This window comes from Pseudophryne corroboree, chromosome 3, assembly GCF_028390025.1.
Source record: "Pseudophryne corroboree isolate aPseCor3 chromosome 3, aPseCor3.hap2, whole genome shotgun sequence".
In the NCBI taxonomy this organism is placed as follows: domain Eukaryota; kingdom Metazoa; phylum Chordata; class Amphibia; order Anura; family Myobatrachidae; genus Pseudophryne; species Pseudophryne corroboree.
The window spans coordinates 195,486,510-195,558,598 of record NC_086446.1 but is presented as its reverse complement, the minus strand read 5'-3'; the positions used below and the strand labels follow the sequence as shown (position 1 = coordinate 195,558,598).

General features: G+C 44.0%; 1 protein-coding gene across 5 annotated transcripts; it reads right to left on the bottom strand.

Moving 5' to 3' along the window:
• Nucleotides 1–15,285: 15,285 nt before the first annotated feature.
• On the bottom strand, nucleotides 15,286–71,719 carry LOC135055104 (pulmonary surfactant-associated protein D-like). Of its 5 annotated transcripts, none has more exons than XR_010243649.1 (8): nucleotides 70,464–70,550; nucleotides 68,905–68,958; nucleotides 56,857–57,034; nucleotides 56,170–56,689; nucleotides 55,587–56,093; nucleotides 55,367–55,495; nucleotides 54,232–55,291; nucleotides 31,355–31,595 (listed from the first exon to the last, which is right to left on the bottom strand). XR_010243649.1 is itself a non-coding variant. In XM_063958758.1 (7 exons), the coding sequence occupies exons 2-7, from the start codon at nucleotides 71,549–71,551 to the stop codon at nucleotides 15,330–15,332; spliced, it is 804 nt and encodes a 267-aa protein (XP_063814828.1). In that variant the 5' UTR covers nucleotides 71,552–71,558; nucleotides 71,636–71,719; the 3' UTR covers nucleotides 15,286–15,329. The 5 variants fall into 5 exon arrangements, 2 of the variants coding, with proteins under 2 accessions (XP_063814828.1, XP_063814829.1); XR_010243648.1 differs by lacking the exon at nucleotides 31,355–31,595 and adding an exon at nucleotides 53,577–53,698 and having other exon boundaries at nucleotides 54,220–55,291; XR_010243650.1 differs by lacking the exon at nucleotides 31,355–31,595 and adding an exon at nucleotides 53,577–53,698 and having other exon boundaries at nucleotides 54,220–55,291; nucleotides 70,478–70,514.
• Nucleotides 71,720–72,089: the final 370 nt, after the last annotated feature.

The following is a 72,089-nucleotide window of genomic DNA, read 5'->3' as shown; positions in this document are numbered from 1 at the left end:
CGGGGTAATGTGACTAACGGGTGCTACTGTGTGGGGTATTGTGACTAACGGACGGTACTGTGCAGGGTAATGTGACTAACGGACACTACTGTGCGGGGTAATGTGACTAACGGACGTTATTGTGCGGGGTAATGTGACTAACGGATGCTACTGTGCAGTGTAATGTGACTAACGAACACTACTGTGCAGGGTAATGTTACTAATAGACACTATTGTGTGGGGTAATGTGACTAAAGGATGCCACTGTGCGGGGTAATGTGACTAATGGACGCTACTGTGTGGGGTAATGTGACTAACGGACGCTACTGTGCGGGGTAATGTGACTAACGGGTGCTACTGTGTGGGGTATTGTGACTAACGGATGCTACTGTGCAGGGTAATGTGACTAACGGACGCTACTGTGCAGTGTAATGTGACTAACGGATGCTACTTTGCAGTTTAATATGACTAACGAACACTACTGTGCAGGGTAATGTGACTAAGGGACGCTACTGTGCAGGGTAATGTGACTAACGGACACTACTGTGCGGTGTAATGTGACTAGCGGACGCTACTGTGCGGGGTAATGTGACTAATGGACGCTACTGTGCGGGGTAATGTGACTAGAGGACACTACTGTGCAGTGTAATGTGACTAACGAACACTATTGTGCGGGGTAATGTGACTAACGGACGCTACTGTGTGGGGTAATGTGACTAATGGACGCTACTGTGCGGGGTAATGTGACTAGAGGACACTACTGTGCAGTGTAATGTGACTAACGAACACTATTGTGCGGGGTAATGTGACTAACGGACGCTACTGTGTGGGGTAATGTGACTAATGGACGCTACTGTGCGGGGTAATGTGACTAGAGGACACTATATGAAACCACGCCCTTCTATTTTTAATGCATGCTGTAAGTGCACAAGCCTTAAGTGCACGCACTTCAGCTCACTACTCAGGAGGTGGCTAGCTGAAATACATGAAAAGTGACCCGTTTGGGCGCGCAAACGGCACTTTTTGTGATCGCGCCCAGCACTGTTGTTGGGTTTAGCTGCTTCACCAGCTAAACCCAACCTCTATGGTCGCGATCAACACAAAAACCATAAATAATTGAATTTCGCCCCTGTGATCTACCGTCACTTTAGACGGGAAATCAGGAGCGATAATCAATTGAATATCACCCATAGTGTTATGGATTGTTTGAGGAAGGGGGGCCCTGAATCGGTGTCTTGCTTAGGGCCCCATGAGGTCTAAATCCTCCTATGAGTATGGAAGGTTTCATGTGAGGCCCTTCCAGCTAGATCTGATGGACAAATGGTCCGGATCGCATCTTCACATGCACCAGAGGATCCGTCTGTCACCAAAAGCCAGGATCTCCTTCCTGTGGTGGCTACAGACTTCTCACCTAGTCGAGGGACAGAGGTTCAGGATTCAGAATTGGATTTTGCTAACCACAGATGCAAGCCTCAGAGGTTGGGGCGCAGTCACCCAGAGGGTACAGTTTCAGGGAAGATGGTCAAGTCAGAAAGTCGTCCTTCCAATAAACATCTTGGAACTCAGGGCTATATATAATGCCCTTCTGCAGGCCTCATCTCTTATCAGAATCAGGTCATTCAGATCCAGTCGGACAATGTGACAGCAGTGAGGTATATAAAATGTCAGGGCGCAACGAAAAGCAGAGCCGCAATGTCAGAGGTGTCAAGAACTCTCCTCTGGGCGGAAAAACACACCATGGTGCTGTTGGCAGCCTTCATTCCGGGAGAAGACAACTGTGAAGGAGATTTCCTCAGCAGATACGACCTGCACCCGGGGGAGTGGGGCCTTCGCTGGAAGGTGTTCCGGTGGTTGACACATCAGTGGGGATATCCACAAACTGACATGATGGTCTCTCGACTTAACAAAAAGTTCAAGCAGTATTGTTCCAGGTTGAGGGACCCACAAGCAGTGGCGGTAGATTCCACTCTGACAACTCCGTGGGTCTACCAGCTAGTGTACGTGTTTCCTCCACTTCCTCTGATTCCAAGAATTCTAAAAAGAATAAAAAGGAAAAGGTTTAAGCAATCCTCATTGCTCCAGACTGGCCACGAAGGGCCTGGTACGTGGAACTTCTCGAGATGCTGCTTGAAGAACCGTGGCCTCTACCTCTTCGCAAGGATCTTCTGCAACAGGGCCCATTTGTCTATCAAGACTTACCGTGGCTACGTTTAACGGCATGGAAGTTGAACGGCTGATTCTAGCCAGGAGAAGGATTCCTGACAAGGTCATCCTGACTATGATCCAAGCTAGAAAGGGGGTAATGTCTAAACATTACCACCGTCTTTGGAAGAAATATGTCTCTTGGTGTGAGAGCAGACAATGTTCTGCAGTGGAATTTCATCTGGGATGTTTCCTGCTTTTTCTGCAATCGGGAGTGGATGTCGGCCTACGTTTAGGCTCTATAAAAGGACAGATTTCAGCCTTGTCTATTTTCTTTCAGAAACAATTGGCTTCTCTCCCTGATGTCCAGACATTCTTGAAAGCTATTCTGCACATCCAGCCTCCCTTTGTGCCTCTCACGGCACCTTGGGATCTCAATTTGGTGCTGCAGTTCCTCCAATTGGACTGGTTTGAACCGTTACAGGAGGTTGACATAAATTACCTTACGTGGAAAACCGTCACACTTGTTGACCTTGGCTACAGCAAGGCATATGTCGGAGCTAGGGGCATTGTCTCACAAGAAACAATACTTAATTTTCTTTGAGGACAGAGCTGAACTCAGAACTCATCAGCAATTTCTTCCCAGGGTTGTGTCTGCGTTTCACATCAACCAACCTACTGAGGTTCCAGTTGTTACGGACACCTCTGCTACTTCAAAGTCTTTGGATGTTGTGAGGGATGTGTAGGTGTATGTAAAGGGAACAGCTTGTCACAGGAACTCGGACTCGCTGTTCATTCTCTATGATCCCAATAAAATTGGGTGTCCTGCTTCAAAGCAGTCAATTACACGCTGGATCAGGTTCACTATCCAGCATGCTTATTCCATGGCAGGCTTCAAAAATCTGTACAGTCCTACTCTACTAGGTCGGTGGGTACTGCTTGGGCGGCTGCCCGGAGTGTTTCGGCTTTACTGCTCTGCCGAGCAGCTACTTGGTCAGATTCGAACACGTTTGCTAAGTTTTACAAGTTCGATACTTTGGCCTCTGAGGACCTTCAGTTTAGTCAATCAGTTCTGCAGGAACCTCAGCACTCTTCCACCCAGTTTGGGAGCTTTGGTACTTCCCCATGGTACTAAATGGATTCCCAGTATCCCCTAAGACATAAGAGAAAATAGGATTTTAATTACCTACCGGTAAATCCTTTTCTCATAGTCCGTAGGGGATACAGGGTGCCCGCCCGGTGCTTCATTCATCCTGCACTGTTACTTGGTTAAGTAATGTTGTTTGGTTCAACTGTTGCTGTTACTGTTTCAAGTTTGGTTAGCATGGCTTTCCTCTTGTTTTGTGTGTGCTGGTTCGTACTCTCACCACTTTCCTTATCTATACTTCTCTCAAAGTATGTCCGTCTCCTCGGGCACAGTTGCCTAGACTGAGTCTGGTAGGAGGGGCATAGAGGGAGGATCCAGTGCACACTATCAATTTCATAAAGTGCCCATGGCTCCTTGTGAACCCATCTATACCCCATGGTACTAAGTGGATTCCCAGTATCCCCTACGGACTACGAGAAAAGGATTTACCGGTAGGTGATTTAAAATCCTATTTTTAAGAAGAACATTTTAAGAGAAAATAAAATACATTTTCCATAATTTGTGATTTTTTAAGGTAAAGTTTTGGCAAACTATTATGAACACATAAGCCCTCATTCCGAGTTGTTCGCTCGCTAGCAGATTTTAGCAGCATTGCACACGCTAGGCCGCCGCCCTCTGGGAGTGTATCTTAGCTTAGCAGAATTGCAAACGAAAGATTAGCAGAACTGCGAATAGAAAATTCTTAGCAGTTTCTGAGTAGCTCGAGGCTTACTCCTACACTGCGATCAGCTCAGCCGGTTTCGTTCCTGGTTTGACGTCACAAACACGCCCTGTGTTCGGCCAGCCACTCCCCCGTTTCTCCAGACACTCCCGCGTTTTATCCTGGCACGCCTGCGTTTTTTCGCACACTCCCAGAAAAAGGTCAGTTTCTGCCCAGAAACACCCACTTCCTGTCAATCACACTGCGATCACTTCAACGATGAAAATTCTTCATTCGGACGTGAGTAAATCTACTAAGTTTTCTGCTAAAATACTTAGCGCATGCACACTGCGTACCTTGTGCATGCGCATTTTTGCCTTAATCGCTCCGTTGTGAAAATCGGAAATGAGCGAACAACTCGGAATGACCCCCATTGTTGTTACTGTCATTTTTATCTATAGTGTAGTGTCTTAGCTGTGGATATTGTAAATCATGTGCTATCTTATAGATAGAGGAAGAAAACCAGGGACGTGCGTTGAGGTAAATGGCTCAGGAGGCACTGGCTAGAACCAGAGCCAGATTTACACACAATATATGTGCAGAAGGGCTCATGTGGGCATTATACACAGGTACAGCAGTATATACTGCTGGAATTTTGGTGAGTTTTGATCAAAGATATGTGGAAAGTTTAGGCACTGCCTCACATGCCATAGACTATTTACGCCAGAATTTTGACAAAAAAAATGATTACAATAATTCACAGAAGATATTTGTAATTTATTCTTTGTATTTTTTGCATACTTTATATAGACAAAACTCTGACTTATATGTTAGTATTGCAGGAAAGGCTCTGCCTCACCCCAAGCACTTAACTGAAGAAAACATTAATTATTTCTTGTTTGCAGCTGATAAGAACAAAAACTGATTTAAAAAATAAGCATTAGTCTCTGGTGATAATGTTCCTCCTTCTTATTCTTCTCTTACACTGTCTATGGGGCCTATGTACTAAGACCTGGAGAGAGTTAAAGAGAGTTATGGTAGATTTATGTTTGTTAACCCTCTTTCTTTGAGGTCCATAATGTGCACAGAGATAACATTGGGGTTATAGGTGGTAGGATCAGCTCCTGGGCACGATAGAGTTAAGCCTTTCAGATATCCCAGGATGCCTCAGTCCCACTCACGATAACCCTGCCCCCCAGAGCCGGCCCTAACCAATATGATGCCCTAGGCAAGATTTTGGCTGGTGCCCCTAGCACCACTGCTGGTTCCGCCTCCGACCTTGCACCTCTTTCCCAGCACCATCACCCCTCACCCATAGCAGTCCTTATTTTGGTATTTGTACCCCCTATATTTTAAATAGGAACAGTTCGCACCCCAAAAAGGGGTGTGTTTTTGCTGGCAAGGGGCATGGCCACACAATAGTAACCCCAATTCCATTTACGCCACACAGTACTGCATCTGATCATGCGATAGTGTCCATAATTCATATTACATCCCACAGTAGTATCACTTTACCTTATAAACGTTACTCCTCACAGTAGAGCCCCTTATTCACATTACATCACACTGAATTGCTCCTTATTCCCATTACACCACACCCTATTGCTCTTTATTCATATTAGATGACACAGTAGTGCCCTTTCTATACGCAATGCCACATAGTAGAGCACCTTATACACATAATGCGACACATTAGTAATGCATTTATACACATAATACCACACAGTAATGCCCCTTACACATATGACACATTATTGATGTCCTTAAAAACATAATGTGCCGTACACATTATGACAACCTTTATTAATGCTGCACATTATTAATGCCCTTATACACATAATGACACACATAGTGCCCCTTACACATATGTTGCACATTATTAATGCATTTTTACATGACACACACAATGCTCCTTACACATGTTGCACATTATTAATGCATTTTTACATGACACACATAATGCTCCTTACACATATTCCGAACACTACTGCACAACCAACCCACTCACATGCACACAGCACTCACACTGCCACTAACACTGTGACCTCTGCTTGGATACAGATGTGTCCTCATAAATCTTGCCTCAATGCTAACGTCGGGCACCTTTTTTTATGAAAATGCATCTTATTTGCATTGCTATGTGGCTAGGATGCACAAGCAGCTTCTGCTGATTAAACTGATATGCAGCATGCCTATATACTGTGTGAGACTGTGGCTGTATCTGCATATGAAATGCTACACTCAGAATATAGGCATGCCGCATATCATTTTAATCAGCAGAAGCTGCTGATGCCCCTAGGCATATCAAATGCCCTAGGCAATTGCCTAGTTTGCCTATGCCTATGGCCGGCTCTGCTGCCCCCTGCCCAGACAGATCACTTTTGGTAACAAGCCCAAAGCAGGAAGAGGATGAAGAGAGGGGTTCACTACGGATTGCCGGCGGTCGGGCTCCCGGCGACCAGCATACTGGCGCCAGGAGCCCGACCGCCGGCTTACCGACAGTGTGGCGAGCGCAAATGAGCCCCTTGCGGGCTCGCTATGCTCGCCATGCTACGGGCACGGTGGCGCCCACACTATTTTATTCTCCCTCCAGGGGGGTCGTGGACCCCCACGAGGGAGAATAAGTGTCGGTATGCCGGCTGTCGGTATGCCGGCTGTCGGGATCCCGGCGCCGGTATACTGTGCGCCGGGATCCCGACAGCCGGCATACTGAAGACCACCCGAAGAGAGAACCAGAAATTTTTCGGGTTTTGTGTTTTGGTTTTGGATTCGGATACGTGGCCGTGTTTTGGCAAAACCTCCCTGAAAATGTATTGTCCGATTCTGGTGTGTTTTGGATTTGGGTGGTTTTTTTTCAAAAACCCATCAAAAACAGCTTAATTCATAGAATTTGGGGGTAATTTTGATCCTATAGTATTATTAACCTCAATAACCATAATTTCCACTCCTTTCCAGTCTATTCTGAACACCTCACAATATTAATTTTAGTCCTAAAATTTGCACCTTAGGTTGCTGGATGACTAAGCTAAGCGACCCAAGTGGGCGGCACAAACACCTGGCCCATCCAGGAGTGGCACTGCAATGTCAGACAGGATGGCACTTAAAAAACTAGTCCCCAAACAGCACATGATGTAGAGAAAAGAGAAAAAGAGCTGCACTGTGATCGCTGGATGGCTAAGCTAAGCGACAGAAGTGGGCGGTACAAACACCTGGCCCATCTAGGAGTGGCAATGCAATGTCAGACAGGATGGCACTTAAAAAAATTGGCCCCAAACATCACATGATGCAAAGATAAATAAATTAAAAAAAGAGAGGTGCAAGATGGAATTGTCCGTGGGCCCTCCCACCCACCCTTATGTTGTATAAACAGGACATGCACACTTTAACAAACCCATAATTTCAGCGACAGGGTCTGCCACATGACTGTGGCTGAAATGACTGGTTGGTTTGGGCCCCCACCAAAAAAAAGAAGCAATAAATCTCTCCTTGATCAAACTGGCTCTACAGAGGCAAGATGTCCACCTCATCATCATCCTCAGATTCCTTACCCCTTTCACTGTGAACATTCCCCTTCTCACAGAAAATGAATTTGTCCCCACTGGAATCCACCATCTCAGGTCCCTGTGTACTTTCTGGAGGCAATTGCTGGTGAATGTCTCCACGGAGGAATTGATTATAATTCATTTTGATGAACATCATCTTCTCCACATTTTGTGGAAGTAACCTCATACGCCGATCGCTGACAAGGTGACCGGCTGCACTAAACACTCTTTTGGAGTACACACTGGAGGGGGGGCAACTTAGGTAAAATAAAGCCAGTTTGTGCAAGGGCCTCCAAATTGCCTCTTTTTCCTGCCAGTATACGTACGGACTGTCTGGCGTGCCTACTTGGATGCTGTCACTCCTATAATCCTCCACCATTCTTTCAATGGTGACAGAATCATTTGCAGTGACAGTAGACGACATGTCAGTAATCGTTGGCAGGTCCTTCAGTCCGGACCAGATGTCAGTTTTCGCTCCTGACTGCACTGCATCACCGCCAGCGGGTGGTTTTGGAAATCCTATCCTTTTCCTGGCAGCTCCAGTGGCGGGAGAAAATTAAGGAGGAGCTGTTGGCGGGTCACGTTCCAATTGACTTGACAAATGTCTCACCAGCAGGTCTTTGAACATGTGCAGACTTGTGTCTGCCGGTAAGAGAGATAAAATGTAGGCTTTAAACCTAGGATCGAGCACGGTTGCCAAATGTAGTGCTCTGATTTCAACAGATTGGCCACCCGTGAATCATGGTTAAGCGAATGAAGGGCTCCATCCACAAGTCCCACATGCCTAGCGGAATCGCTCCATTTTAGCTCCTCCTTCAAGCTCTCCAGCTGCTTCTGCAAAAACCTGATGAGGGGAATGACCTGACTCAGGCTGGCAGTGTCTGAACTGACTTCACGTGTGGCAAGTTCAAAGGGTTTCAGAACCTTGCACAACGTTGAAATTATTCTCCACTGTGCTTGAGTCAGGTGCATTCCCCCTCCTTCGCCTATATCATAGGCAGATGTATAGGCTTGAATGGCCTTTTGCTGCTCTTCCATCCTCTGAAGCATATAGAGGGTTGAATTCCACCTTGTTACCACCTCTTGCTTCAGATGATGGCGGGGCAGGTTCAGGAGTGTTTGCTGGTGCTCCAGTCTTCGGCACGCGGTGGCTGAATGCTGAAAGTGGGCCGCAATTCTTCGGGCCACCGACAGCATCTCTTGCACGCCCCTGTCATTTTTTTTTAAATTCTGCACCACCAAATTCAATGTATGTGCAAAACATGGGACGTGCAGGAATTTGCCCACATGTAATGCACGCACAATATTGGTGGCATTGTCCAATGTCACAAATCCCCAGGAGAGTCAAATTGGGGTAAGCCATTCTGCGATGATGTTCCTCAGTTTCCTTAAGAGGTTGTCAGCTGTGTGCCTCTTATGGAAAGCAGTGATACAAAGTGTAGCCTGCCTATGAACGAGTTGGCATTTGCGAGATGCTGCTACTGGTGCCGCCGCTTCTGTTCTTGCTGCGGGAGGCAATACATCTACCCAGTGGGCTGTCACAGTCATATAGTTCTGAGTCTGCCCTGCTCCACTTGTCCACATGTCCGTGGTTAAGTGGACATTGGGTACAACTGCCTTTTTTAGGACTCTGGTGAGTCTTTTTCTGATGTCTGTGTACATTCTCGGTATCGCCTGCCTTGAGAAGAGGAACCTAGATGGTATTTGGTACTGGGGACACACTACCTCAAGAAATTCTCTAAGTCCCTGTGAACTAACGCTAGATACCGGACGCATGTCTAACACCAACACAGCTGCCAAGGCCTGAGTTTTCCGCTTTGCAACAGGATGATTGCTGTGATATTTCATCTTCCTTGCAAAGGACTGTTAGACAGTCAATTGCTTACTGGAAGTAGTGCACGTGGTCTTCCGACTTCCCCTCTGGGATGATGATCGACTCCCAGTAGCAACAACAGCAGCGCCAGCAGCAGTAGACAATACATTCAAGGATCCATCGGTGGAATCCCAGTCAGGAGAGCACTCGTCAGACTTGCCAGTGACATGGCCTGCAGGACTATTGGCATTCCTGTCTAAAGAGGAGGAAATTGACACTGAGGGAGTTGGTGGTGTGGTCTGCAGGAGCTTGTGTACAAGAGGAAGAGATTTAGTAGTCAGTGGACTGCTTCCGCTGTCACCCAAAGTTTTTGAACTTGTCAATGACTTCTGATGAATGCACTCCAGGTGACGTATAAGGGAGGATTTTCCTAGGTGGTTAACATCCTTACACTACTTATTACAGCTTGACAAAAGCAACACACAGCTCGACACCAGTTGTCTGCATTTCTGTTGAAATAATTCCTCACCGAAGAGGTGATTTTTTTGGTATTTTGACCAGGCATGTCAATGGCCTTATTCATCCCAGGGACAACAAATGTCTCCCCGGGTGCCTGACTTAAACAAACCACCTCACCATCAGAATCTTCTGTGTAAATTTCCTCCTCAGCGCCAGCAACACCCATATCCTCACCCTGGTGTACTTCAACAGTGACATCTTCAATTTGACTATCAGGAACTGGACTGTGGGTGCTCCTTCCAGCACTTCCAGGGGGCGTGCAAATGGTGGAAGGAGCCACCTCTTCCCGTCCAGTGTTGGGAAGGTCAGGCATCGAACCAACACAATTGGAGTCTTCTTGGGGATTTGTGATTTAGAAGAATGCACAGTTCTTTGCTGTGCTTTTTTCAGCTTAACTCTTTTCATTTTTCTAGCGGGACAATGAGTGCTTCCATCCTCATGTAAAGCTGAACCACTAGCCATGAGCGCAGGCCAGGGCCTCAGCCGTTCCTTGCCACTCCGTGTCGTAAATGGCACATTGGCAAGTTTACGCTTCTCCTCAGATGCTTTTAATTTAGATTTTTGGGTCATCATTTTACTGAACTTTTGCTTTTTGGATTTTACATGCTCTCTACTATGACAATGGGCATCGGCCTTGGCAGATGATGTTGAAGGCATTTCATCATCTCTGCCATGACTAGTGGCAGCAGCTTCAGCACTAGGTGGAAGTGGATCTTGATCTTTCCCTATATTACCCTCCACATTTTTGTTCTCCATTTTTTAATGTGTGGAATTATATGCCAGTAATATTATTATATCAATAGCAATGGCCTACTGTACTGTACAACTATATATTATCCTCACAAAAATGCAGCACAGATATGGAATGGATACTTCCAGGGACACTGAGCTGCACTATATACTGTTGGTCACCAAAATGCTGCACTGTCCTACTATATACTGCTCACAACAATGTAGCACAGGTATGGATACTTGAAGTGACATGGAGCTGCAAAATACAGCAATGGACTACTGTACTGTACAACTATATACTATTGGTCACCAAAATGCTGCAGTGTCCTACTATATACTGCTCACAACAATGCAGCACAGATATGGATACTTGAAGTGACACGGAGCTGCAAGATACAGCAAAGGACTACTGTACTGTACAACTATATACTATTGGTCACCAAAATGCTGCAGTGTCCTACCATATACTGCTCACAACAATGCAGCACAGATTTGGATACTTGAAGTGACACAGAGCTGCAAGATACAGCAATGGACTACTGCACTGTACAACTATATACTGTTGGTCACCAAAATGCTGCACTGTCCTACCATATACTGCTCACAACAATGCAGCACAGATATGGATACTTGAAGTGACACGGAGCTGCAAGATACAGCAATGGCCTACTGTACTGTACTACTACTGATGGTCACCATAATGCTGCACTGTCCTACTATATACTGCTCACAACAATGCAGCACAGATATGGATACTTGAAGTGACACGGAGCTGCAAGATACAGCAATGTCTACTGTACTGTACTACTACTGGTGGTCACCAAAATACTGCACTGTCCTACTATATATAATATATATAATAGTATATACTGGTCACACAACAATGCAGCAGATATTGAGCACTGATGATCAGGATACTGTCTACAACTGAGTCTGACATGGAGCTGCAAGATACAGCAATGGCCTGCTGTACTGTATTACTATTATTATATACTGGTGGTCCCCACAATGCAGCACACTGAGCACAGATATTTTCAGCACACTGAGCACAGATATGGAGCTTTTCAGGCAGAGAACGTAGATATTTGCAGCACACTGAGCACAGATATGTAGCGTTTTCAGTCAGAGAACGTAGATATTGCAGCACACTAAGCACAGATATTTGCAGCACACTGAGCACAGATACGGTGCTTTTCAGGGAGAGAACGTAGCCACATCCTCTTCGTTCCATCTCCAATGCACGAATTAAAATGGTGGCGACGCGCGGCTCTTTATATAGATTACGAATCTCGCGAGAATCCAACAGCGGGATGATGATGTTCGGCCTCGTTCGGGTTAACCGATCAAGGCGGGAAGATCCATGACTGCCTCGGAACCGTGTAAAATAGGTGAAGTTTGGGTCTCAACGAATCGAACCCGCTCATCTCTAATAAGAACACACTCTCTCACAGACAGGAGGAAAAAAACATTGACCAAAGCCACAAAACCAAGAGAGGCCATGTGCATCAGGGTGGGCTCCCTGTGGACTCTATGGACCTCAAAGAAGGAGAGTTAACAAAGATAAGTCTACCATAACTCTCCTTTTCTTCTTTGGGGTCCATAGGGCTCCACAGGGATAACATCGGGGATGTCCTAAAGGGTGGTGAAGCTCCCAAGTGAATAGTAGTATCCAGCGTCCAAATGAAGCATCCTGGGAGGCAAATGTATCAAAGGCATAGAACCTAAGGAAAGTGTGGATTGAAGCCCACGTAGCCGCCTTGCACAATTGTTCAGCGGACACGCCACGGAGTGCCTCCCATGACTATCCCACAGACCGAGTGAAATGAGCAGAGATGGAAGCTTGGACTGGAAGACCAGCTTGATATATGCTTGTGCGATAGCCATTCTAATCCATCTGGCCAGAGTCTGCTTATTAGCTGCCAACCACATTTGTAAAAACCATAAAGGATGAAGAGGGAATCTGATCTCAGTAGGGAACTGGTTCAATCTACATAGACAAAGAGAGCATGATCCACGTCCAAAGAACTCTCTGCAGCCGAGAGATCCGGGGAGATGAAGGCTGGAACCACAATGTTCTTATGTATGTGGAAAAGCGAAACCACCTTCGGTAGGTAACCTGTTCTGGTACAAAGTACAGCTCTGTCTGAATGAAAAATCAGGAAATGGGGATGACAGGAGAGAGCACACAACTCAGACATCTGTCTGGCAGATGCAATGGCCATAAGGAATAAGGGTCTTAGCAGTTAGTCATTTTAGGTCAAAAGCTTCTAAAGGTTCTAAAGGAGTCTGTTTAAGAGCATCCAGAACCACAGACAGATCCCACGGAGCCACATGAGGAATGTAGGGAGGCTGGACCTGGATAACACCCTGGAGGAAGGTGAGAACAGGCTGTAGTTGAAACCATAAGGACAAAGCTAAAAAATGTATTTTGAGAGAAGCCATGCAAAGGGAGAGGGCTTAATTACAATTGTAGGGAAGCCAGAATTCTGGAAATTCGGAAGAAAGCAGGGTCATAGTGTCTGGAAGCACAACACTGGACGTAAGTATGCCATATCCGGTAGTAGATGCGGACAGAATCCGGCTTATGGGCCTTAATCATGGTTTGTACATCTGGACGAGAAAAGCCTTTCACCCTCAGTATCCAGTGATAATCAGGAGGCTTGCTCACCCTCCCACCAGCTGTTGCTAGGTGGCATGCCTCTCGACTAACAAAACGTGAACTGTTTGGGATCCTGAGGTTGAGAACCAAAGCTCTAGTCTATCCCTTACTTAAAAAAACAAACAAACCCAGATTGGAGGATTATCAATGCATATGACCAAATAGCCATGAAAGTACATGATAAATTAGTTATTCATCTTAATATTTCTATATTATATTCATAAGTCATTCATTTGTCATGCAGATACTGTATGAATTTGTAATACTTATATGTGACTCTAATTCAGGGATGGGGAACCTTTTGCCCTCCAGCTGTTGTTGAACTACACATACAAGCATGCCTTTGCTACAGTTTTGCTATTTGGCCATGCTTAAACTGTTGCAGGGCATGCTGGGATGTGTAGTTCAACAACAGCTGGAGGGCCGAAGGTTCCCCATCCCTGCTCTAATTCATGGGTCTTCAACCTGCGGCCCTCCAGCTGCTGTGGAACTACACATTCCAGCATGCCCTGCCTCAGTTTTAGCAGAACTTAATAGCAAAACTGTGTCAGGGCATGCTGGAATGTGTAGTTTCACAGCAGCTGGAGGGCCACAGGTTGAAGACCAATGCTCTGATTCATACCTCCCAACATGACCCGCTCCTGGACTTCCATCTTAATTTATGATTGCCATCACCTGTGCTGAAACAGAGGTTCCCAAACTTTGCCATTTCAGTCCAGCTTTTAAGGTTATCTATGCTTGAGCACAGGTGACTTGATTAGTACCTCAGTAATTTGATTTAACTATCTGGGCTGAAGCATAGATATCCTTAAAACCTTGACTGTAATAATAAAGTTTGGGAAACTCTGCTATATAAAATGCATACAAAGATTTCTAATGTGTACAATTCAAATTATCAATAAACATTAAGGGGGGGGGGGGGGGCAATACAGTTGTTATTTTGGATGCCCAAAGTAATGGGCATCCATTGGAGCATTTCATTTGTTGCTCTGATCAGGTATACATTACTGATGCACCTAAAACACTGGGTTCTTGCTGCATAAAGCGATTAAACATATCTAAATTTCCTACTTGACACTTTTTTCACATTTCTTATTGCTAACTCAGGAGGCTTGCGAGCAAAAATGTCATTGCACACTGCTCTCGTGTCCAAACGGCAGAACAATTAAATTGGGCACCCAATTAACAATTGAATTGCCTCCTAAAAGTCATTTAAGTGATCCTATTGTATTCTGGAGAAATTAGAAAGTTCTTTTGTTCTCTAGGGTTCCTAGATCAACAAAGTACAAAATGTGTTGTTTTTTCTTTCTTAAATATAACCATCATGAATACAGCTTTTGGTGCAGCTATAAGTATAACTTAATGGAGATATAACAACATAACCTCCCCTTTCCTACAAGCCCTTCACTGGCTTCCCTTCCCTCTCAGAATCCAATTCAAACTTCTCACACTCACTTACAAAGCACTCACCCACTCCTCTCCCATTTACATCTCTGACCTTATCTCCCTTTACTCTCCAACCCGTCCTCTTCGCTCTGCTAATGCATGCCGACTCTCCTGTCTTCTGATTACTTCCTCCCACTCCTGTCTCCAAGATTTTTCACGTGCTGCTCCCTTTCTCTGGAATTCTTTACCTCTCCCCCTCAGACTCTCCACCTCTCTACAAAACTTCAAACGGGCTCTTAAGACCCACTTCTTTACCAAACCCAGCCAAATCTCATCCTAACACTCTGTTCCACACTCTCTATGTACCCCATCTGTGTCACCCCTGTCTGTCTACCTCTCCCCTTAAAATGTAAGCTCTCACGAGTAGGGCCCTCTTCTCTCATGTGCTTATCCTTTTCTTATTTTAATAATCCTCAACTGCCCAAATCCTGCAGTTTTTTGCCCACCTTGGACGTTATCTCTATGTCATTTACTGGTGTAGTTATGCTTAGTTACCCTGTACTTGTCCTATATTGTATTCAACTGTAAGTCATTGTTTTCCTGTTTTGATTATGTTCATACAGTATGTACTTTGGGTGCTGCGGAACCCTTGTGGCGCCATATAAATAAAGGATAATAATAATAATAATAATAATAACACTAATAACAGGAACGAGTTTTGATACATTAAACTATTAACAGGCTTTATTGGTCTTTCAATGTTTTGGTTGTTAGGAAAATTCACATATGTTTAATCGTTTCTCTTGACAACTTTTATCATTCCACTTTCCATCATCATTCATTTCAACACAATCCTCTTCTCCCTGCTGATTAGGTTCACCAGTATTCCAGTTTGAATATGTTACTACTTCTCCATTTTGGTACCTAAAAGTACCTTCTGTTTTCATGTCAGTAATTCCAAGGTATGCTAATGTGTTGTAGTGCTGAGCTATATTGGAAATTGCTTTGTTCTCCTCAGCATTCTTTGGTGTAGCCATCTTAACTCCAGCCAGAGAACATATTGCACTGGACTCATCATATGTAACGATCTTACCACTTGTAACATATATTTTATCTCCAGAACTGGCTCCTCTGGAAAACAGCAATGCTGAAATAAATAGAATATTGTTATTAAAACAGTACATACTTAACAGTACATGCTACAGTATATAAAACCATACCTCCCAACATGACCCTTTCCAGGAAGAAAAGTTCTGTTCCTGGACATCCCTCTTAATCTATTATTGCCATCACCTGTGTTGAAACATCTTTCCTATGCATTAACTAGTTCAACACAGGTGAGGGTAATCATACATTAAGAGGGAAATTACAAAAACAGCATTTTGTCCCTCCTGGAATGGATCATATTGGGAGGTATGTAAGACAGAACAACAGTCTAACAGAGAGTCAATTTTATTTAATCATCTTTGCTGAGCCATGGATATACCTAAATCCTGGACTGTTGGGGTGCCCTGAGGACTGCATTTGGGAACCTCTGGTCTAACAGAACATACTGTGGCAGGGACAGCATGATTCCACATGAGGTTAACGTGGAGTAGCAGGTTTTTGCAGGATTGGAAGAGCAGCACTAGTTCTGATGGATTCCAGTTTTAGTAGAGGCTGTGGTAAGCCACAGATGGGCTAATCCATACCTCCCAACATGATCCTCTCCAGGAGGGACAGAATACTCTGCTCCTGGACTTTTCTTTAATTTGTGATTGCCATCACCTGTGCTGAAACACCTTTCTTTATTCATTTACCTGTTCAAAACAGGTGATGGCATTCACAAATTAAGAAAAGAATCCAGAAGCAGAGCATTGTGTCCCTCCTGGAGAGGGTCATGTTGGGAGGTATGCTAATCACTTCACCTTGTTTGTTGTTTTTAAAAATGTGTTTTGTTCAGTAGGTCATGGCTCCTGATGTCAGCAAGTGGCCAGGCAAGAGAGGGTAATCTGGGGTTACGTTAGGAGTCATTTGGAATATGCAATGTTTGTCATTACTTGAACTTCATACCTCCCAACATGACCCTCTCCAGGATGGACAGAATGCTCTGCTCCTAGGCTTCCCACTTAATTTAAGAACGCCATCACCTGTGCTGAAACACCTTTCTCCTCAATTAACTACTGTAGTTCTACACAGGTGATGGCAATAATAAATTAAGAGGGAAGTCTAGGAACAGAGCATTCTGTCCCTCCTGGAGAGGGTCATGTTGGGAGGTATGGAACTTGGAATGTTATACTGCTGTATTCCAGAATTCTGGCTTCTCTACAATGGGGATTAAGCCCTCTCCCTTTGCATGGCTTCTCTCAAAGTAAATTTTTTAGCTTTGTCCATATGGTTTCAACTACCGGCTAGTCGCACTTTCCGCCAGGGTGTTATCCAGGTCCAGCCTCCCTACATTCCTCCTGTGGCTCCGTGGGATCTGTCTGTGGTTCTGGATGCTCTTAAACAGACTCCTTTTGAACCTTTAGAAGCTTTTGACCTAAAATGACTAACTGCTAAGACCTTATTCCTTATGGCCATTGCATCTGCCAGACGGATGTCTGAGTTGTGTGCTCTCTCTCCTGTCAACCCCATTTCCTGATTTTTCATTCAGACAGAGCTGTACTTCGTACCATAACAGGTTACCTACCGAAGGTGGTTTTGCTTTTCCACATACATAAGGATATTGTAGTTCCAGCCTTCATCTCCCCGGATCTCTCGGCTGCAGAGAGTTCTTTGGACGTGGATCATGCTCTCTGTGTCTATGTAGATTGAACCAGTTCCCTACTGAGATCAGATTCCCTCTTCATCCTTTATGGTTTTTACAAATGTGGTTGGCAGCTAATAAGCAGATTCTGGCCAGATGGATTAGAATGGCTATCGCACAAGCATATCTCAAGCTGGTCGTCCAGTCCCAGCTTCAATCTCTGCTCATTTTACTCGGTCTGTGGGATAGTCTCTAGGGCTCACCTTAAACATACAGTGGACCTGTTCCAGAGATGGTAATGCAGCTGCTTTCTATAGTGGGTGCAGAAATATTCAAATACTACTCTCAGCTTTCACTTTGTGCTCCATCATGTGATGGAGTATACCAGATCTGAAATGCCCACTTTAGGCTCAGTGGTTTGAGCAATTGTAATGGAGTTTGTAAACAGTCTAACATACAGGAGATGTAACATCGGTCCCACCATTGACATTTGAAGTAGCCTACGGTCAACTTAGCTGTTGTCCTCAAATCCAATTAAACATGGCTTCTGAAGCAGAGGATTTATAATTGGGATATAGCAGTGATCTCAGATGCAGCCATGACATTCCCATAATATGCCCATGGAACGTCCCCTTTTTGCATTCACTTTATGCCATCTCCCAGTTTCCACAATGAAATGACCAGTGCTCACAAGCCCATTCCCAAGTGTTTGTGATGTTGTATGCAATTGCAAACTCCATCAGAGATTTCTGCTCGCTCATGCGCAGCAAGGGGTTCCAGGGCTTTTTGAGTATTTGCAATAGAAAAATAATGCTCAGCCATCAACACTACATCCACCTCTGAATCTGGTCCAGTGTTCCTAAGAAGAGACAGAACTCCATATTTTCTGTCCAATGCCAATCACACTTGTCTCCTAAATGTATGTCCCTTTTTCCCATTCAAAATCACTAGCATTACTATCTATAGGCCAATACCTTATTAATATACAGGTACCCTATGAGTGGCTAAATTCCAGTGTGTGGCTATAATGAGACCTTCCCTTTGTTTGCTAGGTAGTCCATGTTGTTTTGGAACCACTGGACCTGATTCAGAGGCACTGCTGCTTCTAGTGCTCATTGGGGGCAATTCAGATCTGATCGTACATGTGATAAATTTAGCACATCTACGATCAGTTTCTCAGACATGTGGGGGGGACGCCCAGCACAGGGCTAGTCCGCCCCACTTGTCTGGCTCTGCCTTCCCCCCCGCACGGGTGCAAAAGCATCCCACGCTGCAAATGTTTTTGCACCCGGCGAGTAGCTCCCTGCCTGTGCATCCTCAGCCTAGCTGCGCTGGCAGGTGGCTACCCACTGTGTCCCAGGTTGCAGCGGCTGCATGTGACATTATGCAGCTGCCGTAGCCTGCCACCGGAATGGTCCAGTCAGGCCTGCATTGTCTAGAATGCTCCCCACCAATGGCGTTCTAACGCCATTGGCATTCCCCCTCCCGCCCCACAACCGCCACTGCCTGTCAATCAAGCAGAGGCAATTGCAGCCCAGAGATGCTTTTAGCATCTCACTGGGCTCCCAGTGTGCACACACGCAGTGCGCCTGCTGCGAAAGCGCACTCCGCAAAGGGCTTCAGACTGCAAATTCTGAATTAGGCCCATTGCTGGAGTCAAGGGTGTGATAAAATGCAAATGCTAGTGTCAGCCTTTATCTTGTGCATGAGTGTGCACCGGAATGTGCAAGGCCTTAGATGCCTATTTTCTGTGCCACTGCACGCAGTAGCACTGGCGGTGGATCTAGGCAGTCAACCATCGGTGCACCATTACATCTACATTACTCTTTCTTGCTGAACATGGCCTCTCTGGAAGTGGCTACAGTATGTATCCTAGAACACAGCCCAATTGCAGTGACATGCACAATTTTTTTGAGTCACCTCCAAGACACCATCCAGGAATGCCCATTGTTGTTGGCCTAATGCCCTATTCTATGACTCTATATAGATGTTTAATTTGCCGTGACCATTTTCTTTATGATAACTCAATTGTTTTTACACATTTAAAATTCTTCTGTAAAGATTCCCAGCTGAACAGGAAATTGAGGAAATCTGTCAACACCTGTCAGCTTGTATGAAGGCAGCAGAGTAGAAAGAAGAGATTTTAATATTACATTATTGTGTGTTTTCTGTATTTTTACTTGTTCATTGGGGAAGGGAAAGATGTTTGTTTTCTCCCCCCCCCCCCCATATTTTTTTCTATGTAGTTTTCAATATTGATTACTATTCATACTTTTTACCATGTAATTTGACAAGCTTTGAGGACAGCTATGACAAATAACAAGAGGCTTGTCAAATAATACACATTAATTTGTAATGACTTGTATCTATAAGTTTTTTTGATCCCCATTTTGTTTGTACTGTGAGTCACACAGTTACATAGTCAGTGAGGTTGAAAAGAGGCAAACTGCCCTTCATGTTCAACTTGTATTCTGCATTAATCTATCCATATTATATGTGTATGCTGGAGTAATGGCTTAAGTTAGTACCAAATGAAAACCATGATTCTTACGACTTGCAGATAATGTAATGTCAATATGTTAATTGCTATAGCCCTGGATACATTTCCTATGTTGTGTATGGAATTTCCTCTCCTCTAACCTAAGCGAGTGCCCACATGTCCTACAGTATATATTGTTCTTTTAATAAACAAATCCGCTGCTAGCTCCTTGTAATTACCCTTTACATATTTGAAGATATTAATAATGTCTCCTCTTAGACGCCTCTTTTCTAGTGTATACATATTTAACTTAGCAAGCCTTTCCACGTACTCCAGAGACTCTAACCCTTTTATCAGTGTAGTAGCTCTTCCTTGAACTCTTTCTAGTTCCCCGATATTTTTCTTATAATACGGTGCCTAGAACTGAACACAATATTCCAGGTGCGGACGTACCAATGATTTGTACAGTGGCAGGATTACATCCTCGTCTCTTGTCTCTATGCCCCTTTTAATGCACGCAAGCACTTTATTTGCCTTCTTTGCTGCACATTGACTTTGTGTACTGTTATTAAGCCTATTATCTATGAGCACCCCCAAATCTTTTTCCACCATAGTTACCCCTATATTTTTCCCATCCAGAGTGTAGGATGCATGTGTGGTTTTTTTTCCAAAATGCATAACTTTGCATTTGTCTATATTAAACCTCATTCCCCATTTAGACACTCAGATTTCAGGTTTAACTAAGTCACTCTGTAAGGACTCCACATCGTCTTCTGAATTAATTACCTTACACTAGTGATGAGCGGGTTTGGTTCCTCGGGATCCGAACCCCCCCGAACGTCACCCATTTTACACGGTTCCGAGGCAGACTCGGATCTTCCCGCCTTGCTCGGTTAACCCGAGTGCACCTGAACGTAATCATCCCGCTGTCGGATTCTCGCGAGATTCGTATTCTATATAAGGAGCCGCGCGTCGCCGACATTTTCACTCGTGCTTTGGAGATGATAGCGAGAGGACGTGGCTGCGTTCTCTCAGTTTCTGTGTTCAGTGTGCTGCAAATATCTGTGCTCAGTGTGCTGCAAATATCTGAGCTCAGTGTGATTGCTAATATCTGTGCTCAGTGTGCTGAAAATATCTACGTTCTCTGCCTGAAAAATGCTCCATATCTGTACTGCATTGTAGTATATAGTAGGAGGGCAGTGCAGAATTTTGCTGTGACCACCAGAATATATATAGCAGTACGGTACAGTAGTCCATTGCTCTACCTATTTGTCGTCAAGTATACTATGCATCCATACCTGTGCTGCATTTTAGTTGTGCGCAGTATATAGTAGGAGGACAGTGCAGAATTTTGCTGACCACCAGTATATATATATATATATATAGCAGTACGGTACAGTAGTCCATTGCTCTACCTCTGTGTCGTCAAGTATACTATGCATCCATACCTGTGCTGCATTTTAGTTGTGCGCAGTATATAGAAGGAGGACAGTGCAGAATTTTGCTGACCACCAGTATATATATATATAGCAGTACGGTACAGTAGTCCATTGCTCTACCTCTGTGTCGTCAAGTATACTATGCATCCATACCTGTGCTGCATTTTAGTTGTGCGCAGTATATAGTAGGAGGACAGTGCAGAATTTTGCTGACCACCAGTATATATATAGCAGTACGGTACAGTAGTCCACTGCTCTACCTCTGTGTCGTCAAGTATACTATGCATCCATACCTGTGCTGCATTTTAGTGGTGCACAGTATATAGTAGGAGGACAGTGCAGAATTTTGCTGACCACCAGTATATATATAGCAGTACGGTACAGTAGTTCACTGCTCTACCTCTGTGTCGTCAAGTATACTACAAAAGTTCAGTAAAATGACCCAAAAAACAAAATTAAAAGCGTCTGATGAGAAGCGTAAACATGCTAATATGCCATTTACGACACAGAGTTGCAAAGAACGGCTGAGGCCCTGGCCTATGTTCATGGCTAGTGGTTCAGTTTCACATGAGGATGGAAGCACTTATCCTCTCGCTAGAAAACTGCAGTGCCACTCCTAGATGGGCAGGTGTTTGTGTCGGCCACTTGGGTCGCTTAGCTTAGCCATCCAGCGACCTTGGTGCACCTCTTTTTTTCTTTGCATCATGTGCTGTTTGGGGACTATTTTTTAAATCTGCCATCCTGTCTGACACTGCAGTGCCACTCCTAGATGGGCCAGGTGTTTGTGTCGGCCACTTGGGTCGCTTAACTTAGCCATCCAGCGACCTTGGTGCACATCTTTTTTTCTTTGCATCATGTGCTGTTTGGGGACTATTTTTTCAATCTGCCATCCTGTCTGACACTGCAGTGCCACTCCTAGATGGGCCAGGTGTTTGTGTTGGCCACTTGGGTCGCTTAGCTTAGTCACACAGCTACCTGATTGCACCTCTTTTTTTCTTTACATCATGTGCTGTTTGGGCACTATTTTTTAAATCTGCCATCCTGTCTGACACTGCAGTGCCACTCCCAGATGGGCCAGGTGTTTGTGTCGGCCACTTGGGTCGCTTAGCTTAGTCACACAGCGACCTTGGTGCACCTCTTTTTTTCTTTGCATCATGTGCTGTTTGGGGACTATTTGTTTAAATCTGCCATCCTGTCTGACACTGCAGTGCCACTCCTAGATGGGCCAGGTGTTTGTGTCGGCCACTTGGGTCGCTTAGCTTAGTCATCCAGCAACCTCGGTGCAAATTTTAGGACTAAAAATAATATTGTGAGGTGTGAGGTGTTCAGAATAGACTGGAAATTAGTGGAAATTATGGTTATTGAGGTTAATAATACTATGGGATCAAAATGACCTCCAAATTCTATGATTTAAGCTGTTTTTGATGGTTTTTTGTAAAAAAACACCCGAATCCAAAACACACCCGAATCCAACAAAAAATTTTAAGGGAGGTTTTGCCAAAACGCGTCCGAATCCAAAACATGGCCGTGGAACGGAATCCAAAACCAAAACACAAAACCCGAAAAATTTCCGGTTGACATCACTACCTTACACAGTTTAGTATCATCTGCAATGATTGACACTGTGCTCTTCAGGCTTATTCCTAGATCATTGATAAATATAGTGAAGAGCAGAGGGCCAAGAACTGACCCTTGTGGTATTCCGCTGACTACTGGTGCCCAACTGGAGAACACCCCATTGACTTATACCCGTTGCACTCTGTTATCCAGACAATTACTTATCCATGTACAAATAATATTACCTAGGCCAATTTCCCATAATTTGTTGATCAGTCTCCTATGAGGCACTGTATCGAAGGCTTTTGCAAAATCTAAATACACCACGTCCACTGCTTTTCCATGGTCAAGATTCTTGCTGAGTTCCTCGTAGAAGCTAATTAAGTTGGTTTGGCATTATCTGTTCCTTACAAACCCATGCTTACTTTTACTAATAAACTTTGTAGCCTGTAGGTGATCCCCTATGCTATCCCTTAAAATGCCTTCCAATATTTTATCCACTATAGAGGTTAAACTAACTGGTCTATAGTTTCCTGGATCATTTTTATTTCCCTTTTTGAATAATTGGCACTACCTCCGCTATGCGCCAATCCCTTGGTACCATGCCTGATCTAATTGAACTATGGAAAATTAAGTACAGGGGTTTTGCTAGCTGTACCTAAGCTCCATAATAATCCTTTGATGAATACCGTCTGGGCCTGGTGATTTATTAATCTTCACGTTACCTAGTCTCTCCAGGACTACTTTCTCACTTAAACAAGCATCAAGCCAAGAGTCATTACCCTCACTGTCGTTATGCACTAATGTCACCGGCTCATCCTCCATGGTAAATACTGATGAAAAAAAATTGTTCAATATTTCGGCATTTAATTTGTCATCATTTTATCAAAGCTCCCAATTCATCTTTTAAAGGGCCTACATTCTCCTTCTTTAACCTTTTACTGTGTATATATTTATAAAACTTTTTAGGATTGGTTTTATTCTCTATAGCGATTTGTTTCATTTATAATTTTAGATGCCCTTATTTCTTTTTAACATTTTTTATTGCATTCCTTGTAATACCGGAATGTCTCCTCCCCTCCATTAGATGTAAATGTTTTGAAAGCACGTTTCTTATCAGCCATTGCTTCCTTGACCTCCTTATTAAGCCACATTGGTATTTGTTTAGTACTCCTGCATTTACTGGTGATTGAATGAATTTGTGAATATTGTTTTCAAGCAACCCTTTAAAAGCCTCCCACATTTCTGATGTATCCTTGCCTTGAAACAAAACTTCCCAGTCAATGTTGTTTAGTGCCCGCCTCAGCATATTGAAGTTAGCTTTTCTAAAGTCCTTTTATTTCTTATATAGAGCTCAGATCAATTACTACATGCCCACTACTTTCAAATTGATTTTAATTTTGATCAATTTACTGAAATAAGTTTACCAATACATTTTAATACAAACCTTTTTTCTGTATAGCCATACTGGACTGCAAATGACGTAACTGATCTTCAACGGATGCTAACTTTTGTTGTATGTTTGCAAGTAATACTGTGAAAGTAAAGACATATCTAAATTAGTATAGCATTTTCTTTTTGTTTTTGACTATAATTAGCTATAAAACTTAAATTAACATGTCAATTTATAAATCTAATGTTTAAAACATTTGAAAAATTAATTACATACATTTTTGATATGGTGTATGTTATAATTTAAATATACTGTAGTAGAATTTGCTGATGTGCCTTGCAGTGTTAAAACGCATTGCACATGATAAATAGTGCTTCAGCCAATCTCTCCCAACTGTCATTTTTCAAACACAGGACAGTCAGGAGCTGATTGGCTGGGGTACCATTTATCATACATAACAAGTTTTATTATTTACAACGAGTTTTATCACTCATTGATAAATGAGCCCCTCAGTGTCTTATTCAATGACCATGTTACCTATTCATTCTGAAGCTATAATCACCTAGTACCTCCCCTGATGGTCTGTTTAATTATTCCCTGGGAAAACATATTGAAGGGAAGGAGACTTTGTGAGAGATTTAAATACATTTCAGTTTTCATAAGAACCTCTTTTCTTGCACTGCTGCTCATATTGGGGTTAATTACGGAGGGAAAACCATCATAATTTTTGGTAGCACATCTAAGGGAGCAAATAAAAAAAGAGATAGGTTTCCTTCCTGGATAAACCACATTAGATGGCTAATGATCCCTGGGTAAGGCAAGCCAGCATATATATTACATATACATCACATGTTTGGTTATTTGTGTTGAAATGTATGTTTATTTGTGCTGAACAGCTCCCCTCTGTAATGTGTGGTCAGAGTTGCAGCCCTGGGGCAGCAGCTCCCACTGGTGTGAGGTCTTGAGGGATTCTCATGGCTAATTGAATGTAATTTTCACAGAACAGAACAAAAAAATCTTGCACTATTAATAAACTTGTTTCAAGTTCTGCATAAAAAAATGCTAAGAACTACCATGTAGAGAATTGTACCAAGGAATGCTTAACAATTAGTCATTCAAAACAATGCTCTCAGTGTATCTAAAAGCATAGGAATCTTGCAATTAGAGTAATTAACAAAGAACTATACTTGTACATTGGAAAGCCTCTGTACCATATATTAGCGATGTGTGGTTTTGTTTTCCTTGAAATACGAACACATTCAAATTTAGGGATTTAGAGTTGCACGAATCCCAGTTCAAAATCACTTTGGGGTTCCAAAAATCACTTGGGTTTTGGATTGCATGCAAACAGATCCAAATTACATAATGTGAGCTGTTTTTTTATATTTATTTTTTCTTTTTAAATCACTGTTTATTAATTTCTATTGATTTTAAAGTAATCCACAATTGAACCAGAAACTGAATCCAAACCAAAACACTTAAGGGTGATTTTGGCAAAACTCAAACCAAAACATGATCATTAATTACAAGCAAAACCAAAACACGGAGTCCACGTTCATTTCTAAAATATACGCACAGTGGTACCTATTATTATGGATTAGATCTAGAGATAAGCAGGCTCTGATCTCTTAGATCCAAGCCCACCCAAAGTTACGCAATCTGAGGGAATCCAGGCCTGCTGCACAGATCTCCCCACCAATTCCGGACTTGAAAATGAGACAAAATGTCATCAGCCAGCACAGGTACTCTCGCGAGTTTTGTATTTTATATAAGACCCCTGTGGTGGTGATTACAGTGCTAGTTCCACTCATTTATGCTGCTGTGCACTCTGCTCAGCTGTGCGGCTCAGTGGCTGTTCCTGTGTCAATCAACTCCAGTGGCTACTCAGGTGTCCATCCAATACAGTGGCTGCTCCTGTGCTGTACTCCATCCAAACATTGTAGTTGCTGCTCCTGTGCTCAGTGTTGTGTTGTGTTCATCCACTCTTGTGCTCTCAGTGCTGTGTTGTGTCCATCCACTCTAGTGCTGCCAATGCACCTGTCCAGTGCCAATCCGCTTTAATGCTGCCAACGTATCTGTCCAGTGGTCAGCTGCTCCAGTGCTGCCGATGCATCTCTCCAGTGTCCATCTGCTCCAGTGCTGCCGGCACACCTGTCCAGTTAAAAAAGTTTAACTTTTTTTTAAAAAGAAAATCAAGGAAAGTTTAAAAAAAAAATGTTTTGGCGCTGTACCCTACTGTGTATCCATAACGTATAAGAACTGTGGACTCTGCAGGCCGTACCCTACTGTGTATCCATAATGTAGAAGAACTATAGTTGCCACAGACAATAGCCCACTGTGTATCCATAATGTGCAAGCACTGTGACTTTGCAGGCCGTACCCCACTGTGTTCACATAAGTGGTATGTCTTTACAGTGTCATTTGTAAACAAAGTATAAAAATAGTAGAAAAAAGTAAAAAAATTTGTACAAACTGTTGTGTGTGCTGTACTCAACTACTTTTTTGTTCGCATACATATAAGCAATGTGATATCCCACAGTGTGAGCATTCATTTGCCAAAAAAAGTAAATAAAAGATATATTGTTCTATTGTTTGCACTATTTCATTGTGTTTGTCAATATGGATAATGATCAGATGAGAGAACAGCAGGAACCACATAGTAGCGCTGCAGCTGATGCCACCAGTCATGACGATACTAGTCCTTCTATGTCATCTACTAAGGCTGATGCCAAAGGGCATAGAGGGTTTAAGTCAGGGAATCTAACATAAAAAACATATAGTGGTAAAGAAAAAACAACTCTAATAAAGGGAAAGTTTGGTACAGAAAAACATTAAATTGCCAAAATTCCATTCACCATACGAAGTGGCAAGGAAAGGCTCAGGCCTTGGCCTTTATTTTTGAATGGTAGTTCTGCAACTGTCAGTGAGGCATCTTTTTCTGCCTCTCATGACAATGTAAGCCCTTCTCACTCAGAGTGTAGAAGAGGTATAAAAAAACTAAAATATCACTAAGGCAACAAACTGTGTTTTCAGAAATGTCACAAAATCCTGAGGAGAGTATAAGTGTGTCCATGAGTGCTATGTGTGAGCCTGACCTTTCTGATACTGCACCCATAGAGAAACCTCTTTGCACCATTTCTGTACCCTTTGCAAATATTGGGGTGAGTAGCACAAGTCAACATGCTTACATAAAAATTGAGGATGTTACCATGGAAGTGCAAAAGGATGAGGGGGATATTTGTGTAATGGAAGCATTTCTTACCCGTAATAATAAGAAGGCTATTGTCATGCCTGGCCCTAAGACTAAAAAATCCAACTCTTATGTGTGGAATTATTTTTACCCAAATCTTGACAATACTTGTCTGGCCATCTGTAGCATTTGTAAAGCCATGGTAAGCAGAGGTAGGGACTTTAGCCATCTAGGAACCTTCTCTCTGTTACCATCATTTGCAGCGAGTTTATGGAACATTTTTGGGAAAATCAGAAACTGATGCTAGATATATAACAGACAGCCCAGCATCAGTTATCTCCCTTCTCACAGCTAGATACCAGCACCCGCAATCTCCACCGCCATCACCTTCATCATCAATATCTTCACTAATGTTCGGAGGTAGTCCTGCATCCAGGATAAGGCTAAGTTACTCCTCTCCTATCCAGGCTTCCTCAGAAGAATCCTTCAGCACTAGGCCTACTGCTGCTGCTGTTGGAGGTGGCTTTTCATCCCAGAAGGGGACCAAGAAGACTACTAGGCATGCTACTCTCTGTATCATAAGCTTAATTAAGAGTCAAACCACTGTCAACCTGTCAGAAAAATGAAGGGATGTGATAGCAAAATAGGTCACCCTGCTTGGACTCTCCTTAGGATTTGTGATATCTGATAAATATTAATATTGTGAAAGCATTATAGCTGGGTGAATTCTAACACATCCATGTTTTGCTTACACTATCAACTAGGTAAAAGATAGGGTGGTGCGGGGGATGCTGTATGTTGACAGAACAATTTCTGAACATTTTAACCGTTCAGCAGCTGTATGTAGAAGACTGCAGCACCTGCAAAACAGTTCAATTTGTACTGCCACCATCTGAAGCAAGAGGTGGTAACAAAGTGAATTTCCACCATGTACATGCTTCAGCAGAAGGAGAAACATCAAAGAGCCATACAAAGCTACACAACAAGCCATGACATTGGGAGAGGAGGGGGAATATACCTTAGTGCAGTGCAGTGGAGAATACTTTCTGTGTTGTGCAATGTGCAGAAACCTGTCAAAATAGTCACCTGTGAAGTGAGTTCAGACACTGCTAGCTTGAGTAAGGTTATTCCCCTTATTTGACTTTTGGAAAAGCAGTTGGAGAAATTAAAGGAGGCGATAAAACGATGTGATTCAGATAAGTATGTCACACTTATTGGTCAAGTCTTTATTCATTTTGCCAGGATCCAAGGGTTGTCAAAATCTTGACATTGGATCACTACATTTTGGCAACCGTGATTGTGTCTCTCTTTCAAATGGACCCTGATCTTAAGAGATTCAAAAAGCTCCTGGTAAGCAAGTTGTCAACTCAAGTGGCACATGACACGTCAACGTCTCCTCCCTCAGTTTCTCTGGCATCTGCTGCTGCCAGTACAAAACTAAGCTTTCCCAAGGGTGTAGTATGGTATGCCGGCGGCCGGGCTCTCGGCGACCAGCATACCAGCGCCGGGAGCCCGAGTGCCAGCATACCAACAGTGTGGCAAGCGCAAAGGAGCCCCTTGTGGGCTCGCTGCGCTCGCCAAGCTGCGGGCATGGTGGCGCGCTGGGTGCACCACGCTATTTATACTCCCTCCAGGGGGGTCGTGGACCCCCATGAGGGAGAATAGCTGTCGGTATGCCGGGTGTCGGGATCCCGGCGCTGGTATACTGTGCGCCGGGATCCCGACATTCGGCAAACTGAAGACCACCCCTTTCCCAATATACCCAGTGTTGATGCAGAGGAGTCAACACAATGATTTGATATCTGGTCTGGTCTACAAAAATTGTCCAACATTAGTGACACCTATAGCGTAACTCCATCTAATACAATCACCATCCAAAGAATGGTGGAGGATTTTTTAAATAACCGCATACAAATAGGCATGTCACCGAGTCCCTCTGAGTACTAGAAGGAAAAAAAGGCAATTTGGAGGCCTTTGTACAAACTCACTTTGCATTACTTGAGCTGCCCACATTCAAGTGTGTACTCAGAAATAGTTTTCAGCACAGCTGCAACCCTGTAAGTGATCGGTGTAGGAGGCTAACTACCTCAAAATGTGGAAAAGATAATGTTCATCAAAATGGACTGGAAATTCCGCAAGGAAGTCCTTTACTGGCAGTATCATCAAAATACAGAGACTTCTGTAATGGTGGATTCCAGCAGGGATGAATAAATATTATTTCAGGAAGATGTAAACACTGATGAGGGTGAGGATGAGGAAGATGATAACATCCTATGACTGTAAGGAGATATCATTGACAGCACTGTTAGCTTAGCTGCTTTAAGTCAATTGGTATCTTGTTTTGTGGGGGCCCAAACAAACCAAGTATTTCAGCTACAAAAGTAGCAGTCTCTATCGCTGAAGTGCTTGGTTTGTTAAACTGTACATCAGGGATGTGACTATGGTAGTGCAACTGCCAATGCAGACACACTCAGCCAATTAGGTTGAGTGCAGATGGTGTACCCACGCAAAACCACGTGGTGTGCAAGGCACCATCTGCACTGACACCGATTGGCCAGCTCTATCTGCTGGTGACAGCTGCAGCGCTGTCCACTGTGAATATTACAGCAGACAGCACTGGGCAGTCTGAGTGTAATGCCCCATGTGATCCGCAGTGCAGCATGAGAAGTCAAGTGGCGGGTCCCTGAGCTGCTCGCAGTGCAGTGTAAGAAGAGGACTGGCGGGTACCGGAGCTGGTTAGAGAGCGCTGAAGCACTGCTGTCATCAATGCTGTAAGTGACACACACACACTCTCTCTCTCTTACTTTTCACTGTAGGGGGGAGCTCTACCTGGCATAATGGATATTAGGAGCTCTACCTGGCATAATGTGTATAAAGGACTCTACCGGGCAGAATATGTATAAGAGGCTCTACCTGGTATGACGTGTATAAGGGATATTACTGTATGATATAATGTGAATAATGGACACTACTGTGCAGTGTAATGTGAATTGGTACTATTCTGACCACACCTGTTCCCCATGAAGCCATGCCTATATATCTTTTTGATTAGTCACGCACTCTCTCAATTTTAAATATGAAGGAACACCAATTCTTTTTCTGGCACAGGTCACCAAAATGTCTAGTTACAGCTGTGCTGTACATATTCTTTTTAATATCGATCATAATGGTGGGTGGGAGAACCAAGGACAATTCCATCTTGTACTTTTCTATTATGCTACTGCTGTGTGGCAGTGTTTTATAGATGTTCTATAAACTGCAGTGTGTTTGTGCTGCTGCTCTGTCGGTTACTGACCAGCCAGCTCGCTGCAGCCTTTGGCCTAAACTGGATAAAAACAATATTGTGAGCTGTGAGGTGGTCAAAATTGACTGGAAATGACTGGAAATGAATGTTATTGATAGTAATGATATTGTAGGAACCACCAAGACCAAAATTATGTGATTTTAGCAGTTTTTAGCTTTTTTTTGGGGGGGGGGGGGGGGGGGGAGGGGATTCAGATCCAATCCAAAACCACAGCACATGAGGGTGATTTTGGCAAAACTGAATCAATAACAATAAATTAATAAATATCCAAAACCATAACACGGGCGTCGGTGCACATCTCTAATTAGAAGATGCACATATACATTTATAAACACTATCATTGTCCGTATTCTCATTTTACATGAGAGAATATTGAAGTTTTCACTGTGAAATCAACATACATGTTTTGCACAATTATTCATGTCTTATTCAATGGGTCTGGCTTTATTTCAATGATCATGTGTTTTTATTTTCATTGTTTTTAAAGTTTTTTTTTGCATGCACATACAAGACAATATTATTCTGCCATTATCACTGTACACACCTGACTCTCCAGCACTCTGACCTTTGTCTCCCTTTTGACCAGGAACTCCTGTCAAATAAAGTATATGATGAGCTAATTCAATATATATATATTTATAACAACCAAAGCAGCATTCAGGGAAATAAATCTAATAAATACAGTGCTGAAAAAGAATTGCAATGTTTCAATGCTCCATGATGTAAAAGTTAAAACGCATTTATAGCCATAGAAACATTGTAATTATTTTCAGCCCGGTGTCTGTGTAATTTATTTTCATGAAAGAAGCTGCTCTTGAATTTTTATTTATGTAATGGACAACTTTGGAAATTAATTAAGGTGAATATATAGCACCTGTGCAGTGCCTACTAACCATTAGGCTGCAGCCTAGGGTATAGGACTTGAAGGGGTACATGCAGTTGACATCTGCGGAATAAAATAAAGACCTAATTCATTCCATTTTGGCAGCAATTACACAGCAAATTTAAGAAGCTTTATTGTTATCCAAATCCCTGAGGCGGTATAGAGAAAAGTTCTTAAAGTGACTACCAGATGGAGTTGGCTACGTGACCGTGTAACTTACTGTTAAAACCCATCTATTATTTTAAGTGAAGAAGTGAAACGTATACAGATGACTGATAGCATGTAGCCACCTTGCCCGGCAGGCTAATATTGGTGAAACCAGTTTTGAGGTTCTGGTACATTATATGGAAACAGACCCTCAAACCAAAGAGGTCTTGTACAATACATTCCTCTGACATATGAAGTACTGGTGATTACAGGTACCTTTTAGCAGGTCAAACACTCTTTTTGTGTTTTAGGTTTGATCAACAGTATTTTTCACCTGAATGTATTGATCTGTGGGCTATATGTTATATATATAAATTTGCTCAAGTTTCACTGCTCAATTTGGTATGTTAATTATGACCATATATTATATATACTGTATATTAGAGATGAGCGGGTTCGGTTCCTCGTGATCCGAACCCCCCCAAACTTCACCTATTTTACACGGTTCCGAGGCAGCCTCGGATCTTCCCGCCTTGCTCGGTTAACCCGAGCGCGCCCGAATGTCATAATCCTGCTGTCGGATTCTCGCTAGATTCGTATTCTATATAAGGAGCCGCGCGTCGCCGCCATTTTCACTCGTGCTTTGGAGATGATAGCGAGAGGACGTGGCTGCGTTCTCTGTTTCTGTGTTCAGTGTGCTGCAAATATCTGTACTCAGTGTGCTGAAAATATCTACATTCTCTGCCTGAAAAATGCTCCATATCTGTGCTGCATTGTAGGAGGACAGTGCAGAACTTTGCTGACCACCAGTATATATATAGCAGTACGGTACAGTAGTCCATTGCTCTACCTCTGTGTCATCAAGTATAATATCCATACATACCTGTGCTGCATTTTAGTTGTGCGCAGTATATAGTAGGAGGACAGTGCAGAATTTTGCTGACCACCAGTATATATATAGCAGTATGGTACAGTAGTCCATTGCTCTACCTCTGTGTCGTCAAGTATACTATCCATCCATACCTGTGCTGCATTTTAGTTGTGCGCAGTATATAGTAGGAGGACAGTGCAGAATTTTGCTGACCACCAGTATATATAAATAGCAGTACGGTACAGTAGTCCATTGCTCTACCTCTGTGTTGTCAAGTATACTATCCATACATACCTGTGCTGCATTTTAGTTGTGCGCAGTATATAGTAGGAGGACAGTGCAGAATTTTGCTGACCACCAGTATATATATATAGCAGTACGGTACAATAGGCCATTACTATTGATATATTACTGGCATATAATTCCACACATTAAAAAATGGAGAACAAAAATGTGGATGGTAAAATATGGAAAGATCAAGATCCACTTCCACCTCGTGCTGAAGCTGCTGCCACTAGTCATGGCCGAGACGATGAAATGCCATCAATGTTGTCTGCCAAGGCCGATGCCCAATGTCATAGTAGAGAGCATGTTAAATCTAAAAAACAAAAGTTCAGTAAAATGACCCAAAAATAAAAATTAAAAGCATCTGATGAGAAGCGTAAACTTGCCAATATGCCATTTACGACACGGAGTGGCAAGGAACGGCTGAGGCCCTGTCCTATGTTCATGGCTAGTGTTTCAGCTTCACATGAGGATGGAAGTACTCATCCTCCCGCTAGAAAAATGAAAAGACTTTAGCTGGCAAAAGCACAGCAAAGAACTGTACGTTCTTCTAAATCACAAATCCACAAGCAGAGTCCAATTGTGTCGGTTGCGATGCCTGACCTTCCCAACACTGGACGGGAAGAGGTGGCACCTTCCACCATTTGCACGCCCCCTGCAAGTGCTGGAAGGAGCACCCGCAGTCCAGTTCCTGATAGTCAAATTGAAGATGTCACTGTTGAAGTACACCAGGATGAGGATATGGCTGTGGCTGGCGCTGAGGAGGAAATTGACAAGGAGGATTCTGATGGTGAGGTGGTTTGTTTAAGTCAGGCACCCGGGGAGACACCTGTTGTCCGTGGGACGAATATGGCCATTGACATGCCTGGTCAAATTACAAAAAAAATCACCTCTTCGGTGTGGAATTATTTTAACAGAAATGCGGACAACAGGTGTCAAGCACTGTGTTGCCTTTGTCAAGCTGTAATAAGTAGGGGTAAGTACGTTAACCACCTAGGAACATCCTCCCTTATACGTCACCTGGAGCGCATTCATCAGAAGTCATTGACAAGTTCAAAAACTTTGGGTGACAGCGGAAGCAGTCCACTGACAACTAAATCCCTTCCTCTTGTAACCAAGCTCCTGCAAACAACACCACCAACTCTCTCAGTGTCAATTTTCTCCTTAGACAGGAAAGCCAATAGTCCTGCAGGCCATGTCACTGGCAAGTCTGACGAGTCCTCTCCTGCCTGGGATTCCTCCGATGCATTCTTGAGTGTAACGCCTACTGCTGCTGGCGCTGCTGTTGTTGCTGCTGGGAGTCGATCGTCATCCCAGAGGGGAAGTCGGAAAACCACTTGTACTACTTCCAGTAAGCAATTGACTGTCCAACAGTCCTTTGCGAGGAAGATGAAATATCACAGCAGTCATCCTGCTGCAAAGCAGATAACTCAGGCCTTGGCAGCCTGGGTGGTGTTAAACGTGTGTCCGGTATCCACCGTTAATTCACAGGGAATTAGACAATTTATTGAGGTAGTGTGTCCCCGGTACCAAGTACCATCTAGGTTCCACTTCTCAAGGCAGGCGATACCGAGAATGTACACAGACCTCAGAAAAAGAGTCACCAGTGTCCTAAAAAATGCAGTTGTACCCAATGTCCACTTAACCACGGACATGTGGACAAGTGGAGCAGGGCAGACTCAGGACTATATGACTGTGACAGCCCACTGGGTAGATGTATTGCCTTCCGCAGCAAGAACAGCAGCGGCGGCACCAGTAGCAGCATCTCGCAAATGCCAACTCGTTCATAGGCAGGCTACGCTTTGAATCACCGCTTTCCATAAGAGGCACACAGCTGACAACCTCTTACGGAAACTGAGGAACATCATCGCAGAATGGCTTACCCCAATTGGACTCTCCTGGGGATTTGTGACATTGGACAACGCCACCAATATTGTGCGTGCATTACATGTGGGCAAATTCCAGCACGTCCCATATTTTGCACATACATTGAATTTGGTGGTGCAGAATTTAAAAAAAAAATGACAGGGGCGTGCAAGAGATGCTGTCGGTTGCCCGAAGAATTGCAGGCCACTTTCGGCATTCAGCCACCGCATGCCAAAGACTGGAGCACCAGCAAACACTCCTGAACCTGCCCCGCCATCATCTGAAGCAAGAGGTGGTAACGAGGTGGAATTCAACCCTCTATATGCTTCAGAGGATGGAGGAGCAGCAAAAGGCCATTCAAGCCTATACTTCTGCCTACGATATAGGCAAAGGAGGGGGAATGCACCTGACTCAAGCGCAGTGGAGAATGATTTCAACATTGTGCAAGGTTCTGCAACCCTTTGAACTTGCCACACGTGAAGTCAGTTCAGACACTGCCAGCCTGAGTCAGGTCATTCCCCTCATCAGGCTTTTGCAGAAGAAGCTGGAGAGATTGAAGGAGGGGCTAAAATGGAGCGATTCCGCTAGGCATGTGGGACTTGTGGATGGAGCCCTTAATTTGCTTAACCAGGATTCACGGGTGGTCAATCTGTTGAAATCAGAGCACTACATTTTGCCACCGTGCTCGATCCTAGGTTTAAAGCCTACGTTGTATCTCTCTTTCCGGCAGACACAAATCTGCAGAGGTGCAAAGACACTTGTCAAGTCAAGCGGAACGTGACCCGTCAACAGCTCCTCCTTCACATTCTCCCGCAACTGGGGCTGCGAGGAAAAGGCTAAGAATTCCGAACCCAGCTGCTGGCGGTGATGCAGGGCAGTCTGGAGCGAGTGCTGACATCTGGTCCGGACTGAAGGACCTGCCAACGATTACTGACATGTCATCTACTGTCACTACATATGATTCTCTCACCATTGAAAGAATGGTGGAGGATTATATGAGTGACCGCATCCAAGTAGGCACGTCAGACAGTCCGTATGTATACTGGCAGGAAAAAGAGGCAATTTGGAGGCCCTTGCACAAACTGGCTTTATTTTACCTAAGATGCCCCCCCTCCAGTGTGTACTCTGAAAGAGTGTTTAGTGCAGCCGCTCACTTTGTCAGCAATCGGCATATGAGGTTACTTCCAGAAAATGTGGAGAAGATGATGTTCATCAAAATGAATTATAATCAATTCCTCCGTGGAGACATTCACCAGCAATTGCCTCCAGAAAGTACACAGGGACCTGAAATGGATGATTCCAGTGGGGACGAATTAATAATCTGTGAGGAGGGGGATGTACACAGTGAAAGGGGTGAGGAATCGGACAATGAGGAAAAGGTGGACATCTTACCTCTGTAGAGCCAGTTTGTGCATGGAGAGATTGATTGTTTCTTTTTTGGTGGGGGCCCAAACCAACCAGTCATTTCAGTCACAGTCGTGTGGCAGACTCTGTCGCTGAAATGATGGGTCTGTTAAAGTGTGCATGTCCTGTTTATACAACATAAGGGTGGGTGGGAGGGCCCAAGGACAATTCCATCTTGCACCTCTTTTTTCATAAATTTATCTTTGCGTCATGTGCTGTTTGGGGACTATTTTTTGAAGTGCCATCCTGTCTGACACTGCAGTGCCACTCCTAGATGGACCAGGTGTTTGTGTCGGCCACTTGGGTCGCTTAGCTTAGCCATCCAGAGACCTAGGTGCACCTCTTTTTTTCTTTGCATTATGTGCTGTTTGGGGACTATTTTTTGAAATGCCATCCTGTCTGACCCTGCAGTGCCAGTCCTAGATGGGCCAGGTGTTTGTGTCGGCCACTTGGGTCGCTTAGCTTAGTCATCCAGTGACCTTGGTGCACCTCTTTTTTTTCTTTGCATCATGTGCTGTTTGGGGACTATTTTTTGAAGTGCCATCTTGTCTGACACTGCAGTGCCACTCCTAGATGGGCCAGGTGTTTCTGTCGGCCACTAGGGTCGCTTAGCTTAGCCATCCAGCGAGCTTGGTGCACCTCTTTTTTTCTTTGCATCATGTGCTGTTTGGGGACTATTTTTTGAAGTGCCATCCTGTCTGACACTGCAGTACCACTCCTAGATGGGCCAGGTGTTTGTGTCGGCCACTTGGGTCGCTTAGCTTAGTCATCCAGCAACCTCGGTGCAAATTTTAGGACTAAAAATAATATTGTGAGGTGCTCAGAATAGACTGGAAATTATTGGAAATTATGGTTATTGAGGTTAATATTACTATGGGATCAAAATGACCTCCAAATTCTATGATTTAAGCTGTTTTTGAGGGTTTTTTGTAAAAAAACACCCGAATCCGACCAAAAAAATTTCAGGGAGGTTTTGACAAAACACATCCAAATATATTCATCTGGGATCCGGTCACCATTCCAGCATACGGGATGCTGGCAGTCAGAATACTGACCCCAGGGTTAGGCTGCATGGAGAGAGGGTTATGGTTAGGAACCACCTGTGAGGATTCAGGTTAGGATTCGGGGGTGGGAGGGTTAGATTTAGGCTGCAGTGATGCGGAGTTAGGGTTAGTCACCAATGGAGGGAGTTAGGTTGCAGGGGATCGTGCAGGGTTAGGGTCAAGCTGGGGATAGGGTGGGTTAGGGTTGGAGGGGTCGGGTTAGACCTCTTACTTTGTAGGTGTTGGGATCCTATGCCTTGGGATGCCGCTGTCGATATTCTGACCACTGGGATCCCAAAAGCCAGGATCCCAATACTTATTAAAGATTCATATATATGTATTAGCACTGGTTTTCTATTGGGTTTTCTTTTTGGGAGTAGTTGATACCTCTTCGTGAATCACACAGCTATTTAATATTATGAATCATGTGGACATTTAAAAAAAAATATTTTAACAGCAGATCCAGTCTGAATTAGCCCCAAGAAACACACAGTAAAATGCATAATCAGCATGAGCTGGTTCCTTCTGCTAAAGAGGAACAATCAATTGGTTACAAGTTGTAGCAAGTTCCAAATTCATTAATATAGGGGGGTATTTATTAAAGCTCGATGACAGATAAAACTGCGTGAGATAAAGTACCAGCCAATCAGTTTCTGCTTTATATTTTACAGATTTTATAATTTCAAAATTATCGTACCCAGCAAGTAACCGATATCAAGAGAAGATGCCTGCAATGAATCTCTATGAGCCCCTGTGACTTTCCTCATTAGTGTGTGATTGTGCAGCCTACAGTAAGTAGCTTTGGAATAATTTCCACTGTTGCAGTGGACCCCCTGCCTTAGAGGCAACCAGCCCAGGCTGTCTAGAGTTAATTATGATTTTTTAAAGAGGGGAAGACACCTTATTTTTATATTTACAGAGATTCAGGCACATCCTCATTATAAAATTCTTCTAGAGAATATTGAAAGATGTTGGACTTTAAAAAAGATGTTGCATATTTTTGCTTATGATGCATCTTTACTGTGCACTGAAACTTATGAATGGATCATTTTCATAATGTAAGGTCCACCTGAACTGGTACTACAAGAAAAAAGTACTGATGCTTTGATAGTAACATTATGATAGCACATAAATGTTACAAAATTAAGTATGAGGTTACCTTTAATTGACATATAATTTAGCTTATACAGTACTTCACCCCATATATATTATAGTTTTAATGGATGAAATTGGGCTGTTATTAACTGATTGGTTGCTCTCACTAAATTTGGGTTAATCATTGAGTAGTAAGCTGGTTTCAAGAATTAGGGGTATCATTAGGACCAAAGGGTAGTTTGAAATAACTGGATACATTAAACTATATATGTTGTTTTTGCTGTATATTTGCGAAAGCCCTCACTCACTCATCACTAATTCTCTTACTTCCTGATATGTTAAGTAGCTGAAATTTAACATACAGTAGGTATTCTTCAGGTGGGAAATAGAAAAACAGCATTATTAGAATTGTAATAAATCTCCCCTTGGGGGATGAAAAGAGGGTTGACATAACAACATCATCACCAATGCATGGCTTGCATTGCATGAACGATAATGCCCAAACGGACAATTGGATCAAAATTTGAATTGCCCCTCCAGTGTGTAGAATTTAATAGACTACAAAAATGCAAAAGCGCTCACTCCCTCTCTCATCACTAATTCTCTCACTTCCCGATGTGTTAGGAAGCTGAAATTTAACATAGGTATTTTTCAGGTGGGGAATATGAAAATTACATAATCAGAATTTAAAAAAAAAACCTTCCCTAAGGCTATGAAAAGAGGGTTGATATAATGACGTTATTACCGATGCATGGCTTGCGTTGCATGGATGATAATGCCCAAGTGGACAATCGGATAAAAATTTGGATTTCACCTCCAGTGTGTAGAATTTAATAAACTAAAAAAATGCAAAAGCCCTCACTCCCTCACTCACTGACTGACTCACTCACTCACTCACTCACTCACTCATCACTAATTCTCACACTTCCCAATATGTTAGGAAGCTGAAATTTATAGTAACATAGGTATTCTTCAGGTGGGAAATAAGAAAACGACGTAATCAGAATTTGGATTGCACCTTCAGTGTGTAGAATTTAATAAACTACAAAAATGGTCCTGTCACTATTTACTATGCAGTGTATGCTACGGGTGCCCCTTGGGTAATGACAAGAACCATGGATTAATATTTACTTACATTAAGATGTCTCAAATAAATTTACATACTGTATCTATAGATTTACCCAATTTTTAACACTCATTTATATTTACAACCATGAAAATCATAAACTCCTGTGCGAAGAACGGGTAGAACAGCAAGTATTAAAATAAAAACAAGGAGACTGCACTCTCCAAACATACTAAATAAAATGGTCTGGCAGAGTGTATTAAGCTTTACCAATTTATATAGTGTCCTCGATAACAAACTCAGCTCAGTGCTCTTGAAAATAATTTCACTTTTGACCTGACGGAATTCCATACTTGCCTATTTTTGAAAAAAACATTTCAGTGAGATTGTGAAAACATCACCTATGTATGGGGCACTGAAGACTGCTCTGGTATTTCTTTATTTTCAAAGCTACAGTATACAGTATATTAGCTAGATAATGTAGTAAGGTGAAATAGTATGCTACAGAAAGTGAATGGTTACTTCAGAATACTGAATTAATTTTTTATTTTTTTGGTCTACACCAGTGGTTCTCAAATTCAGTCCTCAAAGACCCTCAACAGTGTATATTTTCCAGGTCTTCTCACAGAATCACAAGTGAAATCGTTAGCTTGACCTGTGGATCTTTAAAAATGTGTCAGTGAGTAATTAGTACAGGTGATCTGGAAAATGTGAACTGTTGGGGGTCCTTGAGGACCGAGTTTGGGAATGACTGGTCTATACCAGTGTTTCCCAACCTCGGTACTCAAGACACACTGACAGTTCAGTCTTTAAGAAAAGCCTTACTTGAACAGAGGTGGCTTAATTAGTACTTCAGTTTATTTTTGTGATCAAGTATGGCTATCCTTAAAACCTGGACTGTTAATGTACTTGAGGACCAAGGTTGAGAAACATTGGTGTACACCTGAGCAGCAGACTTGTAAATCTCAGGATATCTAGCATACGTATGGGCGGATTGGGCCCCCGGGACGCAGGACCGGTTACTGCTTGGCCGGTCCCATTGACCGCTCAGTGGCCACCCATCACCCCTCTGATGGCTGCTGCGATCGGAGGGAGATCCGATCGGGCAGTGTTAGATCACATCTACTGCGCATGCTCCCAGTCACCAGCGGTATCAGACTTTCACTGCTTTGAGTGACATTCAACAGCCGTATGTGCAGTCCCGTCAGCTCCCTGCATTCACATTTCAGTGCATGTGAAGTAATCGGCAAGGTGAGCTCACAAAGGATCACAGCTACAGCATGCTCAATGCTTAGAGCTGGTGAATGGAGTTACAGACAGCAGCAGTTTTTAGGGTATGACAGAGAAATTCTCTGCCCCCTCTATATTAAGTAGCAGGCATCTTACAAAAATATAAAAGATATCTATAAACATCTTTATCTGTATTTGACTTAATCTGTTTTTAAACTCGATTATTCTTTTTATTTGCTAACTTATTGCTGCTTTAAAAACTATTTATTGATATTATCATGAGCACTGAATTCCCATGCATTTTTTAGCAGTTCCTTTTATGCCTACATATTACACCTCATTTTAGTGTTTTAGGAAACTGCTTTCATAAAGTGAGCATTTGGGTATTATTGCTTTATTGGGCCTAGCGTAGGGCTGGTAAAAGCTTCAATGGTGTGACTGATGTAGGCTTGTAAAGATGCACAAAGCATGTTTGCAACAAGAGCCGTCCCAAAGCAAAGGCAAACTAGGCAAATGCCTAGGGGCACAATCAGCTTCTGCTGATTAAAATGATATCCAGCATGCCTATATTCTGTGTGTGACTGCGGTTGTATCTGCATATGAAATATTATGCATATATAAATATTATGTTACAGTGTATTTCTGGAAATCACTATAATGTAGCATTTCGTATGCAGATACAGCCACAGTCACACACAGAATATGGGCATGCTGCATATCATTTTAATCAGCAGAAGCTGCTTGTGTGTCCTAGTAACATAGCAATGCATTTCTTGAAAAAAACGCACCTGAGGTTAGCAGAGCTGACCGGGTTCTGCAAGCTGACGCACGCCATGCATCTCCTGCTGCATGGAGTATTGAGGCAAGATGTATTAAGACAAATCTGTATGCAAGCAGAGGCAAGGTTACAGTGTTAGCAGCAGTGTGGGTGCTGTGTGTGGGGGGTTTGGTTGTGCAATAGTGTCTGGCATATGTGTAAGGGGCAGTATGTGTCATGTGTATAAATGCATTAATGTGCAACATATGTGTCATTATGTGTATAAGGGTATTAATAATGTGTGGCTTATGTGTAAGGAACATTATGTGTGTCATTATGTGTATAAGGGCATTAATAATGTGTGGCATATGCGTAAGGGACATTATGGGGTATATGCAATTGCGGTCGAATTCCTGAAATTGTCGAATTTCGGGACTTTTTCGCCAAAAAATAATAATTCGCCAATGCAATCCAGTACTTTACGCCAAAAAACGGACATTCAAAATTCGACTTTTGGAAATTCGACTTTTGTCAAATTCGACTTTTTTTGCAATGGTACAAATGCTGCAATTCGACCAAAGTCTATTCAATGGAAGTTTGGAAATTCGACAACAGTGCTTTTAGACAGCAAATTCGACATTTTCAACCCGCCACACTTTGGTGGGTGAAACTAATAAAAAAAAATTAAAACACTTTTTTTTTTGGTGTTTTTTTTTTTTTGGTAATAGCATATCTATTTATATTAGGAGGGATTAGGTACTTGGTTTGTCTTTTTTGGAGGCACAAGTATTATTTAATTGATTTTTTAAAATAATATTTTTTTCTTCACTCTCCTGAGGGAAATGTACCCATGATTCCACAGTTTTACCCAGGATACACTTCTGCAAAGCACCTCCTCCTCACTCCCGGTGTGAGACATTCAGGGAGAAGGAGCCATTACAGTCAGCTCTGTTGTGGAATCGGTTTTTTTAGGAAAATTCCTGCGTTTTAAAACACATTCCTATTTTTGTATTGACTACAATAATGGAGCCATTCTCTGACCAGATTGTGATGTTCATGCTGGCTGCAAGCATGGAGGAAGAGAGTGCTGGTGAACATCAGGATCAAGATCAGCAAATGTCTGCATTGGGTGAGCCAGTATTGCGGGTTTCATTTCCACGTCCACGCCAGTATCGCACTAGGCGTGAACTGGAGGATCTCAGCGAGTTCGAGGTGATACAAAATTATCGCTTATCGACTCGCGACATATATTCGCTGTACGCTCTGTTGGAGGCCGACCTGGAACCTCGGGCACGGTCCAACCGTGCAGTCAGCGGTTTCCAGAAACTGCTGGGTACGTTACATTTTTTGGCGTCAGGCACATTCCAGCCTACACTGTCTCAAACATGCGGTTTTTCACAGTCAACACTGTCGCGCTGTATAGCCCAGGTCATTAGGGCTTTCCGCAAATTGACGATCCAGTACATCACATTTCCAGAGACGGACAGCGAATGTCGTGAGATCAAATTAGGCTTTTTCACCATTTACAAATTTCCCAATGTGCTGGGCGCGATTGACTGTACCCACGTGCAGATCAGACCGCCACGGAATTCAGAAGAATGTTTTCGGAACCGAAAACATTTCCATTCCCTGAATGTACAGGCGGTCTGTGATGTCAACATGAGATTTTTGAACATTTTTGTGGGATTTCCTGGATCGTCTCACGACTCCTTCATCCTAAGCCAGTCATCGCTGTTTGACAAGTTCGAAACAGGAAACATGCCTGGTGGCTGGCTGTTAGGTATGTATTTAAATTGTTTTTATTTTATATTATTTTATTATTTTTTTATTATTTTTTAAGATAAACTACCATTTTTGTCCTTTTCTATATAGGTGATGCGGGTTATCCAAACAAATCGTGGCTCTTGTCCCCATTGTCTAATCCTGTTGGTAGAGCAGAAAAACGTTACCAAGAGACACACATTGCATCGAGGCAAATAATTGAACGTGCCTTCGGTGTACTTAAAAGCCGGTTTCGATGTTTAGACACTTCTGGCGGTGCTCTTTTGTACTCACCGGCGAAGGTTTGCGGCATGGTAAATGCATGTTGTACTTGTATTTTACACAACATATGTGTCGCAAACCGTTTGCCGGTGACTCTTCGTCGCAGTGCTTTCCGACGCGGGAACCGTTCTTCTGCTGTACCGGTGGGTATGGATGAAGGAGATGATTCCCGGCGGACAGTGATACAAAACTTTTTTTCGGTTGCCTGTGAGTATACTTATAACATTTGTATTATTGTGTAAACTGACATTGTAATATTCTAAAAAAACTTCTTTATTTATGTATTTCAGAGTTTTACGTCCTGTTGATGTGCATTCCCAGGCCTGTTTTGTCCTGTTGACGAATCGTTACCCCCTGTTTTCTCCTGTTGTTGGTTTGCTGCAAATTTTGGACCATTTTATCCAACTCTACCATGGGCGACCTACTTGTGATGTGGACCTGACCCTCCGCCATGTAGCAGACAACCTCCCTCAGGTGAGATGTATTTCCCTAAACTCCCTCTTTTCCAAAATCACCCCGGCATGTCCAAAGTGCAGCCCTCCGGCATTTGCAAAACTGCACATCCAATCATGCCCTGATACAGCATTGCTTGTCCGGGAATGTTTGGATGTGTAGTGACGCAAGTGCCGGAGGATTGCATTTGGGCCCACTGTAACCTGCTTGTGTCGTGTTGATTGTACCTCTTCTTTTCAGTACCAGGGTGACACTTTACCATTAGCTGGAACCTCATACTGTTCTCTTCCACAGGTCTTGCGGTGTTTCCTTCCCAAGTGGCGTGGATGTGAAGAGACACACAGTTCCCCTGATGTTCCATGGGCGACCTACTTGTGATGTGGACCTGACCCTCCGCCATGTAGCAGACAACCCGCCCTCAGGTGAGTTGTATTTCCCTAAACTCCCTCTTGTCCAAGTCACCCCGACATGTCCAAAGTGCAGCCCTCCGGCATTTGCCAAACTGCACATCCAATCATGCCCTGATACACCAATACTGGTCAAGGGAATGTTTGGATGTGTAGTGACGCAAGTGCCGGAGGATTGCATTTGGGCCCACTGTAACCTGCTTGTGTCGTGTTGATTGTACCTCTTCTTTTCAGTACCAGGGTGACACTTTACCAATAGCTGGAACCTCATACTGTTGTCTTCCACAGGTCTTGCGGTGTTTCCTTCCCAAGTGGCGTGGATGTGAAGAGACACACAGTTCCCCTGATGTTCCATGGGCGACCTACTTGTGATGTGGACCTGACCCTCCGCCATGTAGCAGACAACCCGCCCTCAGGTGAGATGTATTTCCCTAAACTCCCTCTTGTCCAAGTCACCCCGACATGTCCAAAGTGCAGCCCTCCGGCATTAGCAAAACTGCACATCCAATCATTCCCTGATACACCAATACTGGTCAAGGGAATGTTTGGATGTGTAGTGACGCAAGTGACGGGGGATTGCATTTGGGCCCACTGTAACCTGCTTGTGTCGTGTTGATTGTACCTCTTCTTTTCAGTACCAGGGTGACACTTTACCAATAGCTGGAACCTCATACTGTTCTCTTCCACAGGTCTTGCGGTGTTTCCTTCCCAAGTGGCATGGATGTGAAGAGACACACAGTTCCCCTGATGTTCCATGGGCGACCTACTTGTAATGTGGACCTGACCCTCCGCCATGTAGCAGACAACCCGCCCTCAGGTGAGATGTATTTCCCTAAACTGCCTCTTGTCCAAGTCACCCCGACATGTCCAAAGTGCAGCCCTCCGGCATTTGCCAAACTGCACATCCAATCATGCCCTGATACACCAATACTGGTCAAGGGAATGTTTGGATGTGTAGTGACGCAAGTGCCGGAGGATTGCATTTGGGCCCACTGTAACCTGCTTGTGTCGTGTTGATTGTACCTCTTCTTTTCAGTACCAGGGTGACACTTTACCAATAGCTGGAACCTCATACTGTTCTCTTCCACAGGTCTTGCGGTGTTTCCTTCCCAAGTGGCATGGATGTGAAGAGACAACACAGTTCCCCTGATGTTCCATGTAGAGATGTGCACCGGAAATTTTTCGGGTTTTGTGTTTTGGTTTTGGGTTCGGTTCCGTGGCCGTGTTTTGGGTTCGAACGCGTTTTGGCAAAACCTCACCGAATTTTTTTTGTCGGATTCGGGTGTGTTTTGGATTCGGGTGTTTTTTTCAAAAAACCCTAAAAAAACAGCTTAAATCATAGAATTTGGGGGTCATTTTGATCCCAAAGTATTATTAACCTCAATAACCATAATTTCCACTCATTTTCAGTCTATTCTGAACACCTCACACCTCACAATATTATTTTTAGTCCAAAAATTTGCACCGAGGTCGCTGGATGACTAAGCTCAGCGACCCAAGTGGCCGACACAAACACCTGGCCCATCTAGGAGTGGCACTGCAGTGTCACGCAGGATGGCCCTTCCAAAAAACACTCCCCAAACAGCACATGACGCAAAGAAAAAAAGAGGCGCAATGAGGTAGCTGTGTGACTAAGCTCAGCGACCCAAGTGGCCGACACAAACACCTGGCCCATCTAGGAGTGGCACTGCAATGTCACGCAGGATGGCCCTTCCAAAAAACACTCCCCAAACAGCACATGATGCAAAGAAAAAAAGAGGCGCAATGAGGTAGCTGTGTGAGTAAGCTAAGCGACCCTAGTGGCCGACACAAACACCTGGCCCATCTAGGAGTGGCACTGCAGTGTCAGGCCGGATGGCCCTTCCAAAAAATACTCCCCAAACAGCACATGACGCAAAGAAGAAAAAAAAGAGGCGCAATAAGGTAGCTGTGTGACTAAGATAAGTGACCCTAGTGGCCGACACAAACACCTGGCCCATCTAGGAGTGGCACTGCAGTGTCACGCAGGATGGCCCTTCCAAAAAATACTCCCCAAACAGCACATGACGCAAAGAAGAAAAAAAAGAGGCGCAATGAGGTAGCTGTGTGACTAAGATAAGCGACCCTAGTGGCCGACACAAACACCTGGCCCATCTAGGAGTGGCACTGCAGTGTCACGCAGGATGGCCCTTCGAAAAAACACTCCCCAAACAGCACATGACGCAAAGAAAAATGAAAGAAAAAAGAGGTGCAAGATGGAATTATCCTTGGGCCCTCCCACCCACCCTTATGTTGTATAAACAGGACATGCACACTTTAATTAACCCATCATTTCAGTGACAGGGTCTGCCACACGACTGTGACTGAAATGACGGGTTGGTTTGGACCCTCACCAAAAAAGAAGCAATTAATCTCTCCTTGCACAAACTGGCTCTACAGAGGCAAGATGTCCACCTCATCATCATCCTCCGATTCATCACCGTGTACATCCCCCTCCTCACAGATTATCAATTCGTCCCCACTGGAATCCACCATCACAGCTCCCTGTGTACTTTGTGGAGGCAATTGCTGCTGGTGAATGTCTCCATGGAGGAATTGATTATAATTCATTTTAATGAACATCATCTTCTCCACATTTTCTGGAAGTAACCTCGTACGCCGATTGCTGACAAGGTGAGCGGCGGCACTAAACACTCTTTCGGAGTACACACTTGTGGGAGGGCAACTTAGGTAGAATTAAGCCAGTTTGTGCAAGGGCCTCCAAATTGCCTCTTTTTCCTGCCAGTATACGTACGGACTGTCTGACGTGCCTACTTGGATGCGGTCACTCATATAATCCTCCACCATTCTTTCAATGGTGAGAGAATCATATGCAGTGACAGTAGACGACATGTCCGTAATCGATGGCAGGTCCTTCAGTCCGGACCAGATGTCAGCATCAGCAGTCGCTCCAGACTGCCCTGCATCACCGCCAGCGGGTGGGCTCGGAATTCTGAGCCTTTTCCTCGCACCCCCAGTTGCGGGAGAATGTGAAGGAGGAGATGTTGACAGGTCGCGTTCCGCTTGACTTGACAATTTTGTCACCAGCAGTTCTTTGAACCCCAGCAGACTTGTGTATGCCGGAAAGAGAGATACAAGGTAGGTTTTAAATCTAGGATCGAGCACAGTGGCCAAAATGTAGTGCTCTGATTTCAACAGATTGACCACCCGTGAATCCTTGTTAAGCGAATTAAGGGCTCCATCCACAAGTCCCACATGCCTAGCGGAATCGCTCAGTGTTAGCTCCTCCTTCAATGTCTCCAGCTTCTTCTGCAAAAGCCTGATGAGGGGAATGACCTGACTCAGGCTGGCAGTGTCTGAACTGACTTCACGTGTGGCAAGTTCAAAAGGTTGCAGAACCTTGCACAACGTTGAAATCATTCTCCACTGCGCTTGAGACAGGTGCATTCCACCTCCTATATCGTGGTCAGTTGTATAGGCTTGAATGGCATTTTGCTGCTCCTCCAACCTCTGAAGCATATAGAGGGTTGAATTCCACCTCGTTACCACTTCTTGCTTCAGATGATGGCAGGGCAGGTTCAGGCGTTTTTGGTGTTGCTCCAGTCTTCTGTACGTGGTGCCTGTACGCCGAAAGTGTCCCGCAATTCTTCTGGCCACCGACAGCATCTCTTGCACGCCCCTGTCGTTTTTTAAATAATTCTGCACCACCAAATTCAAGGTATGTGCAAAACATGGGACGTGCTGGAATTTGCCCAGATTTAATGCACACACAATATTGCTGGCGTTGTCCGATGCCACAAATCCACAGGAGAGTCCAATTGGAGTAAGCCATTCTGCGATGATCTTCCTCAGTTGCCGTAAGAGGTTTTCAGCTGTGTGCGTATTCTGGAAAGCGGTGATACAAAGCGTAGCCTGCCTAGGAAAGAGTTGGCGTTTGCGAGATGCTGCTACTGGTGCCGCCGCTGCTGTTCTTGCGGCGGGAGTCAATACATCTACCCAGTGGGCTGTCACAGTCATATAGTCCTGAGTCTGCCCTGCTCCACTTGTCCACATGTCCGTGGTTAAGTGGACATTGGGTACAACTGCATTTTTTAGGACACTGGTGAGTCTTTTTCTGAGGTCTGTGTACATTTTCGGTATCGCCTGCCTAGAGAAATGGAACCTAGATGGTATTTGGTACCGGGGACACAGTACCTCAAACAAGTCTATAGTTGGCTCTGCAGTAATGATGGATACCGGAACCACGTTTCTCACCGCCCAGGATGCCAAGGCCTCAGTTATCCGCTTTGCAGCAGGATGACTGCTGTGATATTTCATCTTCCTCGCAAAAGACTGTTGAACAGTCAATTGCTTGGTGGAAGTAGTAAAAGTGGTCTTACGACTTCCCCTCTGGGATGACCATCGACTCCCAGCAGCAACAACAGCAGCGCCAGCAGCAGTAGGCGTTACACTCAAGGATGCATCGGAGGAATACCAGGCAGGAGAGGACTCGTCAGAATTGCCAGTGACATGGCCTGCAGGACTATTGGCATTCCTGGGGAAGGAGGAAATTGACACTGAGGGAGTTGGTGGGGTGGTTTGCGTGAGCTTGGTTACAAGAGGAAGGGATTTACTGGTCAGTGGACTGCTTCCGCTGTCGCCCAAAGTTTTTGAACTTGTCACTGACTTATGATGAATGCGCTGCAGGTGACGTATAAGGGAGGATGTTCCGAGGTGGTTAACGTCCTTACCCCTACTTATTACAGCTTGACAAAGGCAACACACGGCTTGACACCTGTTGTCCGCATTTCTGTTGAAATACTTCCACGCCGAAGAGCTGATTTTTTTGGTATTTTCACCAGGCATGTCAATGGCCATATTCCTCCCACGGACAACAGGTGTCTCCCCGGGTGCCTGACTTAAACAAACCACCTCACCATCAGAATCCTCCTTGTCAATTTCCTCCCCAGCGCCAGCAACACCCATATCCTCCTCATCCTGGTGTACTTCAACACTGACATCTTCAATCTGACTATCAGGAACTGGACTGCGGGTGCTCCTTCCAGCACTTGCAGGATGCGTGCAAATGGTGGAAGGCGCATGCTCTTCACGTCCAGTGTTGGGAAGGTCAGGCATCGCAACCGACACAATTGGACTCTCCTTGTGGATTTGTGATTTCGAAGAACGCACAGTTCTTTGCTGTGCTTTTGCCAGCTTAAGTCTTTTCATTTTTCTAGCGAGAGGCTGAGTGCTTCCATCCTCATGTGAAGCTGAACCACTAGCCATGAACATAGGCCAGGGCCTCAGCCGTTCCTTGCCACTCCGTGTGGTAAATGGCATATTGGCAAGTTTACGCTTCTCCTCCGACGATTTTATTTTAGATTTTTGAGTCCTTTTTTTACTGATATTTTGTGTTTTGGATTTTACATGCTCTGTACTATGACATTGGGCATCGGCCTTGGCAGACGACGTTGATGGAATTTCATCGTCTCGGCCATGACTAGTGGCAGCAGCTTCAGCACGAGGTGGAAGTGGATCTTGATCTTTCCCTATTTTTGGAACCTCAACATTTTTGTTCTCCATATTTTAATAGGCACAACTAAAAGGCACCTCAGGTAAACAATGGAGATGGATGGATACTAGTATACTTATGGATGACGAGTGACTGACGACACAGAGGTAGCTACAGCCGTGGACTACCGTACTGCGTCTGCTAGTATAGAGATGATAATGATATAAAAAATATATATATATCACTACTGCAGGTATATATAATATAATGACGGACCTGCTGGACACTGTCAGCAGACTCCTAAACTACTAGTATGAAGAAGATAGAAAAAAAAACCCCACCACAGGTAGGTATACAATTATGGACGAGCACTGACGACACAGAGGTAGCTACAGCCGTGGACTACCGTACTGCGTCTGCTAGTATAGAGATGATAATGATATAAAAAATATATATATATCACTACTGCAGGTATATATAATATAATGACGGACCTGCTGGACACTGTCAGCAGACTCCTAAACTACTAGTATGAAGAAGATAGAAAAAAAAAACCACCACAGGTAGGTATACAATTATGGACGAGCACTGACGACACAGAGGTAGCTACAGCCGTGGATTACCGTACTGCGTCTGCTAGTATAGAGATGATAATGATATAAAAAATATATATATATATCACTACTGCAGGTATATATAATATAATGACGGACCTGCTGGACACTGTCAGCAGACTCCTAAACTACTAGTATGAAGAAGATAGAAAAAAAAACCCCACCACAGGTAGGTATACAATTATGGACGAGCACTGACGACACAGAGGTAGCTACAGCCGTGGACTACCGTACTGCGTCTGCTAGTATAGAGATGACAATGATATAAAAAATATATATATATCACTACTGCAGGTATATATAATATAATGACGGACCTGCTGGACACTGTCAGCAGACTCCTAAACTACTAGTATGAAGAAGATAGAAAAAAAAAAACCACCACAGGTAGGTATACAATTATGGACGAGCACTGACGACACAGAGGTAGCTACAGCCGTGGACTACCGTACTGCGTCTGCTAGTATAGAGATGATAATGATATAAAAAATATATATATATATCACTACTGCAGGTATATATAATATAATGACGGACCTGCTGGACACTGTCAGCAGACTCCTAAACTACTAGTATGAAGAAGATAGAAAAAAAAACCCCACCACAGGTAGGTATACAATTATGGACGAGCACTGACGACACAGAGGTAGCTACAGCCGTGGACTACCGTACTGCGTCTGCTAGTATAGAGATGACAATGATATAAAAAATATATATATATCACTACTGCAGGTATATATAATATAATGACGGACCTGCTGGACACTGTCAGCAGACTCCTAAACTACTAGTATGAAGAAGATAGAAAAAAAAAAACCCACCACAGGTAGGTATACAATTATGGACGAGCACTGACGACACAGAGGTAGCTACAGCCGTGGACTACCGTACTGCGTCTGCTAGTATAGAGATGATAATGATATAAAAAATATATATATATCACTACTGCAGGTATATATAATATAATGACGGACCTGCTGGACACTGTCAGCAGACTCCTAAACTACTAGTATGAAGAAGATAGAAAAAAAAAACCCACCACAGGTAGGTACACAATTATGTACGAGCACTGACGACACAGAGGTAGCTACAGCCGTGGACTACCGTACTGCGTCTGCTAGTATAGAGATGACAATGATATAAAAAATATATATATATATCACTACTGCAGGTATATATAATATAATGACGGACCTGCTGGACACTGTCAGCAGATTCCTAAACTACTAGTATGAAGAAGATAGAAAAAAAAAACCCACCACAGGTAGGTATACAATTATGGACGAGCACTGACGACACAGAGGTAGCTACAGCCGTGAACTACCGTACTGCGTCTGCTATTATAGAGATGATAATGATATAAAAAATATATATATATATATCACTACTGCAGGTATATATAATATAATGACGGACCTGCTGGACACTGTCAGCAGACTCCTAAACTACTAGTATGAAGAAGATAGAAAAAAAAAACCCACCACAGGTAGGTATACAATTATGGACGAGCACTGACGACACAGAGGTAGCTACAGCCGTGGACTACCGTACTGCGTCTGCTAGTATAGAGATGATAATGATATAAAAAATATATATATATCACTACTGCAGGAATATATAATATAATGACGGACCTGCTGGACACTGTCAGCAGACTCCTAAACTACTAGTATGAAGAAGATAGAAAAAAAAAACCCCACCACAGGTAGGTATACAATTATGGACGAGCACTGACGACACAGAGGTAGCTACAGCCGTGGACTACCGTACTGCGTCTGCTAGTATAGAGATGACAATGATATAAAAAATATATATATATCACTACTGCAGGTATATATAATATAATGACGGACCTGCTGGACACTGTCAGCAGACTCCTAAACTACTAGTATGAAGAAGATAGAAAAAAAAAACCCACCACAGGTAGGTATACAATTATGGACGAGCACTGACGACACAGAGGTAGCTACAGCCGTGGACTACCGTACTGCGTCTGCTAGTATAGAGATGATAATGATATAAAAAATATATATATATCACTACTGCAGGTATATATAATATAATGACGGACCTGCTGGACACTGTCAGCAGACTCCTAAACTACTAGTATGAAGAAGATAGAAAAAAAAAACCCACCACAGGTAGGTATACAATTATGGACGAGCACTGACGACACAGAGGTAGCTACAGCCGTGGACTACCGTACTGCGTCTGCTAGTATAGAGATGATAATGATACAAAAAATATATATATATCACTACTGCAGGTATATATAATATAATGACGGACCTGCTGGACACTGTCAGCAGACTCCTAAACTACTAGTATGAAGAAGATAGAAAAAAAAAACCCACCACAGGTAGGTATACAATTATGGACGAGCACTGACGACACAGAGGTAGCCACAGCCGTGGACTACCGTACTGCGTCTGCTAATATAGAGATGATAAAGATGATAGAGATGAACAAAAAAAATATAACACTACTGCAGGTAAATATTTATATAATATAATGAATGACGGACCTGCTGGACACTGTCAGCAGAATGCGTTTATAGAATAAAAAAAAAAAACACCACTGGAGTGTTTAACTTTTTCAGGCAGACAATATACTGGTGGTCACTGGTCAGTCACACTGGCAGCAAAAGTGTGCACTGTACTCCTGCTATAACTGCACCCCAGTCTCCCCCACAATTCAGCTGTGTGAGCAGTGAGCACTCAGCACAGTCAGATATACATAGATGATATTATCATGCAGCACACTGAGGCTGAGCACAGATATGGTATGTGACTGTGTATCGTTTTTTTTTCAGGCAGAGAACGGATTATATTAAATAATAAATAAAACTGGTGGTGGTCACTAGTAACTATCAGCAAAACTCTGCACTCTGAGTACTCCTAATGCTCCCCAAAATTACTAAGTTAATAGTAAATCAACTCAAGTGTCTCTATTTATTCTAACGGAGAGGACGCCAGCCACGTCCTCTCCCTATCAATCTCAATGCACGTGTGAAAATGGCGGCGACGCGCGGCTCCTTATATAGAATCCGAGTCTCGCGATAGAATACGAGCCTCGCGAGAATCCGACAGCGGGATGATGACGTTCGGGCGCGCTCGGGTTAACCGAGCAAGGCGGGAAGATCCGAGTCTGCCTCGGACCCGTGTAAAAAGGCTGAAGTTCGGGGGGGTTCGGATTCCGAGGAACCGAACCCGCTCATCTCTAGTTCCATGTGCGACCTACTTGTGTACAATTCAACTTCATATCAAATATTTTTAATAAAAACCACAGAAAACTTCTCTTTTTAAAAATGTATTGAAGAAAATTTGTATTTGATTATTGAAATAAAAATTGAAAGGTAATAAAACAAAAAAGTAGTTTGTTATTCTTTATATTCTTTTCTTGTGTAGATAGATATCTGTGGGGAAAAGAAAAAAAGTATATTAAGTAAAGACACTAAAGTCATGTTCATTTCTTTCCCAAGAACATTTGTGGAACCACACAGCCCAGCATGACCCATTGCTGGGCTGTGTGGTTCCACAAAGGCAGGCGGTCCAAAGTGGAATAGTGGCGTCAGTGGTCAGCACTTTGACACGCTAAAATTTTGGAACCACACAGCCCAGCATGACCCATTGCTGGACTGTGTGGTTCCACAAAGGCAGGCGGTCCAAAGTGGAATAGTGGCGTCAGTGGTCAGCACTTTGACACGCTAACATTTGTGGAACCACACAGCCCAGCATGACCCATTGCTGGACTGTGTGGTTCCACAAAGGCAGGCGGTCCAAAGTGGAATAGTGGCGTCAGTGGTCAGCACTTTGACACGCTAACATTTGTGGAACCACACAGTCCAGCATGACCCATTGCTGGACTGTGTGGTTCCACAAAGGCAGGCGGTCCAAAGTTTCTAGAATATATACATTGAAACATTGCTCTACTCACCTTGGTACGCACAACACGAACTTGTGCCGTCCACTTCAATTTTCCACCCAATCCTATGAATAAGCAAAAAACACACACTAGTGAATAGTAAATTCACACTATTGTACACCATTACAAAAAGGATTTTTTGGGTAAAAGAGTGGTATCAGAATTGCTCTTTGGCCCATCATACATGTAGCCACAAGGAGCTTTCATCCGTTACCACACGCGCCCGCATACATGCCCGCGCATGTATGCCTACACAAAGCTCCTTGGTAGTACCCGGTCACGGGTGGGGAAGCCCAACAAAGAAAAAACAATAGTAAGAAAAAAAACAAACTAATGGGAGGGGAAGAAAGGGATACATGAAAAACATAGAAGTAAATAAAAAAATACGACCGGGCTTATGGTGGAAGTCTGTCCGGATCCTGGTGTTCCTCCTGAGGGTGGGGTGTCGATGTCCTGGGAGGCTGGGTAGTGCGTTGACTGTGCCTCTGTGCCCATGCGGCTGTAGATGTGGCGGCCGGTGGTGGAGGCATCTGGTGGGTGGAGTACATCCCTGTATATCCCTGGTACATCTGTGACTGTCTGTACTGGGATGGTAGTTGAGGAAGGGTACGAGGCGTCCTTGTGGCTTGTGACGGCGGAAATGGTGGATCACCAGCGTGTTGATGAGCTGGTTCTGGGAGCTTGTCATAGATCATCTGCAGTGTGGTTGCGATGAGCTGTTGGCTGGATGAGGATTGTCGATGGCTCTCCGACATGTTGGTATTGCTGTGTGCCAGACATGTTGTGTTCTCCACGAGCCGGCCCATGGATTCGGCCAGAATGTGAAGGACGTCCATATTCTCCCTATGATCTTGCATTCTGACCTTTAGCATTGTGGCCGTGCTGTCGGCAAGAGCCTTCTGCATTTCAAGCAGACTGTTTGACATCTTCTTCATTGTCCTCTCAATGTTGTCCAGTCTGCTTCCAACGACATTTGTGTACGTATCCTGGCGGGAAGTAATCTCCGATGCCAGGGTGTGAACCCTCTGAACAGTTGAGGGATTCTGCCCTTCCTGGACGTCTGCCACCACTTGCATTTGGGCAGCTGAAAAGAAAATTAGAAAATATTATACACATTCATCATACATTTGTTTGAAGGCTCACAATTCTATTTACTCACACAGGGATGTAGCAACTGCAGCCTGCTGCACTTCCACCTCATCATCCTCTGACGACTCCTGTAGGAGGAGATCCGGCCTGAAGTAGGAACCAATTCCCGAAGCTAGTCCGCTGCTGGTCCGTGGCACCACTGTTTGCAAAATAAATTTGTTTAAGTTAATAAACTATACAAAACTGCTGCACCCCCCCCCCCCCCACACCCCCAAAAATTAAATACAAACCTTCTCCATCCTGTGGTGCCGCTGCTCCAGGAGCTTCACTTGTCCTCGTATCTGAAGACTTTTCAAGGGTCTGGCTGGATACGTCTGCACGGCTGTCCTCAAACCCAAGAAAAGTCTCGTCTGTTAACCCTGTAGACTCAAACAGATCGGGTGATGGGTCCACAAGGGTTGTGTCTTGAGGCTCTTCAGTCACAGTCCCAGAGCTCCTGGAGATACGACGATCTGGTGATGACCTACGCGCAGGAGCTGTAGTTTGGCGCCCATCTTGTGGTGTGGTCGCCGACGGTGTATGGCGCACAGGTGATAGTCTGTGCACCGACGTCGTCTGGTGCACAGGTGACAAACTGTGCGATGACGATCTGTGGCGCACAGGTGAAGATCTGCGCGCTCCTGATGCTTGCTGCGCAGGTGTCGGCCCGCGCGCTGCTGTCGATGCCTGCTGCGCAGGTGTCGGTCCGCGCGCTGGCGATGTCCTGCGCGCTGGTGATGTCCTCTGGGCAGGCCTGTCTGAAAAAAAAAAAATCACATTAGCAAGTACAAAACAATTTTTACGTTAATACAGCTCATCTGAATTTATTCTTACCATCAGGCCTCCTTTTGGACTGCTTATCTCCCGCCTTCTTCCGTCTTCTGGGCGGTTCTTCCTTCTCGGGAAAGCCAGCAGGACGGCTAGAGTCCACACCTCCGCAAACTCCTTCGACCATGGCAGGGTTCATGCGCCTTCTAATAACATTCTCCCAGGGTAGCCACTTCAGATTGAGAGCCGGTCCACCTCCCGTAGCGGTCTCATGTCGGCGCTGAATCCCCATCTTCTTTTTGGTCTGTCTGCGGCAATCACTGTACCGCTTCATACAGTTTCTGTTGCTCCGGCGGTTTCCAGATACTGCAGTGACTTGGCTCGCGATGGCATCCCAGATGTTTCGCTTTGTCCTAGCTGCTGTGGTCTGTGCCCTTGGTCCATACAGAACGTCGTAGGACCTGTCGACGCCATCCACTAGAGCACAGTTTTCCGCCTCAGTGTATCTGGGTCCACGCGGCTTTTTCGGTCCTGCATCTTCACCAGAGGCTTCCTCCTCCGACTGCTCCTCTGGCTGGCTTCTTGCCTTTAGGGATTGAAAAAAAAAAACCATGCATTTAATAAGATCGGTATGTACCTGTGAGTGTCAGTATCCCTGGCATTGCGCACATATACCTGTAGGTGTGCATGGCAGTGCGCAAACTAGGGTGGGTCAAGTTGGATGCTATTTGTGTCTGCAGGTGTTGTCAGTACCTTTCTATTAGGCTTTTTCTTAGTCTTCTCATGGGCCCTTGACGACCGCGGCTGGTCACTGCATGCCTGGTCGGTCGTATCCCCCTCCTGGGTCGGCTCCCACTCCTCGTTGCTATGCAGGGATAGATCCGAGTGGGTGGGGGAAGGGGGGATCGGGGCTGCTTGTCCCTGGACATCTCTGTTTTAAAAAGACAAAAATAATATAAAAAAATTATATATATTTAAAAATGTAACACATTATATAATTAAATGCAATCACATCATGCTGCTGGGACCCCAGTTCTCAAGCAGGACCAAAGCACAAAACAAAAATACATTTAAAAAAAAAAAAAACCCCTGTACAAGCATCCCTGCACATACTGGAAATCAACAATGGCTGACACACACAAAATGGCTGACACACAAAATGGCTGACACACAAAATGGCTGACACACTAGCCAAAAAGCATCCCTGCACACTCAGGAGGTACACCACAGCTAAAATATGAGGGAAAACACATGTTTGGCATACAACCGACACCACATGTCGGCCGCATGGCCGACCAAACTTGCTCCAAATCAACCCAAACTAGCCAAAAAGCATCCCTGCACACTCAGGAGGTACACCAGAGCTAAAATATGAGGGAAAACACATGTTTGGCATACAACCGACACCACATGTCGGCCGCATGGCCGACCAAACTTGCTCCAAATCACCCCAAACTAACCGAAAAGCATCCCTGCACACTCAGGAGGTACACCAGAGCTAAAATATGAGGGAAAACACATGTTTGGCATACAACCGACACCACATGTCGGCCGCATGGCCGACCAAACTTGCTCCAAATCACCCCAAACTAACCGAAAATCATCCCTGCGCACTCTGGAGGTACACCACAGCTAAAATATGAGGGAAAACACATGTTTGGCATACAACCGACACCACATGTCGGCCGCATGGCCGACCAAACTTGCTCCAAATCACCCCAAACTAACCGAAAATCATCCCTGCGCACTCAGGAGGTACACCACAGCTAAAATATGAGGGAAAACACATGTTTGGCATACAACCGACACCACATGTCGGCCGCATGGCCGACCAAACTTGCTCCAAATCACCCCAAACTAACCGAAAAGCATCCCTGCACACTCAGGAGGTACACCAGAGCTAAAATATGAGGGAAAACACATGTTTGGCATACAACCGACACCACATGTCGGCCGCATGGCCGACCAAACTTGCTCCAAATCAACCCAAACTAGCCTAAAAGCATCCCTGCACACTCAGGAGGTACACCACAGCTAAAATATGAGGGAAAACACATGTTTGGCATACAACCGACACCACATGTCGGCCGCATGGCCGACCAAACTTGCTCCAAATCACCCCAAACTAACCGAAAAGCATCCCTGCACACTCAGGAGGTACACCAGAGCTAAAATATGAGGGAAAACACATGTTTGGCATACAACCGACACCACATGTCGGCCGCATGGCCGACCAAACTTGCTCCAAATCACCCCAAACTAACCGAAAAGCATCCCTGCACACTCAGGAGGTACACCACAGCTAAAATATGAGGGAAAACACATGTTTGGCATACAACCGACACCACATGTCGGCCGCATGGCCGACCAAACTTGCTCCAAATCACCCCAAACTAACCGAAAAGCATCCCTGCACACTCAGGAGGTACACCACAGCTAAAATATGAGGGAAAACACATGTTTGGCATACAACCGACACCACATGTCGGCCGCATGGCCAACCAAACTTGCTCCAAATCACCCCAAACTAACCGAAAAGCATCCCTGCACACTCAGGAGGTACACCAGAGCTAAAATATGAGGGAAAACACATGTTTGGCATACAACCGACACCACATGTCGGCCGCATGGCCGACCAAACTTGCTCCAAATCACCCCAAACTAACCGAAAAGCACCCCTGCACACTCAGGAGGTACACCACAGCTAAAATAGGAGGGAAAACACATGTTTGGCATACAACCGACACCACATGTCGGCAGCATGGCCGACCAAACTTGCTCCAAATCAACCCAAACTAGCCGAAAAGCATCCCTGCACACTCAGGAGGTACACCACAGCTAAAATAGGAGGGAAAACACATGTTTGGCATACAACCGACACCACATGTCGGCCGCATGGCCGACCAAACTTGCTCCAAATCACCCCAAACTAACCAAAAAGCATCCCTGCACACTCAGGAGGTACACCACAGCTAAAATAGGAGGGAAAACACATGTTTGGCATACAAACCGACACCACATGTCGGCCGCATGGCCGACCAAACTTGCTCCAAATCACCCCAAACTAACCGAAAAGCATCCCTGCACACTCAGGAGGTACACCACAGCTAAAATATGAGGGAAAACACATGTTTGGCATACAACCGACACCACATGTCGGCCGCATGGCCGACCAAACTTGCTCCAAATCACCCCAAACTAACCAAAAAGCATCCCTGCACACTCAGGAGGTACACCAGAGCTAAAATATGAGGGAAAACACATGTTTGGCATACAACCGACACCACATGTCGGCCGCATGGCCGACCAAACTTGCTCCAAATCACCCCAAACTAACCGAAAAGCATCCCTGCACACTCAGGAGGTATACCACAGCTAAAATATGAGGGAAAACACTAGTGATGAGCACCGGAAATTTTTCGGGTTTTGTGTTTTGGTTTTGGGTTCGGTTCCGCGGCCGTGTTTTGGGTTCGAACGCGTTTTGGCAAAACCTCACCAAATTTTTTTTGTCGGATTCGGGTGTGTTTTGGATTCGGTTTTTTTTTCTTCAAAAAACCCTAAAAAAAGCTTAAATCATAGAATTTGGGGGTCATTTTGATCCCAAAGTATTATTAACCTCAATAACCATTATTTCCACTCATTTTCAGTCTATTCTGAACACCTCACACCTCACAATATTATTTTTAGTCCTAAAATTTGCACCGAGGTCGCTGGATGACTAAGCTCAGCGACCCAAGTGGCCGACACAAACACCTGGCCCATCTAGGAGTGTCACTGCAGTGTCACGCAGGATGGCCCTTCCAAAAAACACTCCCCAAACAGCACATGACGCAAAGAAAAAAAGAGGCGCAATGAGGTAGCTGTGTGAGTAAGATAAGCGACCCAAGTGGCCGACACAAACACCTGGCCCATCTAGGAGTGGCACTGCAGTGTCACGCAGGATGTCCCTTCCAAAAAACACCCCCCAAACAGCACATGACGCAAAGAAAAATGAAAGAAAAAAGAGGTGCAAGATGGAATTGTCCTTGGGCCCTCCCACCCACCCTTATGTTGTATAAACAGGACATGCACACTTTAACCAACCCATCATTTCAGTGACAGGGTCTGCCACACGACTGTGACTGAAATGACGGTTTGGTTTGGACCCCCACCAAAAAAGAAGCAATTAATCTCTCCTTGCACAAACTGGCTCTACAGAGGCAAGATGTCCACCTCATCATCATCCTCCGATATATCACCGTGTACATCCCCCTCCTCACAGATTATCAATTCGTCCCCACTGGAATCCACCATCTCAGCTCCCTGTGTACTTTGTGGAGGCAATTGCTGCTGGTGAATGTCTCCACGGAGGAATTGATTATAATTCATTTTAATGAACATCATCTTCTCCACATTTTCTGGATGTAACCTCGTACGCCGATTGCTGACAAGGTGAGCGGCGGCACTAAACACTCTTTCGGAGTACACACTTGTGGGAGGGCAACTTAGGTAGAATAAAGCCAGTTTGTGCAAGGGCCTCCAAATTGCCTCTTTTTCCTGCCTGTATAAGTACGGACTGTCTGACGTGCCTACTTGGATGCGGTCACTCATATAATCCTCCACCATTCTTTCAATGGGGAGAGAATCATATGCAGTGACAGTAGACGACATGTCCGTAATCGTTGTCAGGTCCTTCAGTCCGGACCAGATGTCAGCATCAGCAGTCGCTCCAGACTGCCCTGCATCACCGCCAGCGGGTGGGCTCGGAATTCTGAGCCTTTTCCTCGCACCCCCAGTTGCGGGAGAATGTGAAGGAGGAGATGTTGACAGGTCGCGTTCCGCTTGACTTGACAATTTTGTCACCAGCAGTTCTTTGAACCCCAGCAGACTTGTGTCTGCCGGAAAGAGAGATCCAAGGTAGGTTTTAAATCTAGGATCGAGCACGGTGGCCAAAATGTAGTGCTCTGATTTCAACAGATTGACCACCCGTGAATCCTTGTTAAGCGAATTAAGGGCTCCATCCACAAGTACCACATGCCTAGCGGAATCGCTCTGTGTTAGCTCCTCCTTCAATGTCTCCAGCTTCTTCTGCAAAAGCCTGATGAGGGGAATGACCTGACTCAGGCTGGCAGTGTCTGAACTGACTTCACGTGTGGCAAGTTCAAAAGGTTGCAGAACCTTGCACAACGATGAAATCATTCTCCACTGCGCTTGAGACAGGTGCATTCCACCTCCTATATCGTGCTCAGTTGTATAGGCTTGAATGGCCTTTTGCTGCTCCTCCAACCTCTGAAGCATATAGAGGGTTGAATTCCACCTCGTTAACACTTCTTGCTTCAGATGATGGCAGGGCAGGTTCAGGCGTTTTTGGTGGTGCTCCAGTCTTCTGTACGTGGTACCTGTACGCCGAAAGTGTCCCGCAATTCTTCTGGCCACCGACAGCATCTCTTGCACGCCCCTCTCGTTTTTTAAATAATTCTGCACCACCAAATTCCAGGTATGTGCAAAACATGGGACGTGCTGGAATTTGCTCAGATTTAATGCACACACAATATTGCTGGCGTTGTCCGATGCCACAAATCCACAGGAGAGTCCAATTGGGGTAAGCCATTCTGCGATGATCTTCCTCAGTTGCCGTAAGAGGTTTTTAGCTGTGTGCGTATTCTGGAAAGTGGTGATACAAAGCGTAGCCTGCCTAGGAAAGAGTTGGCGTTTGCGAGATGCTGCTACTGGTGCCACCGCTGCTGTTCTTGCGGCGGGAGTCCATACATCTACCCAGTGGGCTGTCACAGTCATATAGTCCTGAGCCTGCCCTGCTCCACTTGTCCACATGTCCGTGGTTAAGTGGACATTGGGTACAACTGCATTTTTTAGGACACTGGTGAGTCTTTTTCTGAGGTCTGTGTACATTTTCGGTATCGCCTGCCTAGAGAAATGGAACCTAGATGGTATTTGGTACCGGGGACACAGTACCTCCAACAAGTCTCTAGTTGGCTCTGCAGTAATGATGGATACCGGAACCACGTTTCTCACCGCCCAGGATGCCAAGGCCTCAGTTATCCGCTTTGCAGCAGGATGACTGCTGTGATATTTCATCTTCCTCGCAAAGGACTGTTGGACAGTCAATTGCTTGGTGGAAGTAGTAAAAGTGGTCTTACGAGTACGACTTCCCCTCTGGGATGACCATCGACTCCTAGCAGCAACAACAGCAGCGCCAGCAGCAGTAGGCGTTACACGCAAGGATGCATCGGAGGAATCCCAGGCAGGAGAGGACTCGTCAGAATTGCCAGTGACATGGCCTGCAGTACTATTGGCATTCCTGGAGAAGGAGGAAATTGACACTGAGGGAGTTGGTGGGGTGGTTTGCGTGAGCTTGGTTACAAGAGGAAGGGATTTACTGGTCAGTGGACTGCTTCCGCTGTCGCCCAAAGTTTTTGAACTTGTCACTGACTTATGATGAATGCGCTGCAGGTGACGTATAAGGGAGGATGTTCCGAGGTGGTTAACGTCCTTACCCCTACTTATTACAGCTTGACAAAGGCAACACACGGCTTGACAAATGTTGTCCGCATTTCTGTTGAAATACTTCCACACCGAAGAGCTGATTGTTTTGGTATTTTCACCTGGCATGTCAATGGCCCTATTCCTCCCACGGACAACAGGTGTCTCCCCGGGTGACTGACTTAAACAAACCACCTCACCATCAGAATCCTCCTGGTCAATTTCCTCCCCAGCGCCAGCAACACCCATATCCTCCTCATCCTGGTGTACTTCAACACTGACATCTTCAATCTGACTATCAGGAACTGGACTGCGGGTGCTCCTTCCAGCACTTGCAGGGGGCGTGCAAATGGTGGAAGGCGCATGCTCTTCACGTCCAGTGTTGGGAAGGTCAGGCATCGCAAACGACACAATTGGACTCTCCTTGTGGATTTGTGATTTCGAAGAACGCACAGTTCTTTGCTGTGCTTTTGCCAGCTTGAGTCTTTTCATTTTTCTAGCGAGAGGCTGAGTGCTTCCATCCTCATGTGAAGCTGAACCACTAGCCATGAACATAGGCCAGGGCCTCAGCCGTTCCTTGCCACTCCGTGTGGTAAATGGCATATTGGCAAGTTTGCGCTTCTCCTCCGACAATTTTATTTTAGATTTTTGAGTCCTTTTTTTACTGATATTTGGTGTTTTGGATTTTACATGCTCTGTACTATGACATTGGGCATCGGCCTTGGCATACGACGTTGCTGGCATTTCATCGTCTCGGCCATGACTAGTGGCAGCAGCTTCAGCACGAGGTGGAAGTCGATCTTGATCTTTCCCTATTTTTGGAACCTCAACATTTTTGTTCTCCATATTTTAATAGGCACAACTAAAAGGCACCTCAGGTAAACAATGGAGATGGATGGATACTAGTAAACTTATGGATGGACGAGCGACTGCCGACACAGAGGTAGCTACAGCCGTGGACTACCGTACTGCATCTGCTGCTAATATAGACTGGATGATAATGATATAAAAAATATATATATATCACTACTGCAGCCGGACAGGTATATATTATATAATGACGGACCTGCTGGACACTGTCAGCACTGCAGACTCCTAAAGTAAGCTACTAGTATCAAGAAGATAGAAAAAAAAAAAACACCACAGGTAGGTGGTATACAATTATGGATGGACGAGCGACTGCCGACACAGAGGTAGCTACAGCCGTGGACTACCATACTGCGTCTGCTGCTAATATAGACTGGATGATAATGATATAAAAAATATATATATATCACTACTGCAGCCGGACAGGTATATATTATATAATGACGGACCTGCTGGACACTGTCAGCACTGCAGACTCCTAAAGTAAGCTACTAGTATCAAGAAGATAGAAAAAAAAAACCACCACAGGTAGGTGGTATACAATTATGGATGGACGAGCGACTGCCGACACAGAGGTAGCTACAGCCGTGGACTACCGTACTGCGTCTGCTGCTAATATAGACTGGATGATAATGATATAAAATATATATATATATCACTACTGCAGCCGGACAGGTATATATTATATAATGACGGACCTGCTGGACACTGTCAGCACTGCAGACTCCTAAAGTAAGCTACTAGTATCAAGAAGATAGAAAAAAAAAACACCACAGGTAGGTGGTATACAATTATGGATGGACGAGCGACTGCCGACACAGAGGTAGCTACAGCCGTGGACTACCGTACTGCGTCTGCTGCTAATATAGACTGGATGATAATGATATAAAAAATATATATATATCACTACTGCAGCCGGACAGGTATATATTATATAATGACGGACCTGCTGGACACTGTCAGCAGCACTGCAGACTCCTAAAGTAAGCTACTAGTAGTATCAAGAAGATAGAAAAAAAAAAACACCACAGGTAGGTGGTATACAATTATGGATGGATGAGCGACTGCCGACACAGAGGTAGCTACAGCCGTGGACTACCGTACTGCGTCTGCTGCTAATATAGACTGGATGATAATGATGTAAAAAATATATATATATCACTACTGCAGCCGGACAGGTATATATTATATAATGACGGACCTGATGGACACTGTCAGCAGCACTGCAGACTCCTAAAGTAAGCTACTAGTAGTATCAAGAAGATAGAAAAAAAAAACACCACAGGTAGGTGGTATACAATTATGGATGGACGAGCGACTGCCGACACAGAGGTAGCTACAGCCGTGGACTACCGTACTGCGTCTGCTGCTAATATAGACTGGATGATAATGATATAAAAAATATATATATATCACTACTGCAGCCGGACAGGTATATATTATATAATGACGGACCTGCTGGACACTGTCAGCAGCACTGCAGACTCCTAAAGTAAGCTACTAGTAGTATCAAGAAGATAGAAAAAAAAAACACCACAGGTAGGTGGTATACAATTATGGATGGACGAGCGACTGCCGACACAGAGGTAGCTACAGCCGTGGACTACCGTACTGCGTCTGCTGCTAATATTGACTGGTTGATAATGATATAAAAAATATATATATATCACTACTGCAGCCGGACAGGTATATATTATATAATGACGGACCTGCTGGACACTGTCAGCACTGCAGACTCCTAAAGTAAGCTACTAGTATCAAGAAGATAGAAAAAAAAACCACCACAGGTAGGTGGTATACAATTATGGATGGACGAGCGACTGCCGACACAGAGGTAGCTACAGCCGTGGACTACCGTACTGCGTCTGCTGCTAATATAGACTGGATGATAATGATATAAAAAATATATATATATATCACTACTGCAGCCGGACAGGTATATATTATATAATTAATGACGGACCTGCTGGACACTGTCAGCAGAATGCGTTTATAGAATAAAAACACCACACGACGAGTGTTTAACTTTTTCAGGCAGACAATCACAATATAATGGTGGTCAGACAGTGGTCACTGGTCAGTCACACTGGCAGTGGCACTCTGGCAGCAAAAGTGTGCACTGTTAAATAATATGTACTCCTGCTACTGCTCCCCAGTCTCCCCCACAATTAAGCTGTGTGAGCACTGAGCACTCAGCACAGTCAGATATACATAGATGATGCAGCACACTGAGGCTGAGCACAGATATGGTATACTGTTACTGTGTCACTGTGTATCGTTTTTTTTCAGGCAGAGAACGGATTATATTAAATAATAATATAATAAAACTGCACTGGTGGTCACTGGTCAGTCACTAGTAAACTCTGCACTCTCTGAGTACTCCTAAGCTCCAGTAAATCAAGTGTCTCACTCTCACTCTCTCTCTTCTAATCTAAATGGAGAGGACGCCAGCCACGTCCTCTCCCTATGAATCTCAATGCACGTGTGAAAATGGCGGCGACGCGCAGCTCCTTATATAGAATCCGAGTCTCGCGATAGAATACGAGCCTCGCGAGAATCCGACAGCGGGATGATGACGTTCGGGCGCGCTCGGGTTAGCCGAGCAAGGCGGGAAGATCCGAGTCTGCCTCGGATCCGTGTAAAAAGGCTGAAGTTCGGGGGGGTTCGGATTCCGAGGAACCGAACCCGCTCATCACTAGAAAACACATGTTTGGCATACAACCGACACCACATGTCGGCCGCATGGCCGACCAAACTTGCTCCAAATCACCCCAAGCTAACCGAAAAGCATCCCTGCACACTCAGGAGGTACACCACAGCTAAAATAGGAGGGAAAACACATGTTTGGCATACAACCGACACTACATGTCGGCCGCATGGCCGACCAAACTTGCTCCAAATCACCCCAAACTAACCGAAAAGCATCCCTGCACACTCAGGAGGTACACCAGAGCTAAAATATGAGGGAAAACACATGTTTGGCATACAACCGACACCACATGTCGGCCGCATGGCCGACCAAACTTGCTCCAAATCACCCCAAACTAACCGAAAAACATCCATGCACACTCAGGAGGTACACCAGAGCTAAAATAGGAGGGAAAACACATGTTTGGCATACAACCTGAACCGACACCACATGTCGGCCGCATGGCCGACCAAACTTGCTCCAAATCACCCCAAACTATCCGAAAAGCATCCCTGCACACAAAAGGAGGTACACCAGAGCTAAAATAGGAGGGAAGAAACATGTTTGACAAACAAACACCACCACGTGTCGACCGCATTGCTACCGACACACACTAAAATCAGCCCAAACTAGCCAAAAATCAATCCTGCACATGCTGGAGGTACACCAATGTAAAAGCAAGACCCAAAAAGTCATTTTAAGAAAGAAAAAAAACGTGAAAAACTTCCCCAAAACACAAAAATCCACAAAAAAATGCAGCAAAACAAGCAGGAGCTATACACATACCCAAACACCCCATGTACACCTCATGGCAACCCCCACTACTCAAACACATACATGCAACACCAGACCCACATGTGGTACTTACCTACAAATGTTGTAAAAGCTCCGAAAATGGCTCTCCTCCGGGGTAACAAGTATCCTCCTGTCTGTCCTGGAATAAAGCTTGCTTGGGTGTCCAAACGATACCACAGCAAACAACCAATTTGTTAGCTCTGCACCTCCTCACACCTCTCTGCAGGTTCACAAAATGGCTGCAGAGCACGCAGCAAACAAGCCCTAATAAAGGGCTGCTTTCGGCGGGAAGTCGAATTCGGGACGCCCACTACTCGCCGATTGGGCCGTTATTCGCCAAGGGGTGTGTCGAATCCATAAAGCATTGCATATGGTGAATTCATGGTCCCGGCGGCAGGGCTGCGGCTGTCGAGTGCTGGCGAATTTTTAAACGGACGGAAAAAAAGCGCGATTCGCCCGGGATTGCATATACCCCTATGTGTATAAGGGCATTAATAAAGGTTTGCATAATGTGTAAAGCGCATTATGTTTATAAGGACATTAAAAATGTGAGTCATATGTGTAAGGCGCATTACTGTATGGTATTATGTGTATAAAGGCTTTACTGATGTGTGGCATAATGTGTATAAGGTGCTCTACTGTGTGGCGTAACGTATAGAAAGGGCACAACTGTGTTGTCTAATGTGAATAAAGTGCAATATGTTGTGGTGTAATGTGAAAAAGGAACAATTCAATGTGATGTAATGTGACAAAGGGGTACTACTGTGAGGAGTAACAGATATAAGGTAAAGGGGTACTACTGTGTGATGTAATGTGAATAAGGGACACTATTGCATGATATAATGTGAATAAAGTTGCACTACTGTGTGGCGTAATTTGAATTGGGAGTACTATTGTGTGGCCATGCCCCTTACCAGCAAAAACATGTCCCTTTTTGGGTTGCATGCTTAATGTGCACACTGTTCCTATTTAAAATATAGGGCCTATAGCACCAAAATGAGGACTGCTTTGGATGATGGGTGATGGTGCTGGGAAAGGGGTGCAGGTTTAGAGGCGGAACTAGCGGCAGTGCTAGGGGGCACCAGCCAAAATCTTAACTACGGCATCATATTGATTAGGGCCAGCTCTTTTTGCAGCATCTGTAGACCCTCAGTCCTTGCATTTTTGGACATATGGATGGCATTGTAGCGGAATTAGCATAAAGTCACAGATGCAACTGCAGCAAAAGATGCAAGGAAGGCTGTCTAACTCAGAATCAGGCCCTATGAGAAGTGATCCTGCCCCCACTCAACAGACTCCACCCCCTCAACAGACCCCATTCCCATTAGGGCTGCTTCCAGAAAATTCCCGGGCTGGTTTTCCATGCCAATCTGCACTTGAGCATACAGTTTTGAAATAAAAAAATATATATTGGTTGAAACTTTACATTGGATTCCGATTGCCATAATTCAGTATCCCTTTAATCCATGACACCTACTGTATGATGTTTATAGGTTCTGTGGCTGATTAAAATCATGTGAAATGCAAACTTGAAGTTAGCCAGCCACAGAACCTGTGATAATCAAAGGTATCCAGGATTAAAGAGATATTATGGCAAGCCTACATTGGATAGACACTTTTTCCAAATCTAACTACAGTAAATTGAAGTAGCAAGTAGTGTTAGTCCACATCTATTAACATTACTGCATATTTGAAGAAATAAATCCCCAAATCTTTAAAGGGTTCAGAAGTGTGAATATTCTGGTAACAAATATTGGTTCCACTTAATGCTGAAGTAAAATATTTTCTATTGATACTAACATATTTCAGATGCATTTGAAAATACTATATAGGGAGAGCTGATATAAACCTATCATTGTGTCCATAATGAAACTAGCAGCAAACTGATAATATCTACAATACATGGTCACATTTTTATTAACAGTATCAATTGGTTTGCTGTAAATATTGTTTGACTATACTGTGTTTACCTGGTGCACCAATATTGCCAGTGGCTCCTTTGTCACCTTTTAGACCTGGTGTACCTGGACAAAGAGAGAATATGAGCTGAATATTACATTTAGTAAAAATAACATTAATAGTTTTGAATGATGATTTTATGTGACAGATCATGCTGGAATAAGAAGTCTTTAACCCACATACAGTACATTAGTTAAAGTGACGTGTGGGTGTAGTCAAGGCACCACCCCTGTCTTATTCCAGTACAGTATACTCCAGGGTTTGTACTATAAAACATATTAGAATAATTCAAAGTAGAGATTTATAATTTATAAATATAATCTTTGTATTATTCTAATGATATTTATAGTCAAACTCCCCAAATGTGCAGCATTCTGCTGGAAATACAGGGACTGTCACGGAGAGACCAGAGCTCTGTCTCCCCTCTGTGGCAATCAGTCACTTCCTGGAACTTTGGGTGGGGCTGCACAGTTGCCAATAATACTACAAAAAAAAAGCACAAGAGGAGGCAGTTATAAGCTCTGCCTCACTTAGGGGGCATGGCTTGATGAGGTGTCAGGTGACCTATCTAGGAATTTCCCCAGCACCCATCCAAGAGCAGACAACATTGAAGAGAAGCTGATGATCAAGATAGCTAAATGGTTAGGTCTAAAACCAATTTGGAGACGGGAACTCTGATGTCACTTTGCTTGCCACCGGGTTACTAAAGAGAGTAGTTTGTGGCGTGGATAGTAGAAGAACTATCCCGTTAGCCTAGCACCTCCCCCTGGTGTTGTGACTCCTCCCCCTGACATCAGAGGTCCTTGCTCCAACTTGATTCTAGCATCTACCATGGCTAAATGTTGGTGAATGTGCTGGTGAGTGACTGCTGGGGCTGGGCAAGAGGGGCACAGGGCTGGTCCACTCCCCTCCAGTGGGCAGTGGACTCAACAAGTTTTAGGTTGTTTCTGCACAGGTTCTGCAACATGCTTTTGTGTTTCTTTTAATGGGTTCAGTAGATTTTAAAAACATTTGAGTGCTCTCTGCCCAACCTTTTGTGTCCACTCACATTTTTTACCTACAGCTTTCTGCAACAAACTATTTTCAAGTCATTACTGGATAAGAAGAAATATATATATATATATATATATATATATATCTAGCCATAATTTCCAATAATATGTAGAGTGCACCTCCATATTATTGCAAACTATGGTATAATTGTGGAACCACTCACATTAGTGGATACCCACTGGGAGCTCCCTATTTTGATCGATGTAAGTGCAGGAAACACGTAGTGTATATATATATATTTATATATATATATATATATATATTTATGTAGGGTAACAAAGTATATACTGCTGCACCTTTTCATAACACCCACATGTACCATCAGGTTCATAAATGTGTTTGTGTAAGCCTGGCTCTGATATTATCCAGTGTCTCCCCAGCCACTGACCTCACCACACGTCACTGGTTAGTTATAAATGTAGGCATAACACCCTTCAAATAACCAAAAATATGTACATGTAATGGCTATTACATTAAATTAATTAATAAATTACATTATTCAGACAGACTCTGTTACCTTTAAACCTTTACCTGTAGGTCCTGCTTTTCCTGGTGGTCCGTTACCACCTCTTATAGCTGGTGTTCCTGGTGCCCCAGGGGGACCTGAATAAGGAATTTTTTTTGCAATTTCAAACTGTTGCTTTTATTGTATATTCATAATGTACATGTATTTAATAGGCTAAAAATATAAAGACAGCATATACTGCATACTTAAAACAATGAACTGCAGTCAAATATATTTTTGACATATGCATTTATTTAATGGTAAATTCCGTAATTGCTAAGCTGTAATATTTAATACACGACTTTCTAGAGATACTGTAAATATTGCTTTGCAGCCGGAAATTGTTTCAGAAGTTGTTAGACAGGTGTTTCACTCTACATATAAATGTCACCAGTGTAAGAAACTTTAAAAGCTTAAGGTCTCTAAAAATTTTCACAACAAAAAAAGTCTTAACAAATTAACATGCCTAATCAACCCAAATAATAATATATTTTTGTTAAATTATATTTCTGTTGTATATAAATCAAGGAAATTATTACAGTATATTATAAAATGCACAGCAATTGCAAGTCTTTAAATAATATTAAAATATGGTTATCGTCCAGTTTATTGTTGCTTGTTAAAAATAACAAATAACAAATTATAAATATGGAAACTCAATCAAAACTTCCTGGATTTAATTTTGTTTCCCTTGTCATTAACCCACTTTAAAATATATTGGCACTTTTTTCCCCAGTACAACGCATGTTTGATAACATTCAAGAAGCTTGTATAACTACAGTTTAAAAACCAGTTTAAAGCCTTTAAAACATATTTGTTTAATTCCTGGAATTTTGGATAAAATCTAACTTTGCAAAGGAACAACCCTCTCCACATTTTTTTTTATAAAACAATCTCCAATATATAAATCTGCAAATGTAATGTACTAATTTACCTGGATCCCCTTTTAAGCCATTGACCCCATCTCTTCCATCTCTTCCATTGAGACCTGGAAGTCCTTGTACCACAGAACACACAGGAGATGTATCTGACAGAGCCTTGGAGAACAATAGCAGGAATATTGCAGCTACAAAGAGCATGTGTTGAAAGTGCAGGATCATGTCTCTCCTAGAAACACATTAATTTTACAAATTTAAATATAATAAATCAGTTATGTGAATTAAATATTAGAACACAGTACTCACCAATTGCAGTGGTTGTGGTCAGTCACAAAAACTCAATATCGTATCAGTATTTCACCAACATGTGAGCCTGCAATGGTTTTTATATGAGAGTTTATCGATTGCTGAGACGTATCTCGGTGAACTTTGAGCAGGTAAGGTCAAAAAAAATGTTTGTTTTTTTTTGTAAAATGAGTTACACTGTGAAAACATGATTTGTAATGTGAAGGTCGTCTTGTTTGTGCATCTGCTGAATTGTACTAGTTGTTTAGGGTTATGTAGATAACTTAATACCTGCACTTAATACATTAAACAATGAGTTTTGTCCAAATACCTACCAATTATTGTGCCTGATTCAGCTTCAGTTGTAAAATTGTAAAATTGGGGTGAATATCAGCAGACTGCTGTCAAAGTCAGAAAAATGTCCCAATGCACGTTGCCATATTTGCACCGCACACTGGTCCGTGCTGCGCGTGCG

Excerpts from the sequence above, each read along its gene's own strand:
- LOC135055104 (XM_063958758.1), bottom strand. The coding sequence starts at position 71,551 with ATGATCCTGCACTTTCAACACATGCTCTTTGTAGCTGCAATATTCCTG. Across the intron at positions 70,550-71,385 it reads TGGCTTAAAAGGGGATCCAG|GTCCCCCTGGGGCACCAGGA; the intron begins GTAAATTAGTAC and ends TTCCTTATTCAG. Across the intron at positions 24,297-31,193 it reads TCAGAGTGCTGGAGAGTCAG|TATTACTTGCAAACATACAA; the intron begins GTGTGTACAGTG and ends TTACTTTCACAG.